General features: G+C 47.3%; 2 protein-coding genes across 2 annotated transcripts; both read right to left on the bottom strand.

The window, feature by feature from the left end:
- Nucleotides 1–8,442: 8,442 nt before the first annotated feature.
- LOC125513914 (immune-associated nucleotide-binding protein 9-like) lies at nucleotides 8,443–10,951 on the bottom strand. The gene is made up of 5 exons (XM_048679125.1): nucleotides 10,678–10,951; nucleotides 9,610–9,884; nucleotides 9,294–9,458; nucleotides 9,119–9,205; nucleotides 8,443–8,757 (listed from the first exon to the last, which is right to left on the bottom strand). The coding sequence occupies exons 1-5, from the start codon at nucleotides 10,949–10,951 to the stop codon at nucleotides 8,443–8,445; spliced, it is 1,116 nt and encodes a 371-aa protein (XP_048535082.1).
- A 36,094-nt stretch (nucleotides 10,952–47,045) lies between these two features.
- LOC125515140 (pathogen-related protein-like) lies at nucleotides 47,046–48,352 on the bottom strand. Its single transcript, XM_048680581.1, has 4 exons — nucleotides 48,144–48,352; nucleotides 47,910–48,042; nucleotides 47,523–47,824; nucleotides 47,046–47,436 (listed from the first exon to the last, which is right to left on the bottom strand). The coding sequence occupies exons 1-4, from the start codon at nucleotides 48,279–48,281 to the stop codon at nucleotides 47,299–47,301; spliced, it is 711 nt and encodes a 236-aa protein (XP_048536538.1). The 5' UTR covers nucleotides 48,282–48,352; the 3' UTR covers nucleotides 47,046–47,298.
- Nucleotides 48,353–72,089: the final 23,737 nt, after the last annotated feature.

Genomic DNA, 72,089 nt, shown 5'->3' with positions numbered 1-72,089 from the left:
TCTCGATTATGGAGGTGGTCGTAAAGGGTTACGCCGATGCAAACTTTGACACTAGTCCAGATTATTCTGAGTAGTAAACTGGATTCATATAGTAGAACAGTTATTTGGAATAGCTCCAAATAGAACGTGGTAGCTGCATCTAGGAGATGACATAGAGATTTGTGAAGCACACACGGATCTGAAAGGTTCAGACCCGTTGACTAAAACCTCTCTCACAAGCAACATGATCAAACCAAGAACTCTTTGGGTGTTAGTCACATGGCGATGTGACCTGTGAGTGTTAATCACATGACGATGTGAACTAGATTATTGACTCTAGTGCAAGTGGGAGACTGTTGGAAATATGCCCTAGAGGCAATAATAAATTGGTTATTATTATATTTCCTTGTTCATGATAATCGTTTATTATCCATGCTATAATTGTATTGATAGGAAACTCAAATACATGTGTGGATACATAGACAACACCATGTCCCTAGTGAGCCTCTAGTTGACTAGCTCGTTGATCAATAGATGGTTATGGTTTCCTAACCATGGACATTGGATGTCGTTGATAACGGGATCACATCATTAGGAGAATGATGTGATGGACAAGACCTAATCCTAAGCCTAGCACAAAGATCGTATAGTTCGTATGCTAAATCTTTTCTAATGTCAAGTATCATTTCCTTAGACCATGAGATTGTGCAACTCCCGAATACCGTAGGAGTGCTTTGGGTGTATCAAACGTCACAACGTAACTGGGTGACTATAAAGGTGCATTACAGGTATCTCTGAAAGTGTCTGTTGGGTTGGCACGAATCGAGACTGGGATTTGTCACTCCGTGTAAGCGGAGAGGTATCTCTGGGCCCACTCGGTAGGACATCATCATATGCGCAATGTGACCAAGGAGTTGATCACGGGATGATGTGTTACGGAACGAGTAAAGAGACTTGCCGGTAACGAGATTGAACTAGGTATCGGTATACCGACGATCGAATCTCGGGCAAGTAACATACCGCTAGACAAAGGGAATTGTATACGGGATTGATTAAGTCCTTGACATCGTGGTTCATCCGATGAGATCATCGTGGAACATGTGGGAGCCAACATGGGTATCCAGATCCCGCTGTTGGTTATTGACCGGAGAACGTCTCGGTCATGTCTGCATGCTTCCCGAACCCGTAGGGTCTACACACTTAAGGTTCGGTGACGCTAGGGTTATAGAGATATTAGTATGCGGTAATCCGAAAGTTTTTCGGAGTCCCGGATGAGATCCCGGACGTCACGAGGAGTTCCGGAATGGTCCGGAGGTAAAGAATTATATATAGGAAGTGCTATTTCGGCCATCGGGACAAGTTTCGGGGTCATCGGTATTGTACCGGGACCACCGGAAGGGTCCCGGGGGTCCACCGGGTGGGGCCACCTGCCCCGGGGGGGCCACATGGGCTGTAGGGGGTGTGCCTTGGCCTATATGGGCCAAGGGCACCAGCCCCAAGAGGCCCATGCGCCAAGAGATGGGAAAAGGGGAGAGTCCTATAAGGGGAAGGCACCTCCGAGGTGCCTTGGGGAGGATGGACTCCTCCCCACCCTTGGCCGCACCCTTCCTTGGAGGAAGGGGCAAGGGCTGCGCCTCCCCCTCTCCCTTGGCCCTATATATAGTGGGGAAAAGGAGGAGCAAACTAATCTAAGGCCTAGCGCCTCCCTCTCCCTCCCGTGACACATCTACCTCCTCCCGCAGCGCTTAGCGAAGCCCTGTTGGAATCCCGCTACTTCCACCACGCCGTCGTGCTGCTGGATCTCCATCAACCTCTCCCTCCTCCTTGCTGGATCACGGCATGGGAGACGTCTCCGTTCCGTACGTGTGTTGAACGCGGAGGTGCCGTCCGTTCGGCGCTAGGATCATCGGTGATTTGAATCACGACGAGTACGACTCCATCAACCCCGTTCTCTTGAACGCTTCCGCTTAGCGATCTACAAGGGTATGTAGATGCACTCTCCTTCCCCTCGTTGCTAGTCTCTCCATAGATAGATCTTGGTGATACGTAGGAAAATTTTGAATTTCTGCTACGTTCCCCAACAATTTTTATATTCATATTTAACATTTTCCAAATACATGATTAACATTTTTTAAAACTTTATATTTTCGATGTCTACTTTTTCCATACATATTGTTCATTTTGTGTATACATTTTTCGTATACATTGGAAACACTTTCTCTATATGCATTTAACATTTTTATATACATTATTAGTATTTTTGAAATAAATGAAAAAATCCTACCTTTTCCTTATCGATCGTACATTTTTTGTATATGTCAGAAACATTTTCTCCATACACCTTTAACATTTTTAGTGCATGATTAAAATTTTAAAATTTTGTATATAAAGTGATTTTTATAGTAGACATAGTCAGAATATTTTGAAATATAAGCAAAAGTAAAATGAAAAAGAAAAGCAAAGAAAGAATGCAAAAAAAAAGTGAAAAGAAACAGAGTAAAATGGCGCTGAAGGCATGTGTCCGCACTGGGCCGGCCCAATCCGGCAGCTGCTTTCAGCGAAACATCTTACTGTCTCGCTTTAAGCGAGACATAGGCGGACAGAAGTAGTAGTACTCTAGGGGTTGGGCATCATGTCTGGTTAGGCCAACTCGGTGATCTTTTTGTTCATCTATGTAAACATTATGACAGTTCAATAAAGCTTCGCACAATTGTCTCAAAATAGTACCCATAAAAAAGTAGAAGTGGGTGTGCATTTTATAGTCCGCTCAAAAAATCGTATTTATTGATTAAGGGGGGAATCGGGTTATTAAACGTGCTTTGATTCGGTTAAGGCAAGTGTTACCAGCAGTTATTGAGTTAGTACGGAATTTATCTGACATAAATGCTAGCTTATTTATTTTTAGTTTCGGATTACCACAGTTCCTAGGGGTATTTTCTTTTTCCACATGTCTTTCTTGTTTTTCTTACAGCCCTGATTTTGAAACTGAAAGAGTAACTATCAAAAGGTACATCATTTGCTCAAGAAGGCCCCTCTTTGATTCTTCCGATTTCAAAACAGAACACGAACCAAAAAGAACATGAATTAATTATAGGGTCATTTACATTTCAGCCCCTAACTCGAACCACCTACTCACATTTACCCCTAATTCCGAAGTGTGCTCAAATTTGCCCCTCTTCCGTTAAGTGCGGTTATAGAAATTCCCTTCCGTACATTTCAGAATTAGGGGCATATTTGAGCACACTTTGGAATTAGAGGCAAATTTGTGTAGTGGGTTCAAATTAAGGGAAAAAATGCAAATGTCCGACTATTACAAACTTTAAAATTGGTTTCTATGCCCACACAGTGTGATATTCATGTTTGTGATAGTGATTCTTCAATCCCAGTATCCAACGGTCATAGTCAAGTTTAGATATTATGGGATCAATTCCTAGAAAATCCACCTATGTAGTGAGGTTATCCCAGTTTAGTTATAAACCATAACAATTGTACATGGTTACATTACGTTCCGCTATTCACTTGGAGAGGCCAAATCAAACTTGGGGTTTTCATGTGTTGAAAATTAGAGGGCCACCAACTCCAAACTATTAAAGTGGTCACAAGTGCTAATTATATGATCTATCAAAGAAAAGCAAGTAGAAGTACACCCACGAATAAACGGAGCGGTGAATTAAGCAACGAAAAAGGAAACAAATGTTGACATGATAACAGCTGCTCAAAGACAAGTACCACTTGAACAAGGTTTCCAAACTACACAAAAAAACATGATAGATGGTAGCCCAGATGTACCACTGAAACAAGGATTTAGCAAAATATTTAGTAACATGACATCAGTTCACATGTAGGGCAATGATCCAAACCGCAGATTTCGTCCAAAGATGACTTGCTGAATTTATCACATAACGATCAAGCCTTTATCAACCAGCTTGAGCAAAGGCCCGGTTTATTTTATAGTTCAATCAGAAGAAAAATTATATAAGTATTAAACAAAAATATAGTATCGACATGTTTTCTCGCCCGTCTGGTTTCAAAGGGTATTTCTAAGGCATATCTCTAGCCGAACACTTATGATTGAGTACCTTAGAGCAACTTTAGCTGATCCCCTAAAAATATAGCAGTATCCGGTTGAGTAAATTTAGTAAACTTTTACTCCTCTATAGATCGTCGCACCTACTGATCCCCTAAACTTGTGTAGTAAAAAAATTACGTAAGTTGTTTGTTCCAACCGGATGAACTTCTGATACTTCACAATATATATCATAAAACATTCAAATTAAAACATGCATAACATAACTGTTAACAAACATATAATTTCATCAATCGTGATTTTTAAATTAAAGCATGCATAGTTCATCCAAAAGGCATCACTTAAACACAAAGTTTGATCCAAAATCACCACAAACATAGCATGTGTTATGTTGTGGATCAAGGCCAACCAATGGCATGCAAGAACTCAAATAATGTCCTCACCGTAGAAATCATCATCGCCATCATGGTGCACATGGCCACCATCACCATCACCACCATCCTCGCGGCCACCACCCTCTCGTCCGCCACCACCACCACCATTCTGAAGAGAGACTTTCATTTGGGTCAAGATCTTCCCACGAGTGAGCTCCAAATATTTTCTTGCGGTTTCATCCATTGTAGTTGGATTGATGAACATGATAGCATGATCTTCGACTTTCTTGGCATCACGAAGCCTCTCCTTCTCAACTGCAAGTTTACGCTCCTCCAGCTTCAACATTCTCTCTTCGGCCACCAACTTGGCCTTCCATTTCTCATTCCCAACATCTTCAGCTCATTCCACCTCACCATCTTCTCTTCTTTGCGTTCGGCCGCCAACACCTTCTTGGCCTCAATCATGGCCACAAATGTTTCTTTGTATGTGCCACCATATGCACTTCCCTTCTTTCTCTCTTTTGCAATTATGTTCCCTTTAGGTCTATTGTTGGCCTCTTCATCTACTTCATCGTACTCCTCAACGGATATGCTCAACCTTGATCTCTTTTGAGTGGTCTCTGCAACTCTCTTAATCCAATTCTTGTTATGCAACACGAAGGGCTTGTGGCCGAACTTCTTGTTCCTATGCTAGAAGATTTCTTGGGTGTACGGGTCATACTCCGTGGCTTGCATACCGCTCGGTGGTGCATGATTTAGTTGATTGAGGCAACCGGACCATCGATTGCATTGGTCGTGAATGGTTTCCCAACGATTCCCAAGAGACCCTTGTGTACCGCTTGATTGCACCTCCGTCGAGTTGTTGCAGTGCTCCGCAATTCTCTTCCAAAACATAGCCTTGGTTTGACCCGTTCCAACCATTGCATCCATGGAGATGTTCATCCAAGCATAGCATAGAGCAGTATCTTCAACTTCATTGTAATTGTGAGTTCGTGACCTTGGTGTCTTCGTACTTGCTTTGGTCACCTCCTCAAGTTCATTCTCTTCGGCCATCTCCTCTTCAACCACCTCCTCTTCTTCCATCTCATCTTCGGCCACCTCTTCTTCGGCCACCTCCGAATGATCCCAAAACGAATCGTAATTGACATCTTCTAGTCCCATCATCGCTGACGACTCTGCTACCTCTTGAGCTTGCGTTGGTTTTTCTCTTGAAGAGGAAAGGGTGATGCAGCAAAGTAGAGTAATTATTTCCCTCAGTTTTGAGAACCAAGGTATCAATCCAGTAGGAGACAACGCGACAAGCCACCGAATACCTGCACAAACAAACACCAAGTTGCACCCAACGCGATAAAGGGGTTGTCAATTCCTTCACGGTTATTTGCAAAGTGACATCTGATATAGATGGATAAACGGTAAAGTAATATTTCTGGTATTTTTGGTTTATGGAACGGAAAGTAAAAGGTTGCAAAGAAAGTAAATCGAAAACTAAAATTGTATATCGGAAACTTATATGATGGAAATAGACCCGGGGGCCATAGGTTTCACTAGAGGCTTCTCTCAAAGATAGAAATTATTACGGTGGGTGAATAAATTACTGCCGAGCAATTGATAGAAAAGCGCAAAGTTATGATGATATCTAAGGCAATGATCATGAATACATGCATCACGTCCGTGTCAAGTAGACCGAAACGGTTCTGCATCTACTACTATTACTCCACACATCGACCGACTCTTGCCTACATCTAGAGTATTAAGTTCATAAGAACAGAGTAACGCATTAAGTAAGATGGCATGATGTAGCGGAATTAACTCAAGCAATATGATGAAAACCCCATCTTGTTATCCTCGATGGCAACAACACAATACGTGTAGGTTCCCTTTCTGTCACTAGGATCGAGCACCGCAAGATTGAACCCAAAGCTAAGCACTTCTCCCATCACAAGAAAAAACAATCTAGTTGGCCAAACCAAATCGGTAGTTCGAAGAGACTTGCAAAGATATCCAATCATGCATATAAGAATTCAGAGGAGATTCAAATAATGTTCTTAGATAAGCTGATCATAAATCCACAATTCATCGGATCTCGGCAAATACACCGCAAAAGATTATTACATCGAATAGATCTCCAAAAACATCGAGCAGAACATGGTATTGAGAACCAAAGAGAGAAGAAGCCATCTAGCTACTAGCTATGGACCCGTAGGTCTGTGGTAAACTACTCACGCTTCATCAGAGAGGCAATGATGTTGATGTAGAAGCCTTCCGTGGTCGAATCCCCCTCCGACAGGATGCCGGAAAAGGTCCCTAGATGGGATCTCACAGGTACAAAAGGTTGCGGCGGTGGAAAAGTGGCTTCGTGGCTCTCTGGAAGTTTTCGGGGTATATGAGTATATATAGGAGGAAGATCTAGGTCAGGGAGTCACCGAGGGCCCCACAAGGTTGGGGGTTGCGCCCTGCCCCCTTTGGCGCGCCCTCCACCCTTGTGGCGAGGACGGCGGGAAGTGGCGGGCAAGATTTTACTCGGCCGCGTGGGCGCCGAGTATATTTAGACACACGGGGGGGGGGGGGGGGGGGTTGGGGGGGGGGTAATAGTTTTACTCCTTACAAAATTTAGGATTTCGGCTAGGTGTCGAATTACTAGAGTAAAATGAAAATTTTACTCTTTGAATTTTAGGGCGGCGGCTAGAGTTGCTCTTACATGCCTTCTTAAACTGTAACTCATGACTTGAGGACTACAAAAAATATGGTTCCTAATCAAACTCTCAGATTTAGCTCCCTAAAAAGAAATTTCAGACAAATTTAAAGAGCGATGGCCCAATTTGATTCAAACTATGTTGCATAACATGGATATAAAATAGATAACACAATTTGGTTCAAACTACATTGCATAAACTGGATTTAAACTAGCCATGATCTTCTCTGAATCCATGTCGACCGAGACGGAGCTGCCGGAGCAGGAGTCGGAGTTCAAAGCGCTAGACGACAACCTGTCCTCGTCAGTAGCCCCCTTCTCGTAGTGCTTGAGCCGCCGGTGCTCCTCAATGACGAGCTCCGAATGCATCCTACAGAGCTCGGGCATGTACTCTTCTCGCGGCGGGAGACCACTGGGATCAATGTTGATGGGCACCAGGACCTCGTGGCTGTCCACGAGGAAGTTGATCTCCCCCCGGCTGCTATAGAGGCTCACAAATTTCACTCCCTTGGCCCTTGCCGCTAGCTCCATCGATTGGTAGGACCCAAACTCATACCGATGGTTGGTGTCCCAGACTTTATTTCCGACACCCACATCCCCCATAGCCCTTGTTGCACGCTGTGGAACACTCTTCAGAAGGGGTAGGGGCACATTGGTGAAGGAGAGGGTGAGGCACTGCTGTGTGCATGGGTCAACTGCGCACCACGCTTAGATTGACAATGTGAATCGGTAGCGATGACCTTAGACGGCTAGATCCCGCCATTTCAAGGGAAACTACTACAAATCAACATACTACTGACCCCTCATCACCGACCAGCCATTTGGCCACACATGAGTGATATGCAACTAAACTAACAGGCCTCGACTATGGCATATCGACTTTTGTTGTTTACCTGAAACCCTGCATTATGTACAAGTTTTGTAGTTTACCTAAAATCTTGCATTATGTACAAGTTTTGTAGTTTACCTTAAGACCATGCATTGAAAAAAAAAATCTTCTAGAAAATATTCAGAAATGTTTGTTGTAAGATCAGCAATTGTTTTGCAATGAATTTACCACATTTTTACTTCAGCCAGTGCAAGGAATAAATTCAGGAAGATAAGATGCAATGGATAAACAGAGCGCTAAATTAAGCAACAAAGTAGGAAGCAAATGTCAACATAATAATAGCTGAAAGATACCCCTTAAACAATAACCCAGGCAAGGTCTCCAGATGACATGAAGCATGCAATGCACAAAAGGCACGATAGATGGCAGCCCCATGCAAAAGAGCTTCAACAAAATACTTAATAACATGAAAGAAGTTCAGGCACAGGCTGATGCTCCGCGCCTCAGATTTTTCATGTCCAAAGATGACTTGCTGGATTCTTCACATAACGATGCACTTGTTCCCGTACATCGTTCTGTAGTTGTCCTTCTCCTTGTTTGCCAGGTCCAGGCTCTCCATGAGCCTCTGGATCTCCTTCTCCTTGCGCTCCATCTCTACCTGCCTTGCCTTCTCAAGTTCCTCTCTCAGATTGTTGATCTCCACTTTCTGCTCCTCCATCTTCTGCTCCTCTAGCCTTCTCAGGTTCTCTGCATTTGTCATTTCTTGTTTGACATTATCATGCTCTTTCTGAGATTTCTCCAGCCTCTCCTTGAGCCTCTGGATCTCCTCTTCTGTACTGTTCAGGTTTTCATCAACCTACCGATGAAATTAATTAAGTCAGGTCTATATTGGTAGGAATCATGTATCCGAAATTCAAAATAATCAACTTATCCAGAGCAGAAAAACACATGATCCACTGAAAAAATCCATTTAAAGAATATTCTAGTACTGAAAATGAATAATATTTATGTAAATTAAACTTCAGCAGTCACATGTTTTCCTAAAAAAATAGTTGTCACCTTGTTTCACACCTGATAGTTATACATACAAACATATCTTTTTTTGCGGGAATACAGATTAACATATACTAACAGCAAGGCAAGAAATCTGCTGCAACAATTCCGTAGACAGGATCACGCCACTACAAAATCGACTCAAATATGTAAAACTCGTTTACCTTCTTGGTTATCTGTGTCAATTGTTCATATATCCTTTCTGCAGAATATCCACCGGTACTATTCTCACTTTGTCCATCATTTGCTTCCTGCAACAAGGGAACAAAAGCACAGGTGAGAAAAGAGAGAGAGGTGCATGTATCCAGAAGTAATACTACTAAAAGCTGAATCAATCACCTGAATGTGAGGGAGCATCTTGTAGGAAAATGATGTGCCACCATTACTTGATATAACAAAGTCAACTGCATCAAGCAATTTCCGACGTTGCATCTCACGGCGCTCAATATTACTGGTCATGTTGTCAAAGAGAAAAACCCTATTTTGGCATAGCTTTATCATGTCCTGCAAAAATGAGGATGAAAATATAAGCTGTTAGCAAGAAGATTGCAACTGATATACACTAACTGCACAAGAATCATTCTTGTGGCGTCACACAATCAAATAAAACGCAGTGTGAAACACTTTATTGATAGTGTTAAGATATGAAATAGACCTGGAGATAAACCGGGGACCTCACAGCTAGCATTTTCTTCCAGGCAACGTCATCCCCAACCGCATCTCCATGTGTGAAAACTAATATAATGTGGTTGACGATTTTGTCACCAAAAAACCGTTTAATTGACTCAACTGTATTCTGCTCTTCACAAGAAAACCGTGATGTGGCTGAGAACACAATAAGCATAGCATGTATGCCATCTTTGCTCATGTCAATGCACTTTACAATCTCTTTACGGGCATCCTCAATCGAAATCTCCATGTCAAATAAGCCTATCAAAAAGAAAATATATAGTGAGACTGTTATAATTCAGCTTCAACGTAGCAATGCATGTTTAGTTTGATATAGGCCGCATTGGCACAAAAAGGTCACACAGAAAAAGTAAACAATTTCAAATGTGAATAAAAAATTGAGATAACAATGTTCCTGGGGCAATAACAGAGAATTTCCCCATGTATCATGAAACAAATGGGATGACATACAGCAACACAATAGACAGGTAGAAAAAATGCACTAAAATCTTAAAGTATGTGTATATATTCAAAATTAGTTATGTTTAAACTTTAAACTACATACTACTTGTGCGTGTGAAATTATATATGGTTGTATTTCAATAAAAACATATGATTTTGCTCATTCCCTTATGACAAATGTTGGGCTACTCAGTTGTACTAAAAACTAACATGGAATTTTTGAAGCAAAAAGTCTTTGGGAATTTTACGTACTTTGGTGATTTGATTCATAGGACTAAATCCTATAGGAATTTTTTGTGAGTAATGATTAGTACTACATTCCATAGGATGCAATCATACAAATTCAAATCAAGTAGGATTCACTTGGGCATGATATTCCAATCATGTGTTTTTCCTATTCCCATGTTTTTACAATCATGCAAATAACAGAGGCCCTGAGAATGAATTTCTTCCACAAATTAAAGCTGGCAGAACATTCAATTCTTAAATTGAAGATCGATGTGCAAACCCTCAGTGCATGGTCACCGCACAGAACAGATCTCTGGAGATGCTCGGCTGATTAGGCTGCGGATGGGTTATTTGTTTTTGCTACCTGGGGTGTCAATGACGTTGACGGTGCGGGTGGCGCCATAGCCGTCGTGGAAGGTGGCGCTGCTCTTCTGGCAGGTCTCGGTGACGCTTACGTAGGCGAACTCCGACGCAAAGGCGTGGGTCCCGAGGATGCAGTTGGCGGTGGCGCTCTTGCCGGTGCCGATCTTACCGACGAGGGCGAGGGTGACCTCGGCGAGCGGAGGGGACTGGCAGGGCAGCACCAAGTTGCCGTCGCCGTCCCCGTCTCCACATCCACAGCCACCGCCGCCACCCATGATGGATGGGACCTTCCGACAGGAACAACATCGCCGCCGCGTCAGCAACCAAGATCTTTGGTATTGGAAAGAAACACGGTGAGAAGACCAGAGATTGCAGCCGAGAGGCGGAGAAGAAAGATGATCACTCTGTGCATGCGCACAGGCACAGCGGCCTCACCTTTGCCGGAGGTTTCGCTGGGAGCAGTGCTTGTCTCTGGTAAAGGTGTGGAGCTGTGATGGAGATGAAGCGGCGCGGGAGTGAGTGGGTGACATAAATAGGAGGAGGGAGAAGCGTATTCGTTTGTTCGTTGCCTCGGAAGCTGAGAAGCCCAACCAGCCGGCGCCGGGGGGAATTGAATACGTCGCCAGTTCACGAGGACACGTCCGTCGCTTCGTGCTCCACCGGAATTTTGACGGCCAGACTAGTCACAATGGGAGTAACTTAACTACTAAGAGGGTATTTGGATACGTTTTAGTCTCATGACTAAAAGTAGTGGGACTAAAACTTGCCAACCTCACCTATGCTTGGATCCAAATACAAAAGAGACTAAAACTAAGTTATTGAGCATTTATTATCTTCCAAACCCTCCAATCCAGAACTTGCATGTGTTAAAAGAGAGGAATTAAATAAGGAGAAAGAGGGCTAATACATATTTTAGTAGGTTTCCTATGACTAAAAATCTTTAGCCTCAAGACTAGTCCTAACCTCTCTTTAGTCCGGGGTGCTTGGAACTTTAGCCTCTAAAGGAGACTATTTTTAGTCAGACTAAAAATAGTCCCTTGGATCCAAGCACCCTCTAACATCACACATTTCAATACAAGATTGTTTACATGGCAGCTAATTAATGAGGAGAGAGGGATTTGTGATAACTTAGGTAGTTACTCCCTCCGTTTTTATTTACTCCGCACATTAGAGTTGACTGAAGTCAAACTTCGTAAAGTTTGACCAAGTTTATAGAAAATAATATAAAACATTTACCATTACAAATTTATACTATGTTAAAGTACATTCAATAATAAATCTAATGATGTTGATTTGTTATCGTATATGTTAATATTTTTGTTTATAAAATTGGTCAAAGTTTACAAAGCTTGATTTTGATCAAAGCTAATACGCGAACTAAATAAAAACGGAGGGAGTACTATAACATCACACATTATTTCAAGGCATAATGAGTCTATAGCCTAATAAATGAACTCTTTCATGATACTACTCATATGTTACTACCCAATATGGAGATAGTAACATAGACTAATAACATCGGCAAGTTACTACTCTATGTTACTCCTCACTTTGAGCAGTCTCAATGCTTCGGACAGTGGCAAAAAATTATGCCCATCCAGCAAAGGCCCCGTTTATTTTATTTTATATAGCTCCAAAAAATTAAACAAAAATATGGTTTGAACATGCTTTTCGTCCATGTGATTTAAAACGCCGCTGCCACAAATCAGCCGGATGATTTCTAGCCTGCCCAGCCATCAGATCAGTGCCCTCGGGGCCGTTCGATGCAGCAAGGCCACAACAACAGACCAGCTTCAACGCAACGGGGTGCCAGCTCCACTGCAGCGCAGCGCGGCACCACCATATCTCCAACGCAGCATCGACATCATTCGGTGAAGCTCCATTGCAGCCCCGGTGGAGCTCCAAAGCAGCACCAACGGTGTACGGAGAAGCTCCATTGCAGCGCCGGTGAGGCATCGGCGGCTCCATTACAACCTCGGCAAAGTTTCAATGACCCCCCGCGATGCTTCACTGCAACTCCGGCATGCTTCACGGCAGTTTCGGCGGCGCTTCATTAGAGCCATGGTGGAGCTCCAATGACTTAGATAGCGATCCAATACAACTCTGACGCTGGCGACTTGCAGCATCAACAGAGCCTCCCCTAGGTTGCCTCACAGCATTGTGGCCATGAACGCGTTGCTGCGTCGCAGCACAGACGATGTTGATGAGGCCACGCGACGCATCGCCTGCAGCGGCCGCCTCCCCCGCACGCCGCGTCGCACCTCGGGGGTGTAGACTTGTAGCACCGCGGCGGTGGCGCGCGGGGCCTCACCACTCTCCATTTTGCGGGTGGGATGTAGCAACGAGGTGGCTCCGTCTCTCCTTCTTTGTTGTGCCGGGGGGCGAAGTTCGCCATGGGAGCTCTCCTCTCGCGGGACAAAGATGGAGGAAGAGAGAGAAGTGGAAAGGAAAACGTGTGAAGGAGAGAGCGGTCGAAGATATATGGCTGGCTGGCGAAGCGGTGGATAGGCCCAGGGGACATGTGCCATCAGTGCGGGCGGCTTGCCAGGTTTGTTTTCAATGTTTTCATGTGGTTGAAAACAAACCTTTTCCATTAAATATATATTACTCCAATAAAAATACTGGAGTACCTCCCTCTGATGCCTCCTGGGCGCCCTACGTGTCGTTCGATATCTCGCCCCGGGTGGGCTGCGAGCGCGGTCAAGACCACTTTTCCTGCAGGCTTTGCGTCGCGTCTGTGTGCGTTGCCCTGGTTCGCCCTATTTGCGTTCCTTCCCCTGCTGGACTGCTTCGCTACCGTGTGAGCGTCGTGTGTGTGCCATGTTTGGTTATGCGTGTGTTTGTTGACCATCTCGGGACGTTGGCATGGCAACGCGTGTTGCCTCTCGTGCGTTCATGAGACATTGTCCATCCTCTCATCCCACATGGCTGCTCAGTTCCCCTGCCCGGTTGTGTGCCGGCCCCGTGTGTCCAACATGCGTTTTCCTTGGCACTTTGCCCACCCGAGAACGATGGGCTATCGAGAGGCATTTTCTAGGGCACTTTGCCCACCCAGGCACGAGGAGCTAATGGGGTGCCGGCTCCAGGTTCATCCCGGTTTATCCCTGGTTGGTGGGCATTGTCGGATGGTTCCTCCGGGTGTGGTATGTCGGAGTGTTCTAGTATATAATTGGGGTTGTTTCTTCTTCTCCCATTCTGGCCTCACTCATCATCCTCTTTTCATCATTCACATGGTTTCTTCAAGCTTGCTCCGTGTTGGTGCTTTGTTTATCGCCGAGGATGGCTGGTGGGCCATTAGGTTTTTGTACCCGCTCAGGTTTCTATTCGTGCCAGCATCATCGCGAATAACACTATAACATTCTTTATTTTCAATTACTAGATAGTTCTCACATGTTGCGGTCATGGCTGAACTGCAGTCTTTTGCTCGGTTTGCTTTGCAAGTTTCCGCTCTACGAGCTCTCTTTTGTATTTTCTACACTCCCTCTTCTTGTGAGATTGCCACGATGAAAGTGAGTAATATTTTTTTTCTTTATTTTGACCTTCATCTTCCCTGGATTTATTTTTGCCTTGCTAAAATCTTATGTGACCATGTACATGATTCTCATTCTTCCCATGGGTTTCAGCCACATATGCATCAGAAGAAGAATCATTCTCACCATTTTCCTCCATTATGGCTTCTTCATTTTTCATGCTATTTTTCACCATAAAGTCATCATCTCATCTAGAGTTGAATTGCTAAGTGACTTTACAAGCGTGTTCTAACTATCAGACAGGAAACTCAGTAGCAATAATGCTTGCACCTCATTCTCAAAGTTCATCTCATGGCTAGGAGTTTATTTATATGGCATTGAATGACATTCATGTGCTCAATCACAGTGGTGACATCTCGGTACTCAAGATTTGCAAGTCTTTTGATCACCAAGACCTTGTTTATTGATGTCTTTCTCTCATACATAGACCCCAACTTCTACCACATCTCATACACATTTGTGTCATTTATAACATGGATGGATATATTATGGTTGATGTACAAACGAATCATATCTACCGGCTTTCTGTGCAGCACTCTCCATACTTCTTCCATGATACCAGTGGGTATCTTGTCTTTCATAATTGGTCAGACACATCCTTACAATAAAGGTTGGCTTTCATCATGGGCTTCCATAACAAGTAACTGAAATATTCAAGTTTCATCATGCCACTTGTAGTAGCGCTTTCTTTCAAAGCCATCATTACTAGCACTTCCAGAAATAATCAATTAAATGAGATTTATAACCTCCTAAGCAACCAAATCTCTGATGCCACTCTGGGGAATTAGCACCCACTTGTGGTCTAAAGCTGTAGTGGAAACAAAGTAAACTTACCACCAGTCATCTACCAACTCCAAAGGATCATTTCTTAGCATGGAATGAAACACATACATCAAATATACATGAAGATACTAGGTTTAGCCTAATGGGTGTAAACAACAGCCAGGTAGGACAAGTATTAGCTGATTTCAGCAAGCAGGTAGGACAAGTCCTATTTGTGCTCAGCCCAAAAGATGTAGCAACAAACATCAACACAAAGACACCAGTTTTTACGCAAAAAAACCCCAAACTTGAGGGGGAAAACCACGGGCCAAAGCCACCCAATCCTTTTCTACTATTATCTAATAAGGGATACAACTAATTCTCCTCTAGGTAGCACTAGAGGATCTCATCCATCAAGATTTGTGCATCATGGAGAGCAACAACAAGATTTGGAGCTGCAAAAACTAGGGATTGGAATAATCTCATAAAAGATGATGGAACCGTAGTTTGAAGGAGACAAGGTGGTGGATCTAGAATTCAAAACCTTGGGGAGGAACTCCCTTTCCTTGGTGGCAAGGCTCTTCCTTCAATCATCCTCTCGTTCCTTATCTTTCTCGGTTTCTCTTTTCTTCTCCAATGGAGGTTAAACTCAGATTCATCACTCTGGTTGGTGCTGCTAGTTGGGAGGGTGAACATCCTCCTTATCTCATGTGCAAAGTAAAAAATGACCCTAAGTCACAACCCTAGTGGGTAATGGGTCTTGCACACCGATGGATTGCCTAAAACGCTTCAAATGTCTATCTCCTCACAGCCCATCTAAGGAGGATATCCCAACACTGTAACTTTCAACTTCTACACTTGTATGTGTCCCATGTAGAACCTTATGTCACTAGTAGAAAAAGGGTCAATCGTGAAGCACATTAGTGCCGGTTTGTATTTGAGCCGGCACTAATGTATACATTAGTGCCGGTTCCAACGGCTAGCCGGGCCGATTTCATTAGTACCGGTTCGTGGCTAACCTTTAGCACCGGTTCGTGCCACGAATCGGTACTAATGAGAGTGGTGGCAGGATGTTGCCAGAGTGGGGCCCCTCCAGCACCTTTAGTACCGGTTCGTGCCACGAACCGGTACTAAAGGTCGTCCTATATAAACCCTTCGTCCACCAGCACTCTGTTCTCCCCCCTTTCCCCTCTCCGGCCCTCTCCTCTGTTCTTCCCTTCTTCCTCTCCAGTTCATCACAAAATTTGCCCAAAATTTGTCAAGATTTGAAGGCCCTCATCCATTCAAATGATCACAAAGGTTAGCAACTTTGTCCTTTCATCTCTCATTGCTAGATTAGCTCTTGCATTGGTTTATATAGTGATTAATTTGTGAGTTTAGTAATTTGGGAGGATATATATATATGTGCTAGTATTTGATTTATATGCAATTTGAGGTCAAAAATAACACTTAGTTTGCATATGTAGGTGTGGTTTACTTAGTGCCTTCTAAATCTCCATCGTAGCCACCGTCGATCGCCCGCACCGTCCCGTCGCCGGCACCACCTTGTGGTGAGCCTCTTGTTCATGAAATTTTATATAAAAATTGATGTTTGTGATTTGGATATATAGTTACTCGTATAATTATCTTACCCGTACGTTGTTTGTTATACATATAGTGCCATGGTTTTGATATCCGTCCCCGTCGGCCCTAGTCCTTGTTATGATTCGGATGTGGTATGTATATTCTCTTTTAAAACCAGTTGCATTTCGTGTTTATGACAAATTATGCCCATCAAGTTGACATAGAAATTTTTTCTAGGAGGTATCTGAACCTGAAATTCCAACCGACCCTATTGCCGAGAGGTTAAATTTAGTTGAAAGAGAAAACGAGTACTTGAAAGAAAAATTGAAAAGAATTGAGGGGGAGAAGATGGAATTGGAGTTGCATGTTGCCGATGTCGTCGATGATCACAAGATCAAGATGGAGAAAATGCGCTTGAAGATTAGAAAGATTAGAAAATATGCCATCGATAGTGAGGCTTGGTATCATTATGCTGTTGGATCCATTGTTATCTTAGTTGCGATCTTGATCGTATTTGTTGTTGCATTTAAATGCTTTAGCTAGAGAGTTATTTGTTTGTTGCATTTAAGTGTTGTATGAACTTTATGTATGAACTTGTATTAATTTGGTCTATTCGGTGTTGTGTGATGAAGATGAGCCGGCAATGGATGTACGATGACCGATGCTCTCCCCAGTTCGTTGAGGGCGTGCGTACTTTTCTGCTTGCGGCTGAGGCAAACAAGCGGGCGGATGGTTTTATGCCTTGTCCATGTGCTCGTTGTAAGAATGGTCACAATTACTCTACGTCAAGAACCATTCACGTCCACCTGTTTAAGACCGGTTTCATGCCCCATTATAATGTTTGGACCAAGCACGGAGAAAGAGGGGTTATGATGGAAGACAATGAAGAAGAAGAGGACGACGACAGCTATCCTGGCCATGGGTTCCCTGAATACGATGATACAACAATGGGGGAAGAAGCTGAGCCGGTAATGCGGGAAGAAGCTGAGCCGGCAATGCGGGAAGAAGCTGAAGAAGAGGCATCAGATGAGCCCGTTGATGATCTAGGTCGGGCCATTGCCGATGCAAAGAGAAACTGCGCAAGTGATTTGGAGAAGAAGAAGTTGCAGCGCATGTTAGAGGATCACAAAAAATTGTTGTACCCGAATTGCGTAGGTGACAAGAAAAAGCTGGGCACCACACTGGAACTGCTGCAATGGAAGGCAGAGAATGGTGTATCTGACAAGGGATTTGGAAAGTTGCTGGTAATGATAAAGGATATGCTTCCAGAGGACAACGAATTGCCCGAGAGTACGTACGAAGCAAAGAAGGTTGTCTGCCCTCTAGGGTTAGAGGTGCAGAAGATACATGCATGCCCTAATGATTGCATCCTCTACCGCGGTGAGTACGAGGATTTGAACGCTTGCCCGGTATGTGGTGCATTGCGCTATAAGATCTGCCGCGATGACCCTGGTGATGTCGAGGGCCGGTGCCCCAGGAAGAAGATTCCTGCCAAGGTGATGTGGTATGCTCCTATAATACCACGGTTGAAACGTTTGTTCCAAAACAAAGAGCATGCCAAGGCGATGCGATGACACAAAGAAGACCGTAAGAAAGACGGAAAGTTGAGAGTACCCGCTGACGGGTCGGAGTGGAGAAAAATCGAAAGAAAGTACGGGAAGGAGTTTGCAGATGACGCAAGGAGCGTATGGTTTCGTCTAAGCGCAAATGGCATTAATCCTTTTGGGGAGCAGAGCAGCAACCATAGCACCTGGCCTGTGACTCTATGTTTGTATAACCTTCCTCCTTGGTTGTGCATGAAGCGGAAGTTCATTATGATGCCAGTGCTCATCCAAGGCCCTAAGCAACCCGACAACGACATTGATGTGTACCTAAGGCCATTAGTTGAAGAACTCTTACAACTATGGAATGGAATAGGTGTACGTGCGTGGGATGAGCACATGGGGGAAGAATTTGACCTAAAGGCGTTGTTGTTCGTGACCATCAATGATTGGCCTGCTCTCAGTAACCTTTCAGGACAGACAAACAAGGGATACCGCGCATGCACGCACTGTTTGGACGATACCGACAGTATATATTTGGCTAATTGTAAGAAGAATGTGTACCTGGGATATCGTCGATTTCTTCCGAGCAGGCATCCCGTAAGAAAGAAAGGCAAGCATTCCAAAGGTGAGGCAGATCACCGGACGAAGCCTCGCCACCGTACTGGTGCTGATGTACATGATATGGCCAAGGATTTGAAGGTGGTCTTTGGAAAGGGTCCTGGTGGACAACCTGTTCCGAATGACGCTGACGGACGCGCACCCATGTGGAAGAAGAAATCTATATTTTGGGACCTGCCCTATTGGAAAGACCTCGAGGTCCGCTCCGCAATCGACGTGATGCACGTGACGAAGAATCTTTGTGTGACCCTGCTTGGCTTCTTGGGCGTGTATGGGAAGACAAAAGATACACCTGAGGCACGGGAGGACCAGCAACGTATGCACGGAAAAGACGGCATACATCAGGGTCATGCAAGCTACGCTCTTACCAAAGAAGAGAAGGAAATCTTCTTTGAATGCCTGCTCAGTATTAAGGTACCGTCTGGCTTCTCGTCGAATATAAAGGGAATAATAAACATGGCAGAGAAAAAGTTCCAGAACCTAAAGTCTCATGACTGCCACGTGATTATGACGCAACCGCTTCCGGTTGCATTGAGGGGGCTTCTACCGGAAAACGTTCGATTAGCCATTGTGAAGCTATGTGCATTTCTCAATGCAATCTCTCAGAAGGTAATCGATCCAGAAATCATACCAAGGTTACAGAATGATTTGGTGCAATGTCTTGTCAGTTTCGAGTTGGTGTTCCCACCATCCTTCTTCAACATCATGACACACGTCCTAGTTCACCTATGCGAAGAGATTAACGTTTTGGGTCCTGTATTTCTACACAATATGTTCCCCTTTGAGAGGTTCATGGGAGTCTTAAAGAAATATGTTCATAACCGTGCTAGGCCAGAAGAAAGCATCTCCAAGGGCCGTCAAAATGAGGAGGTCATTGAGTTTTGTATTGACTTTATTCCTGACCTTAAGCCGATTGGTGTTCCTGAATCGCGGCATAAGGGCAGACTGGATGGAAAAGGCACGCTAGGAGGGGAACAAATAATATGTATGGACGGACATTCTCTCACTGAAGCACACTACACAGTTCTACAGAATTCCGCCTTGGTGGCTCCGTATATGGATGAACAGAAGAATTTGCTACGCTCCAAACACCCGGAGCGGTCTGATGACTGGATTACACGTGAACAAACCAGGAGTTTCGCCAGCTGGTTGCAAGCACGTACCATGCATGACACCTCTATTGAAGATGACCTGTACTTGCTGTCCCAGTTACCATCTTCGAATATAATGACTTTCAAAGGGTACGAGATAAATGGTAATACATTTTACACGATCGCCCAAGATAAGAAGAGCACCAACCAAAACAGTGGTGTCCGCTTTGATGCAGAAACCAAGACGGGAAAGGAAACATATTATGGTTATATACAGGACATATGGGAACTTGACTATCGACGTGGTTTGAAGGTCCCTTTGTTTCGGTGCAAATGGGTCAATATGACACGAGGCGGGGTAACGGAAGACCCGCAGTACGGAATGACAACAGTGGATCTCAACAATCTTGTGTATGCAGACGAACCATTCGTCCTAGCCAATGATGTGGCACAGGTTTTCTATGTGAAGGACATGTCTACCAAGCCAAGAAAAAGAAAAGATAAGGAGGCGAATGCATCGTACGATGAGTCAAAGCGGCACATAGTTCTTTCTGGGAAGAGAAACATCGTGGGAGTGGATGACAAGACAGACAAGTCAGAAGATTATGAAAAGTTTGATGAAATTGCTCCATTCACAGTGAATATTGACCCGAGCATCCCGTTAAATGATGAAGATTTTCCATGGCTACGACGCAAAGGGACACATGCGAAGAAAAAGTTTCACACCCAAAGATCTGGGATGTGATCGGCTTAGCTATCATCACTTTCTTCTGTGTTTCACACCCAGGAGGGAATCCCTGTAATAGTTAGGGTAGCTAGTTATGTGTTTTGGCATTTGAAACGCGAAGAAATTTTATGTGCAAGCAAATTCTTTCATGCATTTATTGATTTTTTCAGCTAAATGACCCTGAAATTGAAAAGCATTTCAAATGAACTCAGAAAAGGATGAAAGTTGGCATGGTATCATAATTTCACCCACATAGCATGTGCAAAAAAGTAGAGAGGGTTACCGCAAAAACTGGATACACTTCGTTTACAAAATGGACAATCTATTTCGAAGTATCAGGGTTTCGGACGAAAACTCATCCGTTACAAAGGCATTTCATTTTTAAATAACTTAAGCATTACCAAATTGAATATAATGATAAAACACACTAATATTAAACATAAGAAAAAAGAATCACTGGAAAATGTATTTTTAAAGTTAAGTTATTCACAAACTAGTGATTCACACAAATTTCAAATAATTCAAAATTTAAACTATTCAAATTTAAAAACTACCGGCACTAACTGAAAGTTTTTAAAAACTATCAAAAATATTCACAAAGAAACTCTAAACACAGCAAAAAACAACTAAAAATAAATAAAACAAAATAAATAAAGCAGAAATGAAAAAACTAAATGAAAAAAGCCCTCCTACCGGGCCACAGCGGCCTGCATACGACTAGAAACCCAACCTGTTGCTGGGCCAGGATGCAGGCCCGCAAGCCCAATAGGCCCCACAGGGCAAAGTAGCAGAGGTAGGCCCAGAAGGCCTGCATTAGAGAGGAGCTCGAGACAGCAGCGGCGGCGGGGCTTATAAGCAGGTGTGAGCGCCCTTCGGCTAGCGAGGTGAGACTAAACTTCTGCGCCCCTCGCCTGGCAGCGCACCCCCTTTAGTACCGGGTCGTGGCATCAACCGGTACTAAAGGGGGGGCCTTTAGTACCGGTTGGAGCCAGGAACCGGTACTAAAGGGGGGTGCTCCCCCCCGCTTGGCCTGGCCAAAACAGGCCTTTAGTACCGGTTGGTGGCTCCAACCGGTACTAAAGGTGTCCCCTATATAAGAAGCACTTCGAAAATTTTCAGTTTCTCATCTCCCACTTCTCTCTGCCGCCGCCCCGTCCCGCGCCGTCGCCGCCCCCGTCGCGCCGTCCCCGTCGACTCCGCGACGCCCCCGTCCTCGTCGCGTCGTCCCCGTCGACTCCGCGGCACCCCCGTCGCCGTCTCGGTCGCCGATCCCCTCGCTTCGCCGTCGCCGTCGCCTTTGGATCGACCTCGCCCTCGCCATCGCCGTCGCCTCAACCTTGCCCGCGCGCGCTGTGAGCCCCTCCCCCGGCCCCTCTCCTCCCTCCAATCGATCGTAGCGCACACCGGCACCGGTGCCGGCGTCGACCGTGCACACACACTACATGCACACACACACACACACACACTACACACACACTAGACGTGCACACACACACAATTTTTCTGTTTTTAGCTTTTAGTTTTTTCTGTTTTTCTATTTTTCATACAAAGTTTTAGATGAATTAATTAATTATATTAGATTAATGTCAAATAGTATGTAGAAATGTTAGTTATAATATATATAATGTCAAATGTTATAGAAATGTTAGTTATATTGAAATGTTAGAAATTTTGGAAATGTTAGTTTTAGCTAGCTAGATGAATTAGATTAATTTCAAATTGTTAGACGATGATCGATGTTTTTTTAGTTTCTTATATTTTTAGTTATAAAATTTAGAATTTGCATATATGAAATCATCACAATCCATCATTTAAAAATGTTACTTTACTTTTGCGGCATATAGTATTTTGTTGTCGACGATGCCCGGCCCGCATCCTCGCCGTCGACACGTCCGCGACGACGTCCTGCTTCAGAGGACCCATGTCCGGGACTGGGCTCCGCCGGGCTGGCACTGGGAGGTGCTACCTTCAGGGGCGCGACGCTTGGTGAGGAACCCGGCCCCGGGTCCCGTCGTCGACCCTCATCTCCTTTGGTGGCATTCACGTGGGCCACTTTCGGTGCGGAGGGAGCCGGCCCCGCCAGAGGTGGTACGTCGCCGTGTCAGGGAGGAGGACGAGCACGTCCATCGCTACATGGCTGCTATGGATGTCAGGTTCTCCAATACCTGGCAGGTTCTTTGGGGAGATCACCCGAGCTATGATCCAGTGATGGTTCCTTCTCTTTGGGTGTCCACCGCCCGCACCTCAGGAACCGCGAGTGGCCTAGATTACTCTGTACTATTCGATCTTTATTAGCTTGCTAGCTAGCTAGCTAGTGATGTATTCAATATTATATCTATTATTCGAGATGATGTATTCGAGATTATATCTATTATTCGAGATGATGTATTAATTCGAGATTATATCTATTATTCGAGATTATACTAAATTGTTTTATATTTCTTTTGGCATAGTTAAATAAAAGCTATGGCGGACAATACCGACAGAGATAGAGAACAGACCATGCTCGATATCATACGCGGGCCAGATGATGATTAGAATGAACAAGATTTTGACGGCTCCGAATTTCTAAACAACACCGGAGAGGGTGATATGATATTCGATCGCGACGACCGAGAAGATGAAGTCATGAACTACGACGAAGAACATGTTGATCCTGAAACAACAAACACCGGCGAGGTATATATATATATTTATATAAGCAGGAATCTGGTGATCATCGCATGTTTTAAATGAGTTGAAGATATATTAACGAATCGATCTTTCTTCTTTCAGCCATCCGGATCGAGCAAATCTTCAGGCAAAAGGAAGAAACGAGGCCCGAACAAAAAGTTGAAGGAGGGCGTAAAGTACAATATCGAGGCAATCAGACCTAATGGCGAACCATTAGCGCCTAAGAAGATTGCGGACAAGTTCGTTCGTCAGTGCGGAGTTATTGTGAAGGACCAACTCCCGATCTCCCTTCAAGAATGGAGAAAGCCAGCAAATCCACGTCCAGATGTTACTTTTGTCGACGAGAAGCAAAAAAATCTGCTTTGGGATACTCTCATGGAACATTTCACCTTACCAGATAATTTCACAGAAGCAGACGTGCGGAAAGTCAAGGACGCTGCTTTTAGGAAGATGGCGGTTGCATTCAAGAACCACAAGAGAATGACGTGGGAGAAGTACGTCAAGGGAGGAAGGAAGACTCCAGTATTCGAGGGGATACTAGAGAATCAAAGTGCTCATTGGGACGATTTCGTGAAATTCAAGGATTCAGAATTAGCTAAGGAACGGTCGAGAATAAAGAAGGCCAATGCCGAAAAAAGGATAAGTTCCATAAGCTGGGGCCAGGTGGCTACGCGGTGGCAATGCCTAAGTGGGATAAGTCTGAGAAAGAGATGGAGGATGCACGTGTCACTCCGGTTAGTAAGAGCTGGCCCCCCAGGTGCAGGACTTGGTTCTATGCGCATGGGGGGGAGTTGGACCCGAAGACAGGCAATGTTTCAACGAAGGCATGTCTGAACGGAGCCGACGATGCGCTACTTGTTGCAATAGAAGAGGCTCGATCGGGGGTGTTCCAGCCCAATAGAGAGAACGACGAGCTTACGCGTGCCCTGGGAAATCCTGAACACCCGGGAAGAACACGAGGCAAGGGCGCTATTCTGTGGTATGAGGGGTTTTCGGACTGGAACGCCGACGACAGAACCCGTGCGAGAAAGAAGATTGCGGAGGAGAAGAAGAGGAAGATGGAAGAGGAGCAAAGGAAGCTCGACTATGAACGCCTTCAAGGCCTAGAAGCAAGTCAAGCGGAATTGGCAGCTAAATTCCAGCGGCAGCAGGAGCAGATCGACTCACTTAGCCATCAAAGGGGGTCTCAGCAGCTGCAGCAGCTAGCGGATGATCCAGCATTGGATACCACCGCCCTATCCATGCCGAGAAGCAGCGTGGGTTCCGCCCCGGGCGACACAGTAGTGCTGGATAGATACCTCGTGGATGACATCACGGAGAACACTAACTGCGAGCTACACTTCAAAATGAAGAACATATCCATGAAGGTGGCGGACGCCGTTGCTTTTTCAAATTCCCCCGAGGCAACCTTCCATTGCAACCCGATTCCAGTGGGCTATGCTCGTGTCTTGGTTGATGAGGTGGTGGACCAATATTTGGGGCTAGAGCTTGACATTCCCGAAGGTGATGAGGAGCACACACTCGGAGATGCCAAACATCGTATCATCCTATGAAGAAAGGATTGCATCATTTTTCGAAGGCCACCGACACCGCGTCACCCGACTCCTCGTCGAAGTCCGCCACCGAGTCAACAGACTCCTGCTCCTCCAAGTCCACCAACGCGTGAGGCCACTCCTCCTACTCCAAGTCCGGCAAAGTGTCAAGCCACTCCTCCTCCAAGTCCGGCACAGCTTCAGGCCACTCCTCCTCGTCCAACTCAGCCCCGTCAGCCGTCTCCGCCGCCTCAGCAATCGCAGAAGAGACACCCCGCAGCTATGGTGCGTAGCGGTACCAGTCGAGGTCATAGTACAGGAAGTACAGGCGGAGGCAAGCGATATAAATATGGTCCAAACCTCACTACTCCTCTTCCTGTGAGGGCTTACGACAGGACCGAGGAGCAAACCAATGCCATAGTGCGGGCAGAAGTCGACGCCCATTTTGGACCAAAACCGCCACCGCCGCCAAGGGAGAAAGTGCCTATGGAAGTAGTTGACCACTTCATTCGTATGGCTCAACCACCAGCTCCTAAGCCTGTTGACACAGACTATGAGCGCCACATCAGGAAGTTACATCGACAACGTCTACAGAAGGAGGCGAGCTCGAGCTCGAGCAAACAACAAGCAGCTGTCGAAAAATGTGGGAAAACCGTTGCCCAGCTGGGAGAACAGGTGGCGCAATCGACCCCCCCGCTTGTTGTGCCGACAACACGTGACAGTATGCGCGCCCAATATTATTGTGGCCAAACAGTTTACGTTCCCGAGGTGGGCGATGTGGTAATAACCCAGGAGCATATAATGCAGGCTGAAGAACTCAAGATCATTGTTGGACAACTCCTCGAGATCGAGGACATGCCTGTGATTACAGAGGAGGAAATAAAACGGAAATATGTCCGGGGCCAACCTTTGGTCAAGCCAGAAGATGTAAAGAAGCTCCCAATGAGAATGTATGAATTGCATCAATGGTACATGGACATTACCAAGAGATCCGATCGAGAGTCCCTCATGGTGTATGTCAAGAAGGATCATTACTACCATGAGAAAGCTGTGGCCGTTGAGTATTCTGAACTGTTTCAGTTATACAATCAAGACGCACTCGACAAATCTATCGTCAGTTGCTATTGTCTGTAAGTGATTTCTTTCTATAATTAATTTAAGTCTCAAGCTAGCTGTAGTGATCCTTTTGATCAATCATTACCTGTAATTATCCTCACTATATTCTTTTCTGTGGTATTATGCAGGATGAAGATGTATGAAATGAGAAAATGTGGATGCTATGGCATTGGGTTCATTGACCCAAACACCGTTAATCAATACACATGGAAAATGAGCAAGTATTATGAAAAGCAGGTAGAGGATAGCATGCTAGAGTTCTTGAAGGGCCTCAAATACAATGAAGATATACTACTTCCTTACAACTTCGAGTGAGTCACACTTTCTTGTATTACAAATTCTCTGTTTTGCCTACTAGCTAGCTACATGTTTTTGCTTATATATGCCCGCTTAATTAAGACATGCAAACGTGTGTGCATGCAGATTTCACTGGATCTTGTGTATCATTAAAGTTGATGCCGGAACAGTTGAAATACTGGACTCGCTACTCAAAGCAAATAGTGACTACAACATCTTGTATGGGATAGTCAACAGGTAATTTCAATCATTATTAACTATATATCTTGGCCTATTTAGTTCGTCATTTCATGATATGAACTATTTAATAACCCCTTTATTCATTTTCTTTGTCGGCGGGCAGGGCTTGGGCAAGGTTCATCAGCGTCACGGAAGGCGAATGGAAACCACAACTGAAATGGTTTCGATCCAAGGTAAGTAATTAAGTAGTACTAGCTAGCTAGCTGGCTGCCATCTCTTTAATTATCATGCTTGATTAATTATTATCTGATCAAATTAAATTCCATTCTCGTAATAAAGGCCCTGAAGCAGGCGCAGGGGACTAATCTGTGTGCATACTGCGTTTGCGAGAACATTCGCATGATGGCGTCCGAAAGGAGCAGATCTCAAAGACAGGAATGGGTATGCTTGTCAGAACACTATTCACAATTTTTACACCATTATCGATATCTAGTCACACAACTAATACACATGCATATTGATCTCCTTCTTAACAGTTCAAAGAGGTGCGGGACAAGCTCCTAGAAACGGAGCGCGTAGAAGCACTTCAAGAGGAAATAGCGGGATTTTTGCTCGACCAGGTCATAAATCCGAAGGGAGAATACTATTACCCGCTACCGCCCCCATCGAACATGTCATGAACCACTTCCAATTGTCATCGTGCTCCGAAGGCACCAATTAGGCTAATGTCACTGGCTCCGAAGGCAACATGCATATGTAGGAGAAATTGTATATAGCTATACATGTGTGTATGTGTAAATTAATATGGTGGTTTGTGAGACATTGATGATATATATATATATGATTGGTTCTACTAGAAATTCTATTTATATATATATATATGCATAACGTGTACAATGTGTAGTACCGTAAAATACCAGCAAACGAAAAAGAATTAAAATGGAAAACACAAAATTAAATGAAAAAGAAATCATAAAACCAAAAATCCCCCAAACATTTTAGTACCGGTTGGTGTTACCAACCGGTACTAAAGGGCTCCCGGCCCCCGGAGCTGGCTCGTGCCACGTGGTTGCCCTTTAGCACCGGTTCGTGCTGAACCGGTACTAAAGGGGGGGCTTTAGTGCCGAAATGTTAGTGCCGGTTCCGAAACCGGCACTAAAGGGCCTTACGAACCGGTGCTAATGGCCCGTTTTCTACTAGTGTGTGGCATGCCGGTAGCTTAGCTGACACTCTCTCGGAAGGAAAGATAGAGAAGGGTTTATATTTACCTTTAGATACATGTTAATAAAAGAATATTATCTTAGTAAGACCCATTTATTTTTAATTGTTGATGTTTTTTATGTGTTCAATGTACCTGTGAATGTAAAATAAGTACCCCTTTCCACCGGAACATAAGATATGAGTTAGTTAGAAGCACTCATCGCCAACCTTCTGATCAATGCAAATCTTAAGCACTTGATTTGGTTGTGTATTTTCTCACTGGGCGAGCTGCTTTAATCTTGTAATTATAATAGCTTTAAGATTGCGGTGGTGGGCATAGATTTTCTGATGGGTGCTTTGTTTCATTTAGCTCTGTATGACTTAATGTTGCCGCCGATCATCTTGTTGCTTGAGAAATTCATAACTCCCCTCTCCATGGTTGCATGATGGTGTGGAAGGTGCAGCGCCAACTCTGTCAAACATTGACCCTAGGATATATACATAGTTCATCGTTTTTCTAGTTGCTATACTAAATTATTTGGAGATCGACTGGATTATTGCTGTAATATATGTCTCTACATGAATAACTTTAAAAGAGAGTGCCAAGTATACTCGGCTAAGGCCCAAAATGGCAAACTATATGCCGAGTGTTACACTCGGCCTCCAAGACCCAGCTTAGGCTAGTCATAGTGGAAGTAACTTAGATAGTAACATAGCACACTCCAATTTTTTTTGCTTATATGGCATGTAGTTAATGAGGAGAGAAGTGTTTAGAGTAACATAATATGTTACTGTAACATAGCGCTTCCCGAGAAAGGATGAGTCTATAAGATAATAAATAAAGTCATCTATGATACTACTACTATGTTACTTTACACTATGGAGGTAGTAACTTAGACTAGTGTTATATGCATAACACTAGTATAAGTTACTCCCCACTATGACCAGCCTTACAACATGTCAGCAACTAGGTGTAGACCGAGTGTTATTCGTCGGCCACTCGCCAACGTATAAGTCTCAAAAAATAAAGGTGTTTGACTGTCGGGCTGCGTTAAGAGCAAGTACAATAGAGCTGAGTCAGCGGGCTATAAAGAATAAACTAGTATATTTGTGCTTAGTTGGAGGAAAGAGAAGAGGAGGGAGAAGGTAAGCGGGCTCTTCGTGAAGAGCCAGCTCTAGCACGTGCTCCTAGGCACTTTGTGAGAATGAAAAGTAGGCCACATAACAAAAAAGTAGTATACTCTTTTGATCTACTCTCTGCGTCCCATAATATAAGAACGTTTTTATACTAATGTAGTGTTAAAAACGTTCTTATATTTTGGGACAGAGGGAGTACTATTTTACATGTTGACTATAAAATGGACTATAGATGACATGGCATTGGCTTATAGCCAGTAGCTGGCTATACTATTAACCATGCTCTAAAGGTTGTGCCACATGGCGCCTGCCATAAAGACGAGTGCTTTTCCTGCATGCTCGACTTATAGGAAGCCGAATTTCATGACTCGACATCCACTTAGGCTGGTCATAGTGGGGAGTAACTTAGACTAGTAACATGCATATGTTACTAGTCTATGTTACTACCTCTATAGTGGGTAGTAACATATGTGTAGTGTCATGCATCACCCCATTTATTACTTTGTAAACTCATTTTGCATTCGGAACCGCTATGTGATGGTAACATATGTGTACTCTATTTGCCTCTCTCTTCATTAATTATCTGACACATCATCTTTTTTGCTTATGTGGCATGTATATTACTACCTATGTTACTCCCACTATGACCAGCCTTACCCCAGCAGGCCCTATGGGCTGCCCCGTGGACACCGATAAGCCAAGGGCACACTAGCATCGCGCTCTACTTCCTGTGGCACACTCGGCGTACTCAACCCATGGCACACTCAACTTCTAGCGAGCCGCTGTCATGGGGCTTTCAAGCGCCGGCGAGGGGCACGTGGCATGTGCTTCGCTAAGCCACGCATGTAAGCCAAGTGTTTTGTGCATATTATGCGGAGTTGTTTCTGCAAGTCATGTGTATTTTCTAGCTGTTCTAGGTTTATAGGGAACTAAGCCGAGGGACTACAATTGTAGTGTGTTTCTGAAGGATACTCGGCTTACACGTGCATAAGCCGAGTACCTGAGGAAAAAAACTTGGCTTAAAAAAACACTAGGTAGCGTGTGTTCTCCTGGTGTGTAGTGTGTGGATAGGATGAGAGATTTTTTTTTCGAAAAAGGGGGGTTTGCCCCAGCCTCTGCATCAGAATGATGCATACGGCCATGATTATTAAAAAGCAAAAGGTCCAACATAAGTCTCTATGTGTCGAACAAAGAATAAAAAAAGGATCACGAAGAACTAAACAGTAATAGAAAAGCCACAACCGGCTGGGATAAAAAGATAGGAACACTAAATGTCTATTCTATTACATGACCGCCATCCAAACTGGTTGAAAATACCCCGTGCTACCATCTCCCATCGGGTAGATCCAGTAACCAAACGCCCCCTGGCCTCCGTCAGAGTGAGTAACGACCATATACGGATCAACGCAGTGGCTCTGAAGATAACCTTCAAAAGATGAATATCCGTTGTTCTGTTAAAGACCAAATCATTTCTGGAGTTCCAGACTGCCCATAATAAAGCACATACTCCTACACGAATATGTCTCGCTGTCGGGTGGTAGGTGCGACATATGCCAACAGGTGGCTTATCATTGTGGGAGCCAGTAAGACATCGCCGGTGCCTAGAAACGGGATAAGGCGAAGACATGCACGCCGGCGAATCTTACCCAGCTTCGGGGCTCTCCGTGGAGATAACACCCCTACTGCTGCTCTGCGGGGTCTCCGCATGATCACTAGATGAACAAGTAGCTACACAATGCTCCTCGAGCTGTTTTGGTGGGAGGAGGAAGAAGGATACGGCTAGCCTGCTTCTTCTCCTTGCGGGGTGTCTAGAACTAGCAGGGGGTCCAACCCTTTGCATGGGTGCCCCGGGGGGTTTATATAGGCCTACCCCCCGGGGGTACAATGGTAATCCGACTGGGCGCGGGGCCTAGCCGTCTGTGACTGCACTCGCCGGCTTCTGCGCCGGCTGCTGGGGCCCGCCGACTGGTGGGTCCCGCCGGCTGCCGGCCCCTTGGTCGACAGGTAGGTCCCACTGTCCAGGGCCTGGTCGGCGGCTGGTTACTGTGGCTTCATCTTGGTGACGTAGGCTTCGTCGTGGTAGGCGTGGCTACAGTGCCGCCGCTCGTCTGGCGATCGCTGTAGCCTCACCGTGTCTTGTCTCCTTAATAGGGCGTCTCCTTCGAGGGAGGCGGCTAGCCGACTGCGGGGAGCCGGCTTCGTCTCGAGCCAACTGGTTGGAGGCGTGGCCGCCTTCGGGCGTCTCTCTGCCCGAAGGGGCCCACCATCCGTGGGCCACGCTGGCGGCCCGTCGTGGGTGACGCCAAGGTCAACATGGCAACAGTGCCGCGCCGGACGGGTCATGCCTACCCCATACGGCGCACTGTGCCAGGCGTGCTCCGGGATTCGGGGGTGGCAGGCTTCACTGTAGCCACGCCCCGTCGCACCGCCGTTAGGTGGGTGCAAACTTTGTGGATACGGTCTTGACCGCTTTATGGGAGCCGGCTTCTTGGAGTCGGCCTTCTCATGGCCGGCTTCTCGAAGTCGGCCCTCCCATGGCTTTCTTCATGAGGGCTAAAGTTGGACCGCCTTCCGGAAGCCGGCCTGGGTGGCAGCCAGCAAGGGGAAGGCGGCTCCATATCTTGGATTCTTGAGAGCCGGACGGGCTCGTAATTTTTTCAGAAGGGTCAGGGGAAGCCGGCTAGGCTATCCATGGCTATCGACTCCGACAGTAGTCCCCGAAGCTGATCGAGCTTCGAGGCGGACAAAGGGACGAGAAGCTTGGTCAGCTTCCTATCCGGAAGAGTCGGCTTAGCGGGTGTATGCCGACTTCAGAGAGCCTCGCGTCTTGCAGGCGGGAAGAGGGGGGGACCTGCGTGCTGACCGCGGGCCCTCCCGCGGCCACGTGGCAGCGAGATCCTGCGAGCGCACGCGCGCGATGGGACGCCGCAGCAGGCCCGGGCCCGCCACTCGCGAGCCTTGGTCCAGGCGCGGATCTTCCGTGGCCCACAGGGGCCACTCGCCTTCCCGAGGCAGTTTTGTTTCGCCGTTAAGGCTCAATAATCGCGGGACGTGGGGAGTGGGCACGATCGATCCCCACGCTTCCCCACGCCGCGCCTCCTTGGCTCCGCCACGCGAGCCTATAAGTAGGGGGGGAGGGAGAGCGACAGAGGTTCGCACACCCTCTCCCGCTCCGCCGCTCCTAATCCTCATTTCTTCCTCTCGCTGCCGTCGCAGCTTCCCATCACAGCACCCCCACATCGTCCTGCTCCCATGGCGTTGTCAAGCTCGTGGGACGGCTCCAACGTCCATGAAGACCATGTGGAGTTCCTCCGCCAGACTCGGCGCCTGCCTGGCGCCAACCTCGTGCAGGTCCTCCTGGCGCTGGAGACGGAGATCTCGCCGGCGCCGGAGGAGGGCGAGCGGGTCGTCTTCCGCTCCCACTGCCTGCGCGGCTTCGGCCTTCCGGCGAGCGGATTTCTGCGCTCCTTCCTCGAGTTCTACAACCTCCAGCCGCATCACCTCACGCCCAATGCGGTGATGCTGCTGTCGGCCTTCGTCTCCCTCTGCGAAGGCTTCTTGGGGCTGCTCCCCACGCTGGAGCTCTGGGGAGAGTTCTTCCAGAGCAAACTCGGCACCGTCGTCGCCGGCGTGCCCGCCCCCTACGGGGCCTTCATCGCCATGAGGAGGGCGAGCGAGAACAACCCATTCCCGCCCATCCCCCTGATCCAGTCGGTGAAGGTCTGGCAGAAATCATATTTCTATGTGAAGAACGTCGCCGAGCAAGGAGACTACATCAACCTGCCGGCTTACGTAGCCGGCCCGCCGGCTGGGAGGCAGCCCTCGTGGAGTTTGCGGTCCCGGTCACTGTCTCCGGCCGGGAACGCCGCCGTCTCCCGGCTTCGAGTGATGATCCAGTCGGAAGGCTTGCGCGGGGCCGACTTGGTGGCCGCCTTCGTGGAGCGCCGGATTCTTCCTCTCTAAAGCCGGCCTCATATGATGTGTCAGATGAGCGGCCGCTTCGACCCAAGCCGGCTGAGCACATGGGAAATGCCCCACACGGAGGTGGCGCTCATGGTTAATTACATCGCCAACTGCAAGCTCGCCGGGGACTGGCAATACGGCAAGGCGCCGTATTCTCGCGCCAATCCTCCGCCCGTGGTAGGCTTCTCTCTCTATCTTCTTTTTGTCGTCAGTCGGCTTCATGACGGCCGGCCTCTGACCAGTCGGTTCTTTTGAGCAGAACCCTCTTCTTTCGCCGCCGGCCGGGGCGGCAGGGATTGAACGCCAGTATGCCCCCGACCGCACGGTGGACGACGTTGACGACCCGGACTTGGGGGCGGCCGCCATGGAAGACGCCGTCGTGGGGGACAACGCCGAGCCCGGAGGCTCAAGGTTCACCGCGAGCTTCGAGGACTGGCCGGACGATGCTGAAGCCAAAGTCGCCCCGCGTCGCCAGCCGACGGCCGACTATCAGGGCGCGGGCTTGTCCATCGCACCGGCTGCCGGCGGCGCGCAGAAGCGCCGGGCCGCTTCAGGCCTCTTCGGCAGTCGGCCGAAGAAGTCCAAGCCCTCCACCGCGGCGACAAAACGAGACGAGGCAGCCGCGAAGGCGGCCCGCTTCCGCAAGGCGGTGAAGCAGCCTCAGGCGGTTTCAGCGTAAGTCGCCGGTTGCCTGGTCGCATGCCCTTCATCATTCTCTTTCTCTTCGAATATTCTTCTTAACTTTTTCTCGCTTGCTGGACAGGGCGCCGCTTTCCCTTGAGCGGGGTCCGGGCGGCTCCGTAGTGGGGCCGGCTGGAGGGTCTTCGAGCTCCTGCCGCGTGGACCCCCGCGCCGACCTCAGGGAGGCCACAGAGCGGAACGCCCGCGAAGCGCGGGAGGAGCGCGAGGCGGCGGAGAAGGCGGCCGCCCAGGCGGCGAAGGAGCAGGCCGACGCGGCAGCCAAGGCCCAGATGGAGGCGGCGACCGCGGAGACGGAGGCGGAAAGCTCGCGCAACCAGCCTCCGCTGCTCGCCATTCCCCTCCGAGCCGTAGCCCCCGACACCCCATTGCCCTTGGCGGAGGAGATCGTCCAAGACCTGCCGCTGATGGAGAGGGGGGAGGACCCCGTGGCCTTCGCGAGGAGAGCGCCACCAGCAGCGCCAACCGGAGCGAGCCAAGGCGGCCAATCGTCAGCGGCGCCAGAGGGGCCGACCGAAGGTGAGCCGGAGAACAGAGCCGACCTCGAGGTGCAACTGGCGACGAGCCGGCGCGCAGGGGGAGGCGCCGCTCCGCCGGAGTTGCGCCAAGTTACGGGCGCAGGCCAGTCGGCGGACGATCTGGAGGCGGCCAGTACTGCCACGTCCGAGTGGACTCCCAGCGGGGGGACTGGCGAGCTGAATGTGGCGGCTCAAGAGGTCCGGAGCCGGCTGCAAGCTCAGGCCGCCCTGCTGCAACAGCTCACCCAGGAGTTCTTGTCGACGCGAGCCACCATCCGGGTGAGTCCTTCGTTCTTGGCTGCTTTGCTTTCTTAATTTCTTCCGTGGAGGCGCGTCAGCGCACCCACTGGGTGTAGTCCCCGAGATTCGGGCCGACTGCTGCACAGTCGGGTCGGATCTTTCTCGACGGCTACCTTACTTTGCTTTTTGTCTGAACTTTCAGGAATATCACAACCTTCGTGCTGCTGCCTTCAACTCCCAGGCTCGGGATTTGAGCCGGAGGACCGACGACCTGGCCGACAGCCGAAGTAAGTGCTCGATCTTGTCTGTCTCCTGTGGGGGCGCGTCAGCGCACCCACTGGGTGTAGTCCCCGAGATTCGGGCCGACTGCTGAGCAGTCGGGTCGGATCTTTCTTGACGACTCTTTCCTTATTGGTTTTTCTTTTTCTTTGTCTTCAGGGGCCAACGCCGACTTGAGGAAGGAGCTCGGCGAAGCGAAAGCCGCCCTTCATACCAAGGACGCTGAGTACGCCGCCTTGGTCCAGGAACGTGATCGCCTGGCCAAGAAGCTGGCCGACCAGGAGAAGAGCCACAGGGCGGCCCTGCAGGCGGAGCAGGATAGCGAAGCCGCCCTGAAGGCGGAGTATGAGACCGAGGCGGCGAGCTGGGCTGAAACCCGGCGAGCCCTGGATGAAGGCTTCGGCCGGATCGAGGACTTGATCGACGGTAAGCCGCCTTCTTCGCCCTTCTCCTGCCCCTTGCCGCCTGGGTTTTTGGCTTATCTTGAGCTGCTACTTGTTGTTTTTTGCAGACTACTTCCCGGGCTAGTCCGCCTTCGCCGCCCAAAGCATTGAGGCCCATCGCGAGGCGCGTCGTCAGGCGGGGGCCAACATCGCACCGGATGCGAACCGGACGCTTGAGGAGCAGCTCTTAGCTGTCCAGGCACGGTTGCAGCCGGCTCATCGGATGCTTCGCCGGCTCCAACGTGCCGGGGCGCAAGTGTTGGCCGCCCTCTGGCCCGGCGAGACGATCCCCCGCACCCCAAGCCGGACTGCCGACTGGTTGGAAGTCGCCGTCGGTCGCTTTACGGCTTGGAAGGCGTCGGCGGCCCGCCTCGGAGCCGGGCGGGCGTTGGAGTTCGTTCGGGCTTGGTACCCTGGGCTGAGCCTGGACCAGCTGCGCACTTGGCGGATGGAGGCCGACGCGGAGCTGGAGGAGGTGAGGCCGGCTATCGCCCAGCGGGCTTCGACGATCGCCGAGTGCACCGACATTAGCGTTTTTGCACCCGAAATCGATGATGACGGTGTTGCTCAGCCGGAGGAATGGTTCGGGCTGAACCCGGCGGTGGGCGAGGACTCGGCGGAGGAGATTGCCTCCAGCGACGAGGGCGAGGATGACGAAGAGGAGGACGGCGAACACGTCGAGCCGGCTGGTGGAACAACCGGCCGACCTCAGGCCGACCGTGCTTCCAGCAACGAGGCGCGTGGCAGCGCGCCCTCTGCGGGAGGCGGTGACCAAGCCGAAGTTCGCCAGCCGGCCGCTCCTTCAGCCGGCGTGACCGTCTCCGCCAACCAGCCCGGCTCGTCGGTCGCTTCGCCGGCTTGACCTGCCGTCTTTATCTTTCCTGCTTGTTGTCTTTTGAACAATCTTCATTAAGTTTCGCAGTTCCACCCGCTGGGGGTGTATCAAACTATGTTGAATGCTGGCCTCTCGGAGGTCTTTTATGTAAATATTGTTATGTGCATGTTTGGTTTCCATTCGCGTATGCTTTTTTATCCTTAGGCCTTTTCCTTTGCCGCCTTCCCTTTTTGGGGAGGCAAGTACTTGAGCTTTCTTGGATTGAAGTGAAGTGAATGGAAACCGGCCGGCCGGCTACTCTGGTAGCCAGTCGGCGGTGTGAGAAAAACCGGCTTTTGTTATATTACTCTGTTAGTCCCTAGCCTTTTTTCGTGTGGGCGCCCGTTCCTGCCTTTAACTCTTGCCAGCCGGACAGCCGGTTCTTCGAACTGCGACTTTTGGCAAGAGAAGGCTTGGGAGCCGGCAAACTAATTGTCTGACTGCGGGTATGACTTCTAATATAAGTCCAGTCGGCCAGTCCCCGAGCCGACTAGTCGAACCCGGTGCCGGACGGAACAAGTAAATGAAATGACAAGGTCATAAGCATGATACTTTTCATTCATAAATAAGGGATGGCAGTCCCCGAGCCCTCCTCGGGGTCCTATTGTCTTGTACTTAATACAAAAGTTAGCATGATATATACTGCCTTTCAACTGTAAAACCTTCGAAGGAGGTTGGCGTTCCATGGTCGTTCCGACTCCTTGCTGGAGTCGTCTCTCTTGCGTGCCTTCGGCTTCTGTGCATCGATCAGGTAGTAGGAGTCGTTGCCTAGAGCTCTGCTGATGACGAAGGGGCCTTCCCAAGGGGCTGAGAGCTTGTGCTGGCCGGCTGTTCGCTGGATCAGCCGGAGCACAAGATCGCCCTCTTGGAAAGATCTTGGCCTGACCTTCCGGCTGTGGTAGCGGCGCAAACCCTGCTGGTAGATGGCAGACCGGCTGAGGGCTAACAGCCGGCTTTCTTCCAGCAGGTCGACGCCGTCTTCTCGTGCTTCCTTGGCCTCCGCTTCCGTGTACATGGTTACTCGAGGCGAGTCGAACTCGATGTTAGTTGGGATGACCGCCTCGGCACCATATACAAGGAAGAAAGGAGTGAAGCCGGTTGACTTGTTTGGTGTAGTGCGCAGACTCCAGAGGACAGCCGGCAGCTCATCGAGCCAACAGCCGGTTGAGCGCTCCAGAGGTACGACCAGTCGAGGCTTGGTGCCGGAGAGGATGAGGCCGTTGGCTCGCTCGACCTGGCCGTTTGACTGCGGGTGGGCGACGGATGCTAAGTCCAGTCGGATACCTTGGGCTGCGCAGAAACGTGCCAAGGCTCCTTTGGCAAAATTCGTGCCATTGTCGGTGATGATGCTGTGTGGCACGCCGTACCGAGTTGTTATGTCTGCGATGAATGTCACAGCAGTCGGCCCATTCAGCTTCTTGATCGGCTTTGCCTCAATCCACTTGGTGAATTTGTCCACGGCGACGAGCAAGTGCGTCATGCCGCCGCGCGCCGTCTTGAATGGGCCCACCATGTCCAGTCCCCAAACGGCAAAGGGCCAAGTGAGGGGAATGGTCTTGAGTGCCGAGGCCGGCATGTGTTGCTTGGAGCTGAAGAGTTGGCACCCCTTGCAATGTTTAACTAATTCTTTGGCATCATCCAAAGCAGTCGGCCAGAAGAAACCATGGCGGAAGGCTTTGGCGACAAGTGATCTTGAGGCCGCATGGTGGCCACATTCTCCTTGGTGAATGTCTCTGAGGATTGCAATGCCTTTCTCTTGCTCGACGCACTGTTGGAGGACTCCAGTGACACTGTGCTTGACGAGCTCTCTGTTGACGATTGTGTATGCTCCGGCTCGACGTTGGACTTGTCTTGCTTCTGTTTCGTTAGCCGGCAGGTCTTGGTTTACTAGGAAGTTGAGGATGGACTGAGCCCATGATGGAGCCGCGACTTCTTCTACTGCCAATGTGGCTACTGCCACCAGGGTGGGCGGGCTGGGTGGTGAGGTGCTGGAGTCGGCCGCCGGCTGTTGTGCTGGTGCAGTCCCCGGGCCGGCTACCGCAGTCCCCGAGCCGGGTGCGGCAGTCCCCGAGCCGGCTGCCAAAGTCCCCGAGCCGGCTGCCGAAGTCCCCGAGCCGGCTGCCGAAGTCGCCGGACCGGCTACGCGAGTCTTGGGGTCGCCTACTTGGTTCTTCGAGCCGGACCCGGCCGCATCGGGGTCAGGCGGCACGAAGATGGAATCGGACTCTGGAGACGACTTGATAGATGGCTTGAGGAGGCGTTGTAGAGCGACGCCGGTTGGAATTGCTTGCCGAGTGGAGCCTATTCGAGCCAGGGCATCGGCTGGCTCGTTGTCGGCTCGCGGGACGTGGAGGAACTCGCATCCTTCAAAGTATCTGCTGAGTTGTTGGACCAGGAAGCGGTAGCTCGCCATATTCGCGTCCTTGGCGTCCTAGTCGCCGGATGATTGCTGGACCACCAGGTCCGAGTCGCCATAACATAGGATCCGGCGAATGCCAAGTTCTTTGGCAAGCCGGAGCCCGTGTATGAGCGCCTCATACGCGGCCACATTGTTGGAGGCGGCAAAGTGGATCTGTAGCGTGTATCTGAGCTTGTCGCCTTTCGGAGAGGTAAGGACGACGCCGGCTCCCAAGAGGGTGCGCATCTTGGACCCGTCGAAGTGCATGCGCCAATGGGTGGAGTCGGGAGCCGGTGGCAGGTACTGGGTCTCGGCCTAGTCGACGAGGAAGTCGGCCAGTGCTTGGGACTTGATGGCAGTGCGGGGCTGGTAGAAGATCGTGTATGGGGCCAGCTCGATGGCCCATTTCGCCACCCGGCCGGATGCGTCCCGGCTGCCTATGATCTCGGCTAGCGGGGCGGTGCATACGACCGTGACGGGATGCTCTTGAAAGTAGGGCTTCAGCTTCTTGGCGGTGAAGTACACGCCGTAACACATCTTCTGGTAGTGCGGGTAGTTCTGCTTTGAGGCGGACAGCACCTCGCTCAAATAATACACCGGCCTCTGGACCGGCTAGGCTCGGCCTTCTTCTGGGCGCTGGACTACGATGACGGTGCTGACCACCCGGCTGGTTGTGGCGATGTAGAGGAGCATGGGCTCTTTCTCAGTCGGCGCTGTCAGAATGGGCGGCGTGGCCAGCATCTTCTTCAGCTCGTGAAAAGCTTGGTCGGCCTGGTCGTTCCACTCGAAGTGAGTGCTCTTCTTCATGAGGCGGTAGAGGGGGAGAGCTTTCTCTCCGAGCCGGCTGATGAAGCGGTTCAAGGAGGCCAAGCACCCAGTGAACTTCTGAATGTCTCGAAGCTTGGTGGGGATCGCCATTCTCTCGATGGCCTTGATCTTCACCGGGTTGCATTCGATGCCGCGTTCGGAGACCAGGAAGCCTAGGAGCTGGCCGGCTGGCACTCCGAACACGCATTTCTCGGGGTTAAGCTTGATTTGGAACCGGCGTAGGTTCTCAAACGTTTCCTTGAGGTCTCCCAGCAAGGTGCCGCGCTTCTCCGTCTTCACCACGATGTCGTCCACGTAAACGTGAGCGTTCCTGCCGAGCTGCTTGAGGAGGCACTTCTGCATGCAACGCTGAAAAGTGGCACCGGCATTTCTCAAGCCGAATGTCATAGTTAGGGAGCAGAAGGCTCCAAATGGCGTGATGAAGGCGGTCTTCAGGCGGTCGTCCGGATCTAGCTTTATCTGGTGATATCCGGAGTAAGCATCCAAAAAACTCAACAGCTCGCATCCGGCTGTGGAGTCTATCACTTGGTCAATCCTTGGCAGAGCAAAGGGATCTTTGGGGCAGGCCTTGTTGAGGCTCGTGTAGTCTATACACATGCGCCACTTGTTATTCTTCTTCAGTACGAGGCCGGGGTGGGGGAGCCACTCTGGAAAGAAAACTTCCATGATGAAGCCGGCCGCCAAGAGCCGGGCTATCTCCTCCCCTACAATTCTGCGTTTCTCCTCCGACAGTCGGCGAAGGGGTTGTTTGACTGGCTTTGCGTCTTCTCGAACGTGTAGTTTGTGGTCGGCAAATTTCCTCGGAACACCCGGCATGTCCTTGGGGGACCATGCGAAGATGTCCCGATTCTCACGGAGGAAATCGGCGAGCTCGCCTTCCTATTTGCTGTTCAGGTTTGCCCCGATGACGGCAAACCTCTCTGGATGCTCGGGGTCAAGAGGTATCTTCTTCGTCTCCTTGGCCGGCTGGAAAGATCCTTGAGCGTCATGCTCCTTGGGGTCGGGGGACACGGCCGACTGCTTGCCGGCTATGGCCACGACTCGATCCAACATCTTCTTTTCTTCGGCAATCACAAGGGACTCGGCCAGCCGGCTGCTGGCTGCTGCGCACTCAGAGGACTTCTTGTAATCGCCGGCTATGGTGATGACGCCTTTGGTGCTTGGTATCTTCATCTTGAGGTATGCATAGTGGGGAACTGCCATGAATTTGGCCAAGGCAGGTCGGCCAAGCAATGCATGGTAAGGGCTCTCCAGGTCCACAACTTCAAACCAGATCGCTTCCCGGCGGAAATGCTCCTTGTCCCCAAAAAGCACATCGATCTTGATCTTGCCAATGGGGGCGCAGGACAGGCCGGGTACGATGCCATGAAACACTGTCCGGGTAGGCATGAGCTGCTTCGTCTTGATGTTTAGCTTCTCCAGGGTGTCACGGTATAGGATGTTGATGCTGCTCCCGCCGTCTATCAACACACGGGAGAAGCAGGCGGCGCGTATGTCCGTTGCAAGGGTGGCTTCCAGGACCAAAGCATAAGAGCCGGGAGACGGCATCACCTCTGGATGGTCGGCCCGGCTCCAGCTGATGGGCTTTTCTAACCAATGCATGTGTCCGGCGGGGTTGGCAGCGACCACGCTGACTTCCTGGTGCTCTCGGCGTTTGCTGCACCGGTCTTCGGGCTGGCTTGTAAAGATGATGTAGGTTGCTTGCTCGTCAGGGAACTCGTCATGTACGGCTCCGATCGCGGGCCGAGCTGCCGGAGGCGGCGGAGGCGGAAGCGGCGGGCCGGCAGGCGGAGGCGGCGCGAGCCCCTCGCCTTTGGAGATTCGAGTGAGCCAATGGCACTTCCGGGTTGTGTGGTTGGACGGCTTCGCACCGCTGTGGAACTTGCACGGGGCGTCGAGAGTTTGCTCGTAGGAGAAAGCCGGCTGCCAAGCCGGCCGGCCGCCCTTGGGTTTCTTGGGCGCGGGCCGCCCTTCAGGCGGCACGTCTTCGACTGTGGCCACCTGCCGACTGGTGGGAGGCGGCGTGGGGCCCTTGCGCTTGTGGCCGTTCGAGTGGGGGTGTCGGCCGGAATCCCCAGCCGGCGTCTTGGGCGCTGGGTTGAGTACCTTTCCGGACGCGTCTACCCGAAGCTCGGTCTTCATCGAGGAGTCGGCGGTGGCGTACTTGTCCGCTATGTCCAGAAGCTCGTCGAGGGTAGTCGGCTCGTCGCAGAGGAGCTTGTGCTTGAGGAGGGTGCCTTCTCGGCATCCGGCTGTGAAGTATTCTATGGCTTGCACCTCGTGCACCCCTTCGCAAGAGTTGCGGAGCTCGGCCCAACGCGTGAGGTAATCGCGAGTGGACTCGGCGGGGCCTTGTACGCACAAGGAGAGCTGTCTGGGCTTGGGGGCCCGCTTGTAGGTGCTGGTGAAGTTGCGGATGAAAGCTTCGGTGAAATCTAGCCAGCTGTTGATGCTGAGAGGCTTGAGGCTATTGAGCCAGGTCCGCGCCGTGCCTTGCAGCATGAGGGGCACGTACTTCACGGCAACGCGCCGGTTGCCGTTGGCTATGCTGACCGCCGTGGAGTAGTCGATCAACCAATCTTCCGACTTCACAGAGCCGTTGTACTTGGGCGTGTCTCTTGGGAGCGAGAACCCTTTGGGGAAGGGCTCGTCGCGGATGCGGGGACTGAAACAAGGCGGGCCGACATCGTCTTCTTCTTCCAATGCCAGGGATCGCGCCAGGTGGTCGATCCGATGGCGGGCGTCGTTCTCGCCGACTCCTTCGCGGCGACCCAGTCGGCCGCTGAGAGTCGGGTGCGCCACTGGCGGCGGGGTGGGATATCTCTCCCCACGGGGTCGAGGCGGAGGCGGGTTGCCCCGCCATTCCATGGCTCGGGGATGGCCGTCCGCGTCTCGCTCGATGGAGATTCGGGTCCGGCTGCGGCTGGCAGTCGGCTCTCTCTCGCGCCGCGCGCGGGTGTTGCTCGTAGCCGGCGTCCGGGATGTCGCGCCGTGATCTCGGCGCGGGGGAGGGCTTCCCGCGCGGGCGTCTGCTTCGTGCCACTGCGCAGCTGCGCCGATCAGTTGCTGGATGCGCCGGGTCATGTGGGGGAGGTCTTCGGCCTCCAAGTCGCCCAACTCGTCTACGGCCGCCTGGGCGGCACGCAAGTTCTCGAGCGGAGTGGCATAGACCGGGCGGTCGGCTCCCAGCGTGTCGGCGATGACGGCGTCGCGTTGCTTGACAAGGCCGGCCTGGCTTGGCCCGCCCGGGGCCGGCGTGCCGAAGGCGGCGTGGTCAGCTTCGCGCTGATAGGCCTCAGTGAGGCGTCTCACGGAAGCCAGCCTCCGGCCCTCTGCGAGGAGGGCGAGGCGGCGTGCCTCCAGTGCTTCGTCGTCGGCATCAGCCGGGAGGGGGGGTGGACAAGTCATGGGCCGCCGCGTGCGGGGCGTCGGGGGCGCTCTCGCGGGCCGGGCCGCCGTGGCCGACAACCATCACTTCGGTGGTGACAACGTCGCAGCCACCGGCTCGGGGGAGCGGGTCGTCGTAGATCGCGGCGTTGGTGGGGAAGGCGTCGAACGAGGCCGTGTCGGAGTCGACAGGCATCGGGTCGGTGGAGCCAACCGACTCCAGGTCCACAGCGGGCTTGCTGGAGACATGGAGCTGGCCGAGAAGGTTGGCGAGGTGGTCGGTGCTCGCATCGGAGGCGAGCTCGTCGGAGGTGAGAGTTTCGTCGAGGAGATCGGCGAGGCTGCTCGCGCGCAGATGCTGGTGACGCCTTGCAGCGCGTCGTGGCAAGAGCCATCGGGCGTTCCGGGCTGGCTACGCTCGCTGGGGAGGGAGAGGGTTCCCGTCCAGAACAGGTCTCCGGACGACGGTGCACCTGGCCCCACGGTGGGCGCCAAATGTCGGGTGGTAGGTGCGACATATGCCAACGGGTGGCTTATCATTGTGGGAGCCAGTAAGACATCGCCGGTGCCTGGAAACGGGATAAGGCGAAGACATGCACGCCGGCGAATCTTACCCAGCTTCGGGGCTCTTCGTGGAGATAACACCCCTACTGCTGCTCTGCGGGGTCTCCGCATGATCACTAGATGAACAAGTAGCTACACAATGCTCCTCGAGCTGTTTTGGTGGGAGGAGGAAGAAGGGCACGGCTAGCCTGCTTCTTCTCCTTGCGGGGTGTCTAGAACTAGCAGGGGGTCCAACCCTTTGCATGGGTGCCCCGGGGGGTTATATAGGCCTACTCCCGGGGGTACAATGGTAATCCGACTAGGCGTGGGGCCCAGCCGTCTGTGACTGCACTCGCCGGCTTCTGCGCCGGCTGCTGGGGCCCGCCGACTTGTGGGTCCCGCCGGCTGCCGGCCCCTTGGTCGACAGGCAGGTCCCACTGTCCAGGGCCTGGTCGGCGGCTGGTTACTGTGGCTTCATCTTGGTGACGTAGGCTTCGTCGTGGTAGGCGTGGCTACAGTGTCGCCGCTCGTCTAGCGATCGCTGTAGCCTCACCGTGTCTTGTCTCCTTAATAGGGCGTCTCCTTTGAGGGAGGCGGCTAGCCGACTGCGGGGAGCCGGCTCCGTCTCGAGCCGACTGGTTGGAGGCGTGGCCGCCTTCGGGCGTCTCTCTGCCCGAAGGGGCCCACCGTCCGTGGGCCACGCTGGCGGCCCGTCGTGGGTGACGCCAAGGTCAACATGGCAACAGTGTCGCGCCGGACGGGTCATGCCTACCCCGTATGGCGCACTGTGCCAGGCGTGCTCCGGGATTCGGGGGTGGCAGGCTTCACTGTAGCCACGCCCCGTCACACCGCCGTTAGGTGGGTGCAAACTTTGTGGGTACGGTCTTGACCGCTTTATGGGAGCCGGCTTCTTGGAGTCGGCCTTCTCATGGCCGGCTTCTCGAAGTCGGCCCTCCCATGGCTTTCTTCATAAGGGCTAAAGTCGGACTGCCTTCCGGAAGCCGGCCTGGGTGGCAGCCAGCAAGGGGAAGGGGGCTCCATGTCTTGGATTTTTGAGAGCCGGACGGGCTCGTAATTTTTTCAGAAGGGCCAGGGGAAGCCGGCTAGGCTATCCATGGCTATCGACTCTGACACTCGCTGTATCGGAATCTATCCCATTAAGCCACGTCCCAAATAACGTGTTAATAAAATTCAAAAGAGTATTGTTAAAAGCTATGTGAACCGACCGCCACATAATTTTTACCAGAGGACAATCAAGAAAGAGGTGTTTGATTGATTCATGTTGGTCGCAAAAGCTACATCTTGTAGATCCCGTCCAATTGCATTTTGTCAAATTATCCATATTTAAAATAACTTGTTTATGCACAAACCACATAAACATTTTGATTTTCAAAGGTACTTTAACTTTCCAAACATGTTTCGTTCTAGGAATCGCGCTAGAGTTAATAACATCCAAGTACATGGATATAACTGAAAACTTTCCATTCTTAGTTAGTTTCCAGCACAACTGATCAGGTTGTTGAGACAGCTGAATATCCATCAATCTTCTCACAAGATTGAGCCAGGCTTCCCTGCGGTTTCCCACTAGTGTCCTCCGAAATTGAATATTGAGCTGAGTGGACTGCAGTACTGTTGCAACGTAAGCGTCTCTACGCTGAACAATGCTATACAAAGAAGGATATTGAAGTGCGAGGGGTGTCTCCCCTAGCCATGTATCCTCCCAGAACCTCATAGCGGTAGCGTTTCCAACTATGAACCTTGTCCTATTGAAAAAGAGTGGTTTAACTCTCATCAATCCTTTCTAAAAAGGCGAATCAGTCGGCCTCACTGTCCCCTGGGAAAAGGTTCTAGAGTGAAGGTACTTGTTACGCAGGATCTGAGCCCATGTGGCCTTCGTCTCGACAGAAAGCTTAAATAGCCACCTGCTAAGTAGACATTTGTTCTTCGCCTCCAGATTCTCAATACGTAGATCCCCTTGGTCTTTCGGCCTACAAATGATATCCCATTTAGCAAGTCTGTATTTTCGCTTAAAATCATCACTCTGCCAGAAGAAGCGTGATCGATAAAAGTCTAGCCTCTTCCGGACTCCAACTGATACCTCGAAAAAGGAGAAAAGAAACATGGGCATACTCGTGAGGACCGAATTAATGAGAATAATCGGCCTCCGTATGACATGCTTGCCTTTCCAGCAGCTCAGTTTCTTCTCAAAACGGTCCTCAATGCACTTCCATTCTCTGTTGTTCAGCTTACAATGATGAATTGGTATACCTAAATACGTGAAAAGTAAAGCCCCCAATTCACACCCGAACAATTGTTTGTACGCGTCTTGATCATCATTAGCTATTCCGAAATAGAACAATTCGCTCTTGTGAAAGTTAATCTTTAACCCAATCAATTGTTCGAATAAGCATAACACGAGCCCTAGGCCACTAGTAGCTGAGGAGGGGTAGTCGTCAGGTGAGCCCCTAGGCCAGCCAGCTAGGCTATTTAATGTATTCGTGGGTAATGTGCTGTTCACATTGGATGAAATATCATAATTCCCTCATCTCGTTTCTCCACATCTCACCTGCTTCCCATCTTCTTCCTCTTGATATCAGCCTCTTCTCTCCCATGTTCAATCCGCAAGGGTCGTTACAGAGATGACGTCATATATGGCTCATCATATGTCTGTGGTCGTGAACATGTATAAGAGAGATGAACCTCAAATGTCATTGTCGTCGTTGTTTCAGTCTATCTCCTAGCAGTAGGGGCGGTGCTATGTACAAGTCTGGGGGGCTGTCCCCCCCCCCCCCCCCCCCCCCCCCCCCCCCCAACTTTGTACCAAACTATGAAACTTTTTTTTAGGAGAGCTTAAGTGAGATTTTTTTAACATTTTACACCCACAAACACTCATGTTTTACCCTTAGCCCCCTCAGCAGTTTCTACCTAGCTCCGCCACTGCCTAGCAGCACGTAGACATGCAATTTGTACGTATATTTGGCACCTATTTTCATATGTGCATTACTGTTGGATACATGTGTTGTTCTTGTATGCGTGCTGAGCTATTACCTCGTGCCTCCTGGGTTATTATCATTGGATATGTAAGTTCTAAAAATCTATTCAGCAGATCAAGCATGAGATATGCAGTGGGATCTCTGTAGCCATAGGAAACGGAGATGGGACCTATTTTTGACACGACACACGGATTGGCGGATCTCCTTTGTGTAAGGAGTTCCCTGATGTGTTTGCTATCTGCTCGGATCCGACGGCATTGGTTTTCACAGTGAACCACAATGGCTAAAGCAACATCTTGTTCCTACGGACATTTAGGCCTGTGGAGACCGTAGATTGGGTCAAGTTGTGGGCTAGCCTCCCATCGATTCTCACGGACATCTGGACACCATATCTTGGCAGCTTTCCCCCTCGGGGATCTTCTCGGTTGACTCGGCTTACCATGCCTTATGCTGGCGGCCGTCTCTCCTCGACATTTTGGCTTTGGAAAGCGCACATGCCTATGATGATTAAGATTTTGGTTTAGCAACTGTTGCAGGATTGCATGCCATATGGGACGGAGGTGATCAAGCGGCACGGCCTTGGCGACAAGTTGTGCCCCCTTTGTGATGTGCCGGAGATAGGGACGCTCATCCTTTTCTCTCGCACGATGGCGAGATTCCTGTGGACCTTTGTACGTGAGGCACTGGGCCTAACCGAGAGGCCTTGTGCCTGGCTGGGCTCCTCCAAACCCATGTCAAACAGACATGGAGGTGGAGACGCCTCTTCTAGCTTGTGTTCGCGGCGCTAGCTTGGACCCTAAGGAGAACGCATAACATGATGATTGAGCAGATCTTTCTTAGGCGGATCTCTGACTCTATTTTCAAATTCCTTTCATTTTTGCAACACTTGCACCTGCTATCTAGACAACGGAATCGCAACCGTCTTGGACACATGGTGGACGCGATGACTACTGCCGTGCGCCTCTTGTGTCGCTGCAGATCAACTGAGCTCCCGGCTACTGGGTGGCCTTTTAGCCTCTTTCTTTTATGCTCTCTTTTGGGCGGAGTTGTGTCGTTGCTCCAGTAGACTATTTTACTTTCGGTGTGGCTCATGGACTTGTTGCATGAACGTGTTGGTTGCTTTATTTAGAAAGTGGAGCCAAAGCCTGTTTCGAGAGAAATATACGTTCATCAATTTTTGTGTAGCCATGCATGCTTTGAGTAAATATATAGTACAGCTAGTTGGGAAAGTTCATTGTCATCGAGTCATTTTCATGCATGTAGCTCTTCCGATAGTTATGTCCTCCAAACCAAGTGGAGCTTCTTACACCTGCAGACCCGAAGTGGTCTTTGTACCAAGCAAATAAGCTACTTTATTTTAACATTGTATATCGTAAATTTGTAATGTCATGAAATGGAATCAAAGCCAAATTGAAATATGAAGGTGATCATCCAAGCTTGGCACTGATATTAGCGACATATATGCTTCAATTTCTTTGGTGCTTCAGTTAGTTTCCTCTCATCACAGGGCAACCTGAAGCAGATGCAGCAGTAGGAGCAGAAGCAGGCGCGCTCAAGAAGCTCGCGAGGAAGTTGCCGCGCTCGTAGAAGTACTCTGCCTTCTCCACCTTCATCTCCTCATCGACCTATCATGACAGTCAAGTTCTTGTAATGAACAAAATTGATTGTGCAACTCGACAATTGCGAGAGATTGTATGCCAAATTAACTTACATGGAAAATGCAGACGCCAAACAACTCCACACGCTGGCCATGTGGAGGGTGCGCCTTGAAGGGCCCCTCCATGTACCCCCAGTGCCGGAACTTGAAGGCCACCCTGGGCGGGCCGTCGCAGTACACGTCGAGCACCTCGATGGCGAAGCCCCGGGGGAACGCCGTGAGGAACGTCTCCATGCCGGAGTCGAACGTCTCCGTGTCCGGGTCATAGATGCGGTGCTCCAGCGGCAGCTTGGTTGCCAGGAACGCGTTGTAGCCGCCGATGGCCGTCCACTCCTTTCGGGTCAGAGGCTTCATCCCTGATGAAAAGCGTTGGTGTCTTATTCTTATGTGGCAAGAATCGGTGGATAGAGTATCTGTAAACGTGCCGGTGTGAGGTCTCACCGTTGGTGCTGCTGGTGAATCCCTGGGAGTGCACGCTCTTCTGGTCCTCAGGCCGCAACTTGTGGAACATCTCCATCTCCCATGTCTTGAGCAACCGCTGCACCTTCTCTTCCACACTCCCCTCCGCCCATTCCTGGTGCGCGTGCATGCGGGGCGGCGTTAATCATGTACGTGAACAAATTATGTTTGAAAATAAGTACAATTTGTTCTCGTGGAAGAACATATGGTGGGTACCTTAGTCCTCTCTTCCTCGAAGAGCTTGTTCACGACGTCGAAGTTGGGAGGGACTCCATGCCTCCACACGGTGTTCTTCTCGCCCTCGCCGTCCATGAACGACCGGTACTTGTCGCCTCCTGTTTCAGCAGACGCCATAGCTGGCTAAATTACCTTCGTCTCAGTTCAAGGTACAACTTGGTACTAGGTTAGTAATATTCGGAAGCTGAGCTGAGAGTCAAGTGAAGGATTGATCCCCTACATATAGGAAAAATCTGAGCGACGTGCCTCATCGCCAACGTCACTGCATTGGAAAAACATGACTAGTATATGCTATCCACCAACCCATATATGTCCGTGTCGCACCGAGCTGCGTTCACTCGTTCTCTTTACCCACCAACCTACTCGTAATATTCTGCCCTAGTGTAAGAAAACATGAAGCCACGTACATATACAGGTTTATCACGGCGGGTCAGGGGGTAGGTACACTTCTTTATTTTCCGAATGAGCGAGTCAAACACCGTCATTACAAGAAAAATCCAGAAGGAAATCGAAAATAAAACCCAATCTTCAGGAGATCCTCCGTCTTCTCCATCTCCCTCGCGTACTGATGCCGTACTGAAGTTGCCGTCCGGGTTCTGCACCCTCACCACCTCATCCCCTACATGTGGGAAAAATCAGTAGAGAAGAGCTGAATTATTGAGAACGTCACTGCAATTGAAAAAAAAATGTCTCGTATATGCTATGATGCTATCCACCAACCCACTCCCTTTCGCACTAAGCTGCGTTCCTCACATACCAATCACTACTATTTCTTCATGACTTCATATTCATGTGGTATCTTCGTAGGGGAATTGTGCTAACAAAAGACAACCTCGCACGACGCAATTGGTCGGGAAGTAAGAAGTGTTGTTTTTGCAATCATGACGAGACTATTAAACACCTCTTTTTTCACTGTAAGTTTGTGCGCTCTACGTGGTCAGCTATCCAAATAGCGTCAAATTTGTATCCGCCTACAAGTGTTGCCAATATTTATGGTCATTGGCTGGACGGTATTTCAAATAGGTACAAAACGCTAATAAGGGTGGGAGCGTATGCCTTACTATGATCGCTTTGGCTATGTAGAAATGATGTTTTTTTAATGTCAAAACTGTTTCTCCTTTGCAGGTTAGTTTCCGTTGTACGCACTCGCTTCATACGTGGTGTACGCTACAACGAGCAGAGTACCAATCGCTGTTCAAGGCGGTGTGTATGCTGTTGGAGCAGGTGGCTACGGAGGGTTTTTTACCCAACATGGATGACAGCATAATCTCCGGCTCGGTCTACCATCTCTTTCGGCATAGGCATAGTGTCGGTCTATGGACTCTACTGTTGCCGAATTGTCGGTCTTTTATCTTTTTGTTTATCAGACTACCGGTGTTTGGCTGTGTGCATGCTAGTTATGCAGAGGCCGAGTGATACTCTTAATGCTTTGTATCACTTTGATGCTACATTTTGAGATAATAAAAACGCAATTTATCAAAAAAAGAAGAAAAAAGAAACTTTGTTGGAAATATTTCAACAAGCAAAGGAATCTCTTGACAAGTTGGGGATAATGACTAGATCACAAACCTGGCTGCGGACACTTCCAGATGTGTCCTTAACGATGTACTTCCTCCGTCCGCGAATAAGTGTACATCTAGCTTTTGTCTTAAGTCAAAGTTTTAAAACTTTGATCACCTTTCTAGGGAAAAAGTAAAAGCATTTATGGCACCAAATTAGAATCACTAGATTCGTTTTGAAGTGTACTTTGATAATATATCAGTTTGTTGTTATATATGTTACTATTATTTTTTATAAAGTTGGTCAAAATTTTAAAAGTTTGACTTAGAATAAAAGCTAGATGTACACTTATTCGCGAACGGAGGGAGTATTCCTTAACGATGGCTGCTAAATAGGAGAATGGTGACGACCAATTGGCCGTGGCCATCAAAATCATGCGGAGTTTCCTATGGAGAATGTCGACCATACCTTTGTCAGCAAATACGGTTACCATGCATCATTCAAAAAAGGTTGGCATCGATGACGACAAGTATTTTCTGTGTAATGTTCCAATTAGACCGAATCTCTATGGCCGCGACATCTATATCATATGGAAGCACCTTCGTGGCCGTTCGCATATTGTTAATAATAGAATATTGCTCTCGTGGGGACATTTCTTTTAACCGGTGATTCTTGCATCTTCCAGGAAAAGCAAAAATAGCTTCAGTTGGAGCAAATTGAAATTTCCCAATGCGCTTTCACTATAAGGAGCGCATTATTAATTGAAGAGAAAAATCCTTTGAATTTTGGTTGGATGACCCTCCCAAAGTTGCTTGTTGTTTCATGTTTAGAGAAATGGGTTATTTCAGCCTTGCTTTTATGAAAAAGCAAAGGACATGTTGTTTTCATTTTAAAAAGCGGCTTTTAAGTTGTGTCTTCTTAACTCATTACTCGTTGTATATACTGCCTGATTTTTGCTGTCTGAACAAGTATCTCTAGAGAGATCCACTAAGGGAATCTCGATTTTTTCCAAGTGTGCCAGGGGTTTGCCAGAGTGCATTTGTCCACTAGTAGGCAAACACGCCCTTTGCCGAGTGTTTTTTTTTTTGCACCGGGCAAAGAACTCTTTGCTGATTGCTTTTTTCTTTGCACTCAGCAAACAACTCTCTTTGCTGAGTTCCTTTTTTTCCCATGGCAATGTTTTTCAATTTTTTTTCTTTTTCTTGTCTTTTCTCTTTGCCGAATGTCTTTTTATTGCACTTGGCAAACACTTCTTTTTTCTGTTTTCTTATTATTTCTCTTGTCCCTTTTCTTTTGTACAGTATTTCTTTTCTTTTTTTCCTTTTATGCTCTGTTATTTTCTACATTATTTATTCATTTATATTAATATTTTATCCCCCCCTCTCTATTTCTTTGTAGGCATTAGACATTTAGTGAATATAAATAAATTGAAGTACAAGAGCTTGGAAAAACTGGGTTGAAAAGTCAAACATGTGTTCTTGAGTCTATGTTTACACATTATACAACAACAATAAAATTGAACATGAGAGTGCCAAGACTCGACCCCGAACAATGAGTTAATTGGTTTTTTAACTCCAAAAGATGTAAACGAAGTCCGAAAAACAAGAAATAATATACCTTAGGGCACATCTCCAATCTTGAACCCTAAATTTCCTCCCGCATCCGTCCGTTGACATGGGAGGATCAGTCCGCGGAAACGGATGCGGGAGGCAGCCATCCAACACTGCCCACATACATTTTAACTATTATCGGAACAACCGAACGAAATGCATGCAAACACGTCCGGATTTTCATACAAACCAGATGCGAACACGGCGGATTTCATATGAACACTAGTAAACATGCTCATGCGTTGCAACGGGAAAAAGTGCTCCTACCCCAAAATTTCATAAAACAGAAATGAAGCATATGGTTAGTTTTAAAGATCAACCTTGCTCTAGAAGCAAATTTTTGGCCCAGTCCACATCGCCCGCACCGCCGAGTACTTTTCGACAACCGACAACGAACAACAACGAAGCGAAGCACTGAATTCCCGATTGATTGAAGCAACTGTTATAGTTAAATTGATTCAAAGAACCAAATACACGTTAGAGGAGGGATACAAATCACATAGTAGTATTCAGATTAGGAGCTATTTGATACAGAGTTAAGAAACTTCTAAATGGGTACCTTGAATAACATGATTTGGATCATTGTTTGATTTATTCTATGGCCCCAAAATACAACTCAGATCTGAGTTCCCTTTGCGTCTTCTTTCTTTTGCATAAATTTTCCAGTTCCAATTTGGCGAGCTTGATCTGATTTACAGGCTTCTAGATCATGGTTGGTCATGTTTTCTTTACGAAATGGTCGATCATGCTTTGAATTGTCATTTTGTTAGCATCTAGAAACTTTGGTCTACATTATTGATTGAAGGTCTACATTATTGACTGAAGGTGCAAGCGGATCATTATTTTTTATTCTTGCATTGGGTAAATTCTGACAACTTTGAGGACAATTCCTATGATGGGCAAATAATTGGGGACAAATAATATAGGTAGAGAAATATATTGTATAGACCAAGAACGGATGACAATAAAGGCGCACACAGTCCCACTTGTGCACTGTCCCCTTGCGGGCATTGAAGGTTGTGAAAAGCCTTATCTTTTTGGGTGGCTCATCCTCTATATCTAAGAGATTCATCCCCACTAACCTAATTATCTTAACATGCAGCATACCCACATCAGCACCTCCTACCACATCAGCATCTACCATCCTGCATGGATTCCGTTACCAAAAACATGCACATGCATACCACACCCTTCCGCTGTTGACCCCACAGGTTAATCATCACTAATCGTCATGGCCGCCTGGTTTACATTTAGAGGGTGCTTGGATAAGTTTTAGTCTCACGACTAAAAGTAGTGGGACTAAAACTTGTTAGCCCCACCTATGCTTGGATCCAAATACTAAAGAGACTAAAATCAAATTGATGAGCATTTATTATCCTTCAAACCCTCCAATCTAGAACTCGCGTGTGTTTAAGAAGAGGAGTTAAATGAGGAAAGAGAGGACTAATCCACATTTTAGTAGGGGTACCCCTGACTAAAAAGTTTTAGTTTCAAGACTAGTTTTAGCCCTCTTTAGTCAAGGGTGCTTGGAACTTTAGCCTCTTAAAGAGACTATTTTTAGTCAGATTAAAATAAGTCCCTTGGATCCAAGCACCCTCTTACTCAAAAAAGAAAACCGCTGTGCAAGAGATATACCTGGTAAGCTTGGTCGTACATGGCCCACGCACGTACTGGTAGCCCATGACTGGCACATGCACTTATTTAGTTTTATCCGCCACGATCGACGGGATTTCCCGGTCAGAATGCAGCCTCCAGTGCACAGGAAACGGCAATAATAAACACCTGCCTGTCCACTACCCAGCAAATGTGGAAGAAAGCATTAGATTTAACCGAATGACCATGTCCCATCCTCTCCCCACCAATGGCACCAGCGCGTGTCCTTGCCTCTACAAATCTCCCTGGCTTCTCCTCTGACCCTCTTCATCCCCTTCTTTGTCTCCTGCAATTATATACCAACGCTTTGCATCCTTCAGATCTACGAAACAGGGATTTGAGGTCTTACTATTATGAAGAGCGAATGCAAGTCTGCAAGTCATCGAACGAAGCTCCGTCCATGGCTTGTCGCTGCCAAGCTCGGTCACAAGGAGCTCATTGACAACACTAACCACGAAGACCAGGCTATGGTTATCTCATCCTTAGTCCCCAAATTTACGTAGTTTTCACTTTCTTTGTCATGTGCATGTCGACAGGTATCAACGTAATGTGTTTTCAGTCTACGTTGCACGGATACTTGGATATGTATTGGATACGCGATACGGGAATACGCCCGATACGCCTGATACGCCAATTTTCTGAAAACATGGATACGGGGATACGTTTATATATAGGTATTATATATATTAATTATGAAAAAGATTGAAAACAAAATAGAGCTTCTAGGTCAAAACATGCCTCAATAGGATTATTCCCTTTGTTTTCTTGCACTTGGTCCACTTTCATTAATTGGTAGTGGAATTTTCTTGGATTTGTTGTTCCAATCAGTGCATTGACTTTCTCTTGCTCACCTTTCAATTGAACAAGAACATTGACAGTCATGTTTTCGCATGAACTCACACCCATGTTAGGTATCTTCAAAAGGTGTGCCTTTACTATTGAGGGGATTTCACGTCAAACAAGGGGTTTCGGGTATCCAAAAAGTATCACAGAAGTATCCTAGGAGTATCAAACATTATTTTCTTTTTAAAAAATCAAGGAATACATACAGGATATGTATCAGGCCGTATCGGGGCAGTATCCGAGTATCGGGGCATTATCCGGCTGGATACACGCGCTTTCTGAAGTATCTGCGCAACGTAGTTTTCAGTCCTTTAGGAGCAATCTTACGACCACTGATTCATGTTGGATAATACGATGAATCTTCTTGATATGGACATATTAATAAATTGTGTTTTTCTAGATCTTTACTAGGACGTGGACAATATGGTGCAGATGCATATCTGCGGTGTGATGTAGCTGCGCCACTCTTCCCTGCCGCACGTCTCGGCAACCATCTCCTCTTGTGCCATGGTGCCCGACATCGACTTACCCTGTTGGGTCAGAACCGTTTTATGATGTCATAGACTCAATGGAATTCATTATTTGTACCAATTGTTGACGGCAACAATGAAGTATCTTTTGGTTATGAATCCATTTCGTGTAGAAAGGTTTTGCCCATACAATTTATTCTTCTTTCCAGGTCTGGTGGAAATGACAGGAACACTTCAGTCTTATGTGACAAGTTTGTCTTTTTCACATGTTACATATACCTTCTCCGACCTCACAACTCAGTGATGTATTTTAGCTTTTTGTTGGAGGGGATAAGTATTTCACTTTTAGGGGATGGTGTTCCTGTCATTCATACCTCCTTCGATAAGCTTATTTTTTATATTAAATCAATAATCAACAAATGTTTGGATTCACTGGATGTTAGAAGGAAGAATGAAGAATCAAAATTGGTTATGCTTAGATGCAGTATTTGTTTTGTGACTGGATATTAATTGCAGATATCGAAGTTGACCAGACATAGAGTTGGTATGGTCTACTCTTTTTTTAAGAAACGAGTTGGTATGGTCTACTCAGTTGCTATTTGCATGAATATTTATACGCTTGCACAATGTATTGTATCGGTAGAAATCAAACCGGATACTTGCATCTTTTCCTTTTAAAATTACGAGGCAAAATATCAGAGAAGTAAATAAATGTTTTTTAATGTATCTGTACAAATCTGCACCTTCAACTATGTTATACCTCGATGTATATGTATCTCAGAACTTATAAAAGAAATTTTGAGATGCAGTTGTCAGTCAACAATCTATTTTCTAATTTATTTTTGCAGAATTTTGCTCACCCGTCTCATATATAGGTATGTTCTCTACATATGTGTTGTGTTTTCTTGGTAATTATCACCTTAGAATTTTTTTCGGTTGTATTTTCTTCCTGAACCTTTCTGCACACACACAAGCCTTCACTACAAGAAATATGTCAACTTGTGACCACCACTATTGGTCACTGAATGGTCACAAATTTCCATTTGTGACCTTTTTGTGACCAAAAACATAAGGTCAAAAGCTGGCTGTCATAAACTGACATTAGCGACCTTTCTTCTGGAATGGTCGTAAACGTTTATGACCAAAATACGTCTACTGTGGCGTTTTGGTCACTAGCAACCTCCCCAGGCCACGTAGACATCCAGCGTGGCAATCTGATGTGGCACAAGATTCAGCCCGGTCCAATTCGATTTTCTACATGGGCCTAGCCCAACAATTCAGCCTATTTGTGTTTCTTTCTGTCAATTTTTGGTTGTGTTCATGGGCCAAGCCCAATATTGCAGCCTTTTTATTGTTGGGTCATGGCCTTTTTATCCCAGTTTTAAAATTGTGGTAAGTGGGTCCAAGTTGTCAGCTTCTAGTAAGTGGGTCCTGGCTTTCAGGGTCATATTCTTCATATTTCAATTTGGCATTAAATAAATAAGCAGTATTTAAATTGGCACAAACAGAAAACACATATAATAATACTTCAAATAACAACCAGATTCGGGATGGAGCTCCTACTCTACAAATAACACATAATACAATGGCTGAATCTGGAGCTCCTGCTCTACAAATAACACATAATACAATGGCCCTCCTGCACTACCAAGACACAGAGCACTACCAACTACCAACTGTAGTAACTAATACTATACTTTACAACCTCTACACGATGGAGCCCCTACTCTACCAACTGTGATATATTCTTCACGATGGAGCTCCTTTGATAGCATTACAAACTAGGCACCTGATCCTGTCATGAACAACATGCAACCTCAGTCACCATGTTACATGAATCAGCAAAGAAGAATCAGAAAACTGGAGCCAATATATTATAAAGAGACCACTCGAAAAAGACAAGTTATTTAGAATGATGACATAAATTCAACTAGTACAATGCTTTTATTATACAGCTAGTCAAAACAAGATACTCATTCATACAAGAAAGGTGACTCGCGAAGATAGAGCATTCTACTCATAGCTCGCAGAGTATCAATATTCTATTCTTATAAGCTTATTCTTATGCCTGAAGCAAGTAAGGAAATCTGATCAAATACGCAACACCTCCATAAACAAAAACATCATGACTGGCCTGGGGTTCTAATTCTGCTTTTTTCTTGTGGGCCATGATTATGATGATATAGCCTCATAAACTGTATGCCAAAATGTAAAGAAGATAAATATGGTGATACAGCAAAACCATAAATATAGCCTAATTTTCCATCCTATCTCAAGCATCATTCAAAAATATTTTTTAACAAACACAATTGTTATAAATACCTCTTACAATGGATACCACAAACCTGTATCCATATTGTTCGATCCCAGGAGAACTGGCTACGATTGACAACATAAAAAAATGAAACATGTAGGACACAGACACACGCACACAGACAGACACATAAATGTGTAATCAGAATCAACTATCCTATACCACTAGATAGTCCAGCCCTGCCCGCTTCTTAAAAACTGGTTATATCAAGTGCTAAGTTGTCTAGAAACTGTGGATTAAGATGAAGAAGACAAAAGACTATCTACCCCAGCATTAGCACCAGGTCTAGAAAACAGCACCCCACCCCAGCAGGCGCAGAAATTGGTGTTTGCATTATATCTCCAACGGCAACGGGGTGCCGCCCAACCATGCAGCATTCTGCAGATGCAAGTGAGGCCAGACGTAAGCGAGCAAGAGCAGACCCACACGCTTTAAGAATTACTTGATGTACGCGTGCAGATGCAAAGTTTGAATTACTTGATTTAAGAATTCATTAAGTGACTTTGGCATAGAAATAACAGGGAACCGGCCATAGAGATACACCAGGAAACATACATGTTTCTAGAAAGGCAGAACAAAGTTAGATATGTGGACAGGCATCTCTGAAAAGAGATTGTACATGGTACATAAACAATAAAACAGGGGTGCAAATTAACAGAGTTGAACTAGTTGTAGAAATTCGGACCATACAAAGTTACAAACTAACGAACAAAGCAAACAGACTGAATTCGGCATGAGAATTAGTGGTTCTAGGCACTAGATGACCTTCTCATCATCAGCTTGGGGTTGGGAGACAGGGGGGCTTGGGAGGGGGTGTTATCGAGCGAGGTGCACTCCGTGATGACGACGACCTCCTCCCGCGAGACGCCGGCGGCCGCCGCCAGGTCCCCCACCGCGCGGAGCGGCAGGGCCATCTCGTCCGTCACCGCGAGCGCCGCCACGGCCGTGGACGCCATGGACCCGGACCTGATCGAATCGCCTACAACCCTGCGTGAGGAAGGAAATGGCGCGCGTTAGGGAAGGGAAGGGAAAGGAGGAAGAGCAGATCGAAGAGGGGGTGGGGGTGACCTTGATGGCGAGCGGCGTCCCGGGCAGAGCGAGTTCATGGCTGGCGCCTGACCTCTCCTTCCTGATTTGAGGAGGGGAGGGAGACGGGTCATGGCGTCTGGGGCATGCGTCCGCACCGTGATCCCGATGGGATCTACACGAGGCCGCCGCCGCCCCTCCCCCGCCACGGGGCCGGGTGCGGGTCACCTCCCACGAAAGGAGACAGAGATGGAGCCGGAGCGGACATGGATGGGACTCGGACGCGCGGCGGAGGTGGTTGTCGAGGCGGGCACGGAGACGGGGTGGGTCACTGGGATTCGTGGCGTGGTGCAGGCGACGTGAGGAGGGGAGGAGGAGAGGGCGAGGGAAGGAGGGCGCCGCCGCCGGCGACGGGAAGCGAGAGAGAGAGGGAGGCGGCATCGATCTGGATCGGGGGGAGAGAGAGGGAGGCGGCGTTGATCTGGATCGAAGAGAGAAAGGGAGGCGGCGGGCGGGTGGAAGGGAGGAGAGGTGAGTGAGGTAGGGTTTGGTGCGGTGGGACGATGGGTTTCTTCAGATGGATAGACGGTTGGATTGCTAGCAATGGATGGATGGATGTCTGCCATGTCATCAATCCATGTGACAGATGGTTCCACCAATCAGAATCTAGCATATGTAATTGTGCTTTTTCTCTTTTGTTTCATTTATATTTTTTACCCCCTTATTTCGGGTAAACACTCAACATATTAGCCTCATGTTGTATGTTTAAATGATCCAATATTGTGCACATATGTGTACCTTAGGATTTCAAACAATGATTATTTTGTGGTCTTCATTTGCATTGCACACAAAAATCAATTTTCTATTTTTCGAGTGCCCAAAATGAGTTTTGTTGTGAAGGGCCTACCATATATTTGTTGCAAAATTGGACCAAATCATTTTTATTGGTTATGATGAGTTTTTTTGTGAAAGACCATATCCGAGACCATATCTAGTGTCAAAAATGAGTTTTTTTGTGAAGGACCAATAACATATTTGTTGCAAAATTGGACCAAATCAATTTTATAAAATACTAGGCCATGTTTAATGCACAATTGACCAAATGGTTGGGTGTCAAAAGTTTTGATCCACCTCTGGTGAAAAAGACAAATTTCTGCCGATTCAGCTCGAAGCGGGTAAAATTTAAACTGCAGCTGCCTCATAGTTTGCTCTATATTTTTTCCAAAAATCATTTCTAGATACATAAGTATCTATTTAATCAGAGAAACACCAAAAAAAAATCCAAGATTCAACCACTAGCTAGGAACGGTCATGCCCGCCGTTTTGACCGCATTTTGAAACGGGCATAAAAAATTAAAAAAAATTAAAAAATTGGGAAACCTTCGCATTGTGTCATTATATGTGACCAAGTTTCCGGGAAAAATAATAAACTTTTAATACGGAAATTATTTTAAAAAGTGTTCTCAGAAATGAGCTAGCATGCGTGAAGATTCATGGCTTTCAAGCCAAATGATTAAACTTATGGCCACATTCATGGCATAGTTTGTTGAAATGATCTCATATTGTGCACAAGAGTGCATGTTGAAATTCCAAACAATGTTGCCTAAGGGAGTTTTCATTTTCTTTGCACGGAAAATTCATTTTCCATTTTTCGAGTGCCCGAAATGAGTTATTTTGTCAAGGAGCTACCATATATTTGTTGCAAAATTGGACCAAATCAATTTTCTAAAATACTAGGCCATGTTTAATGCACAATTGACTAAATGGTTGGGTGTCAAAAGTTTTGATCCACCTCTGGTGAAAAAGACAAATTTCTGCCGATTCAGTTGAAAGCGGGTAAAATTTAAACTGCAGCTACCTCATAGTTTGCTCTATATTTTTTCCAAAAATCATTTCTAGATACATAAGTATCTATTTAATCAGAGAAACACCAAAAAAAATCCAAGATTCAACCACTAGCTAGGAACGGTCATGCCCGCCGTTTTGACCGCATTTTGAAACGGGCATAAAAAATTCAAAAAAATCAAAAAATTGGGAAACCTTTCGCATTGTGTCACATATATGTGACCAAGTTTCTAGGAAAAATTATAAACTTGTAATACGGAAATTATTTTAAAAAAGTGTTCTCAGAAATGAGCCAGCATGCGTGAAGATTCATGGCTTTCAAGCCAAATGATCAAACTTATGGCCACATTCATGGCATAGTTTGTTGAAATGATCTCATATTGTGCACAAGGGTGCATGTTGGAATTCCAAAAAATGTTGCCTAAGGGAGTTTTCATTTTCTTTGCACGGAAAATTCATTTTCCATTTTTCGAGTGCCCGAAATGAGTTATTTTGTCAAGGAGCTACCATATATTTGTTGCAAAATTGGACCAAATCAATTTTCTAAAATATTAGGCCATGTTTAATGCACAATTGACCAAATGGTTGGGTGTCAAAATTTTTGATCCACCTCTGATGAAAAAGACAAATTTCTGCCGATTCAGTTGGAAGCGGGTAAAATTTAAACTGCAGTTGCCTCATAGTTTGCTCTATATTTTTTCCAAAAATCATTTCTAGATACATAAGTATCTATTTAATCAGAGAAACACCAAAAAATTACAAGATTCAACCGCTAGCTAGGAACGGTCAAGCCCGTCGTTTTGACCACATTTTGAAACGGGCATAAAAATTCAAAAAAAAATCAAAAAGTTGGAAAACCTTCGCATTGTGTCATTATATATGACCAAGTTTCCGGGAAAAATAATAAACTTGTAATATGATAATTATTTTAAAAAAGTGTTCTCAGAAATGAGCTATTATGTGTGAAGATTCATGGCTTTCAAGCCAAATGATCAATCTTATGGCCGCATTCATGGCATAGTTTGTTCAAATGATCTCATATTGTGCACAAGGGTGCACATTGGAATGGCAAACAATGTTGCCTAAGGAAGTTTTCATTTTCGTTGGACGAAAAAACCATTTTCCATTTTTCGAGTGCCCGGAAGGAGGTTTTTGTGTGAAGGAACTACCAAATAATTGTTGCAAAATTAGACCAAATCATTTTTATAAAATACTAGGCCATATTTAATGCACAATTGACAAAATGGTTGGGTGTAAAATTTTTTGATCCACCTCTCGTGAAAAAGACAAATTTACGCCGATTCAGTTGAAAGCGGGTCAAATTTGAACTGCAGCTGCCTCATAGTTTGCTATTTATTTTTTCCAAAAATGATTTCTAGTTACATAAGGACCTATTTAATCATAAATACATGGTTTGGTGGCGATACGTCGAGGTTCGGGCGGTGGCCGAGGACCCCAACTCTAGAGCGCGTAAACTTGCATGCCCGTCGCGTGGTCACCGCGTGACCGTAATGTTTCCATGTGTTCTGGGCGGCCTAGGCATGTCTAGTGGGTTGGGCACTCCCCAGGTTGGTGCTAGGAATAAAATTACAACATAAAATTCTCACGAGGAGACCGATCGATGCTCAAACATGAATTAGCAGCTAAGTGTTTGATTAGCGGTACGGGAAATGCACATGACCAATGGGCGTGAGTTTTGGCTGAGGATGATCATCTACTAAGGAGAATGTCTTCACAAATTTTTAGCTCAAAAGGAGGATCCTAGGTGGTACTTGCTTTGCAAAGTACCACGCTGGACAAAAATATGAATGTTGAAGCTGGGCTCAAAATAATGAATGGATTGAGCTGACATTTGGTGGAGGATGGTTATTTGGGCATAGGAAAGCATTGTAGAAAATTGATACCATTTGGACATGCCAAAGTAGTACTTGCTTCACAATGCTCTTCTATGGACAGAAACTTGGGAAAACTAGTGAGAGAGATTGGATGAATGAAATAAGCTCAAAATTGGTGTAGGTAAGTTACTTAGGTATGGTCATGTGTTGGTAAATTTTCAGATCATTTGGGTAAGCCTAGCTAGTACTTACTTCACAAAGCTTCTCTCGAGGTAGAAACTTTGGAAATTTCCCGAGAAAGATTTACTAGGAAAATTGAGTTGAATATTATCATGTGGCAATGATTTGGGTATGGAAGAGTGCTCAAAAAGTTTGAGGGTAATAGGAGGGGTCTAGATAACACTTGCTTTGCAACGTGCCAATCTGGCCATAAAATATAAATTGAACCTGGGCTCACATAGATGATTTGACTGAGCTGGAATTTGGAGGAGGGTGATAATTTAGGCACATGAAGGAACTGTATAAATTTCATGTCATTTCAATATATAAAAAAGGTATTTCCTTCACAATGCTTCTAGGTGGACAAAAACTTTGGAAATTTTCCGAGGAAGATTTGCTAGGCAAATGGAGCTGAATTTTGTCATGCGGTAATGATTTGGATAGGAAAGATTGCCCAAAAATTCCTAGGGCAATCAAGAATATATAAATAGCACTTCCTTCATAAAGTGTTGTTGCGAACATAATAGGAAAATGAATATTGTTGAATTAGTTTTGAACTAGGCAAGGAAGGATTTTTACATATTTGACGAAGATATGATCCAAAGAATTTATGAGATTTTTTTGGGAATTTTGGGAATGACAGAAATATAGGTTGCTTCACAACCTAGGGCAAAAATTGACACATGGACATGACACATAGGCAAAACTAATGAGGTGGCGCCAAGTCATACCAATTCACCACAATTTACAAGGTTATGACCATCTATATTGGTCATGATCAGCTAGAAATAAGGCAGCGGACTAGTGTTGTCTGCTTTATGACCATTTCGTGTAAGGAAATTACGACCTTTCTGGCTAAAATGGTCGCAATGGTTTAGGGTTTGGAGCCCCCCGAACAGCTTTTGACCAATTGGTCTCAAATGGTCATAGATTTATGATCAATTCTTTCAGGGTCACTGACAGAAGGTTACTAGTTGACATATTTCTTGTAGTGCTTTACTGAATTGGTGTGTTGGACTTGGAGGTACAATAAATCTGATGAGTGTGGTGTATGTTTGCAAATATACATCCATGAATGCATTGTATCACCTCCCATTTTATGTTGTTGAGAATTCCGGTAGTTTCCTACCAAACATTTTTTGTGTGTCCAAATGCAAGTTATTATTTGTAGAGAACGCAGTATATTTACTATAATATGATAATATTTTCTATTAGCTTCCAACCGTTAACCAATTTAATTGATGCACACATTCCACAGCAACGCGCGGGGTGTTATCTCGTTGAAATAAAGCTTTGCATTCTCCTGCAGTCGGAGCAAGAAAAACTCCAGCCTCACGACATCACCTTCTCTAGCAACAATATTCCATGGTTTATGATCTAAAAGAAATTGTCAAACCTAAGCTAGTTATATTTTACTTATGGCCAGTTAATTCCGAAAGGAATGCCCACACCCAGGGCAGCCCCGTCGTTCCAAATCAGCGGCATGCTTGTCCTAAGAATGAAGCAATGAAAGCTGAAGTAAACCGTGAAGCGATAGAACAGTAAGCTACCTAGCTAACTGCCATGTTTGAAGCTTAATTGAAGCTAGCTAGCACGCATAGTGCATATTAACACAGAACCAAACCAAGAGCATGCACGTGAGAAGGCAGACCTGGAAAGAAGCCGTAGAAGCGGCAAGCATGATCGATCTCTGCCATGACCCGTGGCCGTTGCTTGTCCAGCGAGGCGAGGCCGATGAGGGAGACGTTACCGGCAGACGGAAGCATCAGAGGATGTGGCAGTTGACAAAGGAGTCGGCTCACGGGCTAGACGATCAATCACAGGCAGCGCACGGCGACTCGGCTTAGATCGGTGAATCACGGGTGGCGCCGTCGATGTCGGCTTGAGGGCTGCATCCTTGTTGGGTGTGCAAGCCACTCGTGCGAATGAACCTCTCCTCTGCCTGTCCTTCATGGCACGCTTCAAGGTAACGTAGTGTCGTCAGAACTCGTAGATCGTTGAAGTGATCAAGCTCATAGTAGTAGCCATCCATGTCCGCCATTGCTATGGACGTAAGAAAACCAAAAGAAATCTCGCAAAAAATTTACCAAAAGCAGACAATGCTAATAAGGATTTGAGAACACGACCGTTGCAAGGAGACGCCGTGTGTGTTCCCTCCTATCTTCTGTCACAAAGAACTAAATTTTTACACATGTACCCCTGCGTTGCAAGGAAAGTGAAAGTCAGTGTGTTCATTAAAACATCCATCGAAATCGTCACTATAGCTTCTGAAAGGTACCACCCGACTATGGCAGGGAGGCATACGCCGAGGTCTAGCAGAAATGCATACCAACCGCACATTAAACATGAAACGATTATCCTTGCAGCGTTTGTGTAGTCGGTTTCGCAGTACGTCAATCTGACTTTCGCGTACAGCTTGCAAAAAAACATTGGCCAGACTTATGGTGTCGTGTGTGCCGCAGGCAGCAGCGATTCAGGATCAAAGCTGCATGTAGATCAACCTGGTATTTTTTTTTCAAACTAAAATAAAATTTGATGAGTTAGTAGAGTAAAATTAATCCGCGGTCTCCCTCGCTCATGCGCTCTCCCCCCTCGCTCCCGCGACTCCCCCCCTCCCCCCCCCCCCCCCCCCCCCCCCCCCCCCCCGCCACCGCCGCCGCCGCCACAGATCTGGCCCTGCGCCATGCCTCCACACCGGCAAGGAGTGCTCGCGCTAGCTGCACCCATAGCCCCCCACCCCAGCGACTTGCGCCGACCGTGCGAGAGAAATTCCCAGAGATCCTGCGGCTGATCTCCCCAGTGCCGCAGGCGGTGCTCATGGCGTCGGGAGCTGCGGGGTGGGCGGAGCGCGCGACCAAGATCCGAGACTCTACCTTCGAGTGGATCCGGTGCGTGCAGGAGTGGAAGATGGCGGACCAGGCGGTGGCGGAGGCAACCTCGTCGGAGATGAGATCTGCGGCCGTGAAGATCGCCGAGGTCCAACGGAGAAGGGCGGATGTGGAACAAAGGAAACTAGCACGAAGGATCTTCGAGGAGGCCACGCTGGAAGAAAGGGAGAGGATGCCCCCGTTCCCATCCTCCCCGCCGGCCGAATTCGTGGTGTGGGCGAGGGCGGAGGCAAAATCGACGGAACCGCGGCGAGCCCTCCGATGGGAGTGCATCCTCGGCGTCATTCCGTCAATCAACTGAAGCTTCCTACGGGTGGGGTGGATCTCCTACCTCACCATAGATCGCTGGAACCGCCGTGGTTTGGAGACCGCGGTATGGTTCCACCTGGAAATCGATCTCGTGTTGACAAAGGGATTTGTATCCCAGAAGAGAAGGTTAGTCATCCGATTCCCGAATCAATGTTGTTTTTAGACCCAGTAGGGAATGAATTGAGCTTGTGCTCGGAAAACCGTAAATCACCATTGACGGAGGGATCCAATTTGGTAGAGATTAGGGATTTTTCCCCAAAACAGAGAGGCTACCGTTGGGCGGGATAATGCGGGCCCCATCATCACCTCCCTCCCGCTGATCCGCTGCAAAAAAGTGAAAACGCCTTTACCTATTACGTCTCCTCCACAAGGCAGCGCGGATGAATCTATATCTAGGGTTTTTGGGCAGCTCTGGGTCATCCCCCCCCCCCGCCGTTGCCAGCCTCACCCTCTGCCTGGCAAAACCAAATCAGCCTCCACTTTGGGATGGCTCAGAAAAGACCTAGCCCGATCGGGATGTTTTTCTCCCTCTGATCTTTTTCCAATCAAACACCTTTGCCTGTTTGATCCACCACCGACACAACTCAAGATCATCCGGGAAGGGATTGGAGTAGGATCCAAATCCTTTGCTCAAGTTGTCATGGCGGACAAGAATGTGCCGCCGATGGGACAGAAGCAGCGTGGTCCGGTCCCTCCGAAAAACGCCGGACGTCGTCAACCTCCAGGAGGTGCGCGTGCAGCTGCGCCGCCTGGTAAAGGTACCCCCCTACTCAGACCACTGCCGCTGCGCCTCCGGCTCCGATCGCAACTGCCCCTTTGGTGCAAGTTCTTGACGAGCGTTACAAGGATATGGTGTGCTTCACTTGCGGAGGCCCTGGCCACTATGTTGGCAACTGCATACAGAAGAAAACCTGCTTCATATGTGGATTGGAAGGCCACAAATGTCAACAACTATGCAGCCTGGGCACAGCCCCACCTAGTTGCCACCTTCTTTGGGAGTTTTGCGCTGGGACTGGGGTTTTATCACATCGACGCCCCTGTGGGAAGAGAAGCAAGCTGGCTGAATTTTACGAACTGTGGAGAAGTCTGGATTATGAAAGGAGAGATCAACAAGTCAGACCTGATGAAAAACCTTTCTGGTATCTTCTGCAAAAACAAACAGTGGACGTGGCAAATCAGGCCACTGTCAGATAAGAAGTTCCTGGTTAGATTCCCCCCCTGGAAAGATGTTGATGAGTTGATTGAGTTCCCTGCTTTTGATCTACCCATTGATGGTGTCTCTGTGTCTGTGGAAAAATGGACTGGCTCAATCGAACCATTCAGTGAACTTACTGAAGCCTGGGTGATTGTTGAGGGGCTGTCCTCTAAATGGTGTACATGGAAAGTGCTATCACAAATAGCCTCATGCTTTGGAATTCTTGTAGATGTCGACTGGAATGGCCTGATGAAGAGCTTCTATGAGAAAGTGAGGATCAAAATTGCCTGCAGAGACCCAACAAAAATCCCCTTTGAAAGAATTATGGAAATGAGGAAAAAACTGTATATCCTATCCTTTACTGTGGAGGGCTTTGACCAGGTGGGTGCTGATGACCCCAATGATGATGATGGCCCCACTGATATAACAATAGATGAGGACAACAAGACAACAGAGGAGGAGGAACTGGATAAAGACTTGCTGGATGATGGAGAGGAACCCATTGATGCTCTAGACCTTGCCAACAGAGCCCCCACAAAAACTCCAACTGGGAAGAAAACAGTTAATGATGGTGCCTCATTTCATCCCCATGCTCTACTGGAGGCATGCTTCTCTCCTGTGAGAGTCAACAGGAAACCTGACCAAGCTGATATGGGCCCAAGCAGATCCTCAATACCTTTTGCTGAGGCAATCAAATCTCTCAGCACCCCACTCAACAGACCTGATGAAAACACCATGGTTACTACATCACCAAGTGGGATTGCTGCTACTACTTCCCCTGTGTCTGCCCAAAAGATGTATTGCTCTGGTCTGCTGAAAGAACTGGAAGATTCTTCTTCTGACACTGACAGTGAATCTGCTGAACCTGAGGAGGAAATGATTATTGTTGAGACACACATAGCTAGTGGCCTGAAGATGATGGAGCTCATGGATAAAACTAAAGGGAAGGCTACACCAAAAACCAAGTGGGGACCAGTGATTGCTCCAAGGCTGAGTTCCAGAGTCCACAACAGGCAAAACATCATGGAAAAAGCTGCAGCCTACAAAATGAAGAAAAACCTGGAGATCCCACCTACCTTTAAAAGTAAGTCTTTTACTGATGCTGCTATTTCTAATTTAGAGGCTTATGCTTCTGTAGTTAATCTCAAAATTGTTGATGATGAGAGAGACAAGAACCACATCATTAACCAAATTATTAGAGATGAATCTGAAAAATGTCTTATGTTTGCTTCCCAAAATCCTGAAGTTTCCTTGCCTGATAGTTTAGATATTGGACCAGACATTGGTAATGGAGTTTGTACTCCAGAAAAAGACATTCCCAGCACTCACACATCAGGGGGCACTGCTGATGATGTGGGTGGAAGTGGGAATAATGTGAGAGGAGGACTTTTTAGTCTGACACACCCTTTCAAAATTCCATGATTGGTATCTTTTGGAATATTAGAGGTTTGGGCCAAAAAGGGAAACTACAGTCCCTGTTTGACTTGGTTGGTAAATATAAACCTGATTTTTTAGGATTTCAAGAAATCAAGAGAGAAACTTTATCTGACTCCTTCCTTAATGCCTTAGCTGGTTCTAGTGTGTATGACTGGCACATTCTACCTGCTGTAGGCTCTGCTGGGGGTATCCTTGTGGGTACCAAACCAAATCTTTTTGAGGTACTTAGTGTTAGCTGTAAAAAATACTGCATTATCATTACCCTGAAAAATAAGACTGATGGGTTTTGTTGGCATCTGATTGTGGTTTATGGCACAGCTTATGCTGTAGACAAGATTGATTTTATTGCTGAATTGCATGAGAATATGGATGATTTATGTTATCCTGTTTTACTGGGAGGTGACTTTAATCTAATTAGAGAAGCTAAGGATAAATCCTCAGGCAATATAAATGCTTCCTGGACATTATTGTTCAATGACTGGATAAATAAATGGGGTCTTATGGAGTATAGATTAGCTAACAGGGTATATACTTGGAGCAACAACCAAGACAACCCTATCTTTGCCACTATTGACAGGGTTTTCTCTGCCACTAGTTGGGATAGTCACTTCCCTCTCACTACCTTGTGTGCCCTTCCTAGGGTGGGGAGTGACCATGCCCCAATACTTCTTGATTCTGGAATGGGTAGCAGTAACCCCACTAAACCTTTTAGATTTGAGAAATGATGGTTAGACCAACCAGATTTTAGACCCTTAGTGGAGAAAATTTGGGCCACACCATCACCTTGTGCAACTGCTATTGGGACTTGGCAATTTAAACCAAACTATTTAGGAAAAGTGTTAAAGGATGGAGCATTAATCTGGAAGCAGCCATGAAGAAGAAAAAGAAAGAGCTCCTTCTGGAGTTTGATATCCTAGATATCTTTGCTGAACAAAACAGGACTAATGCTGGGGATGTCCTCAGAATGAAACAAATTAAAGAGGAACTTGAGGGGATCTGGAAGAAGGAAGAGACTGCCATGTGGCAGAGATCTAGAGATAGGAAGATCAAATAAGGAGACAGAAACACAGCTTACTTCCATGCTGTTGCTAACCAACGCAGAAGGAAGAATCAATTGACTATCCTGGAGGGTCCTAATGGGCCTGTATACTCCATTAAGGACATGCTGGAGGTGGCCACTAACTTTTATAAAAACCTCTTTGGGTTTGAACCTAAACCTAATATACATTTAGATGACTAGTTTTGGTCTGAGGAAGAAATGGTGACAGAAGCAGAAAATACTTCCCTGGAAAGACCTTTTTCAGAAGAAGAAATTAAAGAGGCCATTATGGGATCATATGCTAATGGAGCCCCTGGTCCTGATGGTTTGTATTTTCTTTTTTATCAACAATTCTGGGAGGTGATTAAGGGTGACTTTATGGCTCTGGTTAGAGATTTTGAAAATGGGACTCTGGATGTCCAGAGACTAAACTATTCTATTGTTACTTTGATCCCTAAAGAGCCAGATGCCAAGAACATGAGGAAATTCAGACCCATCTGTTTGAGCAACTATTCTGTTAAGATATTCAGTAAAGCTATGACAAACAGAGTTGGCCCTGTTGGTCATAGGCTCCTATCCCCATGTCAATCTGCCTTTGTGAGAGGTAGGTTCATTTTAGAAAGTGTAGTTACTGCTCATGAGGCCATCCATGAGGTCCATAAATCAAAAGAATCTGGGATTGTTCTCAAAATAGATTATGAAAAAGCATATGGTAGAGTGAACTGGGATTTCCTAGTAGAAATGCTTACATCTAGGGGATTTGGGGCTAAGTGGATTAGATGGAACTTATCCATTTTGCAACAGAGCTCTTTCTGTGTTAAGATCAATGATACCCTTGGTCCATACTTTGTGGGTGGAAAAGGTTTAAAACAAGGGGATCCAAGTTCCCCCATGCTTTTTAATTTGGTGGCTGATGTGTTTTCTCGCATGTTAGCTAAAGATGTTAATAAAAAAATCATATCTGGGATTGTTCCCCATATCATCCCTCAAGGACTCATATGCCTGCATGCTGATGATACAATTCTCTTTCTTAACCCTAAACCTGAATATGTTAGGAACTTGAAATGGCTACTTGCCTGCTTTGAAAACCTTTCTGGGTTAAAAATCAATTATGACAAATGTGAAGTAGTACCTATCAATATGAATGAGGATGATGCTAAACTGCTGTCTCAGATTTTCTGTTGTAAATTGGGGGATTTCCCTCTAAAATATCTTGGAGTTCCTCTTCACTACCTCAAATTGAGAAGAGAAGACATCCAATACATCATAGATAAGATCATCAAAAGGATATGTGGATGGAAGGGGAGACTACTTAGCTATGAGGCGAAACTAGTCCTCCTTAAGGCGTGCATTGCCAGTATCCCCATGTACCTCATGTCAGTTATTAAGTTCCCCAAGTGGGCGATCAAGGCCATCACTTCTCAGATGGCTCACTTTTTCTGGGGGAATGTGGGGGATGAACATAAGTACCATCTTGCTAATTGGGGTTTGATCTCCCAGAAAAAAGACTTTGGTGGTCTGGGGGTACCTAACCTGAGATAATTCAACATGGCCTTACTAGCCTCTTGGGCTAAAAGGTATTTTATGGACAGTAACAAGAACTGGCTGAAGCTGATCGACCACAAATATAAAACAACTAAGCCAAATATACTGTGGTCTAGGCAAGGTGTGGGCTCTCCCTTCTGGAAAGGTGTCACCTGGGCCTTGGAGGGGGTTAGGCCCTTCTATAAATGGAAACTAGGGAATGGTAATAAAATAAGCTTTTGGGATGACGTCTGGGTGGGGGATTCTTCCCTCAAAACCCAATTCTGGGATGTGTATGAAATCTGCCAACAGCAATGATGCGCAGTTTCTGAGGTATGGGATGGTTCTACTCTCAAACTTACCTTCAAGAGATGTGTGGAGGCTGGGTTTTTGGATAGATGGCATGAATTGATCCGAATCATCTCTGACATGCCAATAACTGACGAGACGGACCAACCCATTTGGAGATTGGAATCGTCGGGGGTCTATTCAGTTAAGTCGTTTTATAACATGATTAATTGGGGGGAGTGTCTACCCCCATTTGGAGAAAATTCTGGAAGATTGTTGTACCTCACAGATATTTAGTCTTTCTCTGGCTAGCTTTTCATAAAAAAATACTTACCAGGGATAACCTAAATAAGAGGAGAGAGGTGGAAAATCTAAAATGCTTATTTTGTAATGAGGATGAAACTGTCTGTCACCTGTTCTTTGAATGTGTGGTTGCTAAACAAGTTTGGAGTGATATATCTGACTCTTTTGAGTTTAGTATTCCAAATGACATGAATGAATTATCTTCCTTCTGGAATCTAAATAACAAAAAGTCTGTTACTAATATTGCTTGTGTTGCTACCATTTGGAGCATTTGGACGATGCGTAATGACATGTGCTTTCAGGGCGTACAGTGGACAAGCACGCGTGCAATCTTGGCAAGGATCAGCTCGTCACTGCATCAACGGAAGGTGCTATGTGTGGGCGACCAATCGGTGCTGCTGAGAAGATGCATCCAACTCCTAGATCGGCGAAGAGGCGAGCTGCTCAGGATTGCATGGGAGTCGGCCTGAGAGCTTGCAAGAGAAAGATCGAAGAGGAGATGTGAAGATTCACCCAGAGTGAAAAAAGAGATAAAATAGCAGAGTGAAAAAGAGCTGGCAAATGTATTCGTCAGTTCCCCTGTCGTGGTAGATGTATGACCGTCTATGCGCTTCCTCAGAACGCTGAACTTGTCTTTTGATTCCGATGTCTCTGGTCCTGCCATTCAGGCAGGTCCCGAATGCTTGTAACGGTCTGCTGTGACTCGCTTTGCTTTGTTTATATAAAATGGAGCGGGGGGAAACCCCTTTCGATCAAAAAAAAATTGATAGCAGCAACATACCAAGAAATAAAAACAATAACATGCACAACTCTGAACGCACACACAGAAAGGTTTGTTTTCTTAGTGCACGGCTGCTATGCTCCTCATTCACGTGGCATACGATCCAACATGGCCTCGCTGAGCCCAGCTAGCCACCCAACCCTTGTAGCCCATGAGGCCCAGCCGATTTTTGAGCCCCTCCCGATCGAGCAGCCTCTCCCCTCGTTCCCCACAGCTCCCTCTTTGAATATGAATATTGGAAATCTCTTTGTATATGAATCCAAAATATATGTTTCGTGACATACTACTACAACTTAAAGTATTTTGTTAGTCAAATCTACGGTACAAAATTTGGCGTAAAATACAAAGGGGACCAATAAGCCCGGACACAGTTAGTACATATATTTAGTTTTCTCCACATTTTTCAACATCGAATTGCATGCTCATTATTCTTCAAGATGAAGCATGCATTCACACTGCACCTCAGGCAACTACATGCATTCCTCGTGTTGTTGGAGGGTGTTTGAGACTTTGAGACAATGCAGTGTAAGCACAGGTTCGAAGCATCATCATGTCCCTGTCTGAGACGTGAAGAAATAATGCAGAGTTATTTTTGTAGAGTTATTTTTTGTGAACTTTTCATTGTCAGAATTTTCTAGCATCCTTTACTACCTCCATTCTAATTTATTAGTCCCTTTAGTATTATGGGTTAACCTTTGACTTTTAATTTAACTATAAAAATAAGTTATGTACCATAAAATAAGTATCATTGGAAACCTCTTTGAATATGAATCAAAAATATATGTTTCGTGACATACTACAACTTATACTATTCTGTTATTCAAATCTACTACCTCCGTCATGGTT

The sequence above is a fragment of the Triticum urartu genome, chromosome 6 (assembly GCF_003073215.2).
Source record: "Triticum urartu cultivar G1812 chromosome 6, Tu2.1, whole genome shotgun sequence".
NCBI lineage: Eukaryota > Viridiplantae > Streptophyta > Magnoliopsida > Poales > Poaceae > Triticum > Triticum urartu.
The sequence above is the reverse complement of the archived record's forward strand: the minus strand, read 5'-3'. Positions and strand labels throughout refer to the sequence as shown.

Bases quoted from the DNA above. Each gene is read 5' to 3' on its own strand.
- LOC125513914 (XM_048679125.1), bottom strand. From the start codon at position 10,951: ATGGGTGGCGGCGGTGGCTGTGGATGTGGAGACGGGGACGGCGACGGC. The intron at 9,885-10,677 runs GTAGCAAAAACA...TCTTTTTGATAG, and splicing joins CAACGTCATTGACACCCCAG to GCTTATTTGACATGGAGATT. The intron at 9,459-9,609 runs GTCTATTTCATA...TCATTTTTGCAG, and splicing joins GGTCCCCGGTTTATCTCCAG to GACATGATAAAGCTATGCCA.
- LOC125515140 (XM_048680581.1), bottom strand. From the start codon at position 48,281: ATGGCGTCTGCTGAAACAGGAGGCGACAAGTACCGGTCGTTCATGGAC. The intron at 47,825-47,909 runs GTGAGACCTCAC...GCTTTTCATCAG, and splicing joins ATTCACCAGCAGCACCAACG to GGATGAAGCCTCTGACCCGA. The intron at 47,437-47,522 runs GTAAGTTAATTT...CTGTCATGATAG, and splicing joins TTGGCGTCTGCATTTTCCAT to GTCGATGAGGAGATGAAGGT.